This window comes from Marmota marmota, unplaced genomic scaffold (genome assembly GCF_001458135.2).
Source record: "Marmota marmota marmota unplaced genomic scaffold, marMar, whole genome shotgun sequence".
NCBI classification, from domain to species: Eukaryota; Metazoa; Chordata; class Mammalia; order Rodentia; family Sciuridae; genus Marmota; species Marmota marmota.
Window position 1 is genome coordinate 24,824,999 of NW_026000142.1, and position 60,948 is coordinate 24,885,946.

At 39.4% G+C, this 60,948-nt stretch overlaps 3 protein-coding genes across 32 annotated transcripts in view; 2 read left to right on the forward strand and 1 right to left on the reverse strand.

Moving 5' to 3' along the window:
- The window catches only part of Atxn7l1 (ataxin 7 like 1), a 234,968-nt gene extending 225,271 nt beyond the window's left edge, over positions 1-9,697 (forward strand). For 12 of the 20 annotated variants that reach the window (XM_048786121.1, XM_048786127.1, XM_048786124.1 and 9 more), the window contains one exon: positions 323-2,140. In XM_048786121.1, the coding sequence (XP_048642078.1) occupies positions 323-1,442 (1,120 nt within the window). In that variant the 3' untranslated portion in view covers positions 1,443-2,140. Of the gene's footprint in view, positions 1-322; positions 2,141-4,698; positions 4,778-6,357; positions 6,452-6,563 lie in introns of those variants that run through there. The other 8 variants (XM_048786122.1, XM_048786132.1, XM_048786123.1 and 5 more) reach the window with 6 other exon arrangements.
- Positions 9,698-26,471: 16,774 nt separating this feature from the next.
- Positions 26,472-33,456, forward strand: Efcab10 (EF-hand calcium binding domain 10). 2 transcript variants are annotated; one of them, XM_015488366.2, is made up of 4 exons: positions 26,557-26,756; positions 31,517-31,681; positions 31,796-31,883; positions 33,379-33,456. In XM_015488366.2, the coding sequence occupies exons 1-4, from the start codon at positions 26,648-26,650 to the stop codon at positions 33,416-33,418; spliced, it is 402 nt and encodes a 133-aa protein (XP_015343852.1). In that variant the 5' UTR covers positions 26,557-26,647; the 3' UTR covers positions 33,419-33,456. The 2 variants fall into 2 exon arrangements, with proteins under 2 accessions (XP_048642104.1, XP_015343852.1); XM_048786147.1 differs by lacking the exon at positions 31,517-31,681 and having other exon boundaries at positions 26,472-26,756.
- Rint1 (RAD50 interactor 1) lies at positions 33,200-60,209 on the reverse strand. Of its 10 annotated transcripts, none has more exons than XM_015488363.2 (16): positions 60,010-60,209; positions 59,342-59,387; positions 54,642-54,823; positions 52,936-53,177; positions 50,514-50,663; positions 50,257-50,430; positions 50,006-50,155; positions 49,274-49,430; positions 47,049-47,159; positions 46,703-46,928; positions 45,536-45,673; positions 43,948-44,147; positions 36,691-36,905; positions 34,913-35,093; positions 34,242-34,360; positions 33,200-33,762 (listed from the first exon to the last, which is right to left on the reverse strand). In XM_015488363.2, exons 1-16 carry the CDS (start codon positions 60,049-60,051, stop codon positions 33,570-33,572), a joined length of 2,526 nt encoding a protein of 841 aa, XP_015343849.1. In that variant the 5' UTR covers positions 60,052-60,209; the 3' UTR covers positions 33,200-33,569. The 10 variants fall into 10 exon arrangements, with proteins under 10 accessions (XP_015343849.1, XP_048642097.1, XP_015343850.1 ...); XM_048786140.1 differs by having other exon boundaries at positions 60,025-60,207; XM_015488364.2 differs by having other exon boundaries at positions 54,642-54,829; positions 60,025-60,207.
- Positions 60,210-60,948: the final 739 nt, after the last annotated feature.

Here is a 60,948-nt window from a genome sequence, read left to right on the forward strand (position 1 = left end):
GAGGGAAGACTGCTGGAAATATGTATGTTCTAAATAACATTGCCTTTGATTGATAAACCCAAATCAGCCATTCTCCAGTACAGGCGTGGAGAATAGGATCTGGAAACCCAAAAAGGGATTGAAATAGTTGCTGGATGTTGCAATGGGGCAGCATAAGGAAGGGCCATCCTTCAGCTCTTACCATCCACCAAGGCTTCATTCTCCATAGTCTGGTCCTGCCGGGGTGTTCTCTGTGGCCCTGATGCTCAGACTTCATTGAGCCTCCCAAGTGATGCCAACCCAATGTCTCACTGTTTCTCTTTGGCTCTTCTCTCGTGTTTAGGAAGATCCCTCCTGCGGCAGATAGCCCCATGCCCTCGCCAGCAGCCCACATCACCACCCCTGTTCCAGCATCCGTTTTGCAGCCTTTCAGCAACCCCGGTGCTGTGTATCTTCCTTCAGCTCCCATCAGCTCGAGACTCACCTCTTCTTACATAATGACATCAGCCATGCTCTCAGACGCAGCTTTTGTGGCATCGCCGGACCCGCGTGTCCTCATGTCCCACACCACAGCTTTCCCCCATGTGGCCGCAACCCTCAGCATCATGGACTCAACCTTCAAGGCCCCATCTGCCGTGTCCCCGATACCAGCCGTCATCCCTTCCCCATCCCACAAGCCATCCAAAACCAAAACCAGCAAATCCTCAAAAGTCAAAGACCTGTCCACCCGTAGCGACGAGTCTCCAAGTAACAAAAAGAGGAAGCCCCAGTCTTCGACTTCCTCCTCCTCCTCCTCTTCCTCCTCCTCCTCTTCCTCCTTGTCCCTGCCGCCTTCCCTCTCGTCTCCATTGTCAGGGCCCCACAAAAAGAACTGTGTCCTGAATGCCAGTTCCGCTCTGAACTCCTATCAGGCGGCCCCTCCCTATACCAGTCTGTCTGTGCACAACTCAAACAATGGGGTGAGCCCACTCAGTGCCAAGCTGGAGCTCTCAGGACGGACCTCGCTGCCCGGCGGCCCCGCGGACATAGTGAGACAGGTGGGCACGGTGGGCGGCAGCAGTGACTCCTGTCCCCTCTCTGTGCCCTCCCTTGCGCTCCACACAGGGGACCTCTCTCTGGCCTCACACAATGCCGTGTCTTCTCTGCCCCTCTCTTTTGACAAATCAGAAGGAAAAAAGCGTAAGAACTCGAGCACTAGTAGCAAAGCCTGTAAAATCACTAAAATGCCTGGTATGAATAGCGTTCACAAAAAGAACCCACCCGGCCTTCTTGCACCGGTGCCCGAGCCCGTTAACAGCACCTCCTCTCGGCAGGTAAGGGACCTCCTGGCACAGCCTTCATCGGCTCTGGGGGGTAGGGGGAGCTGGGCAGTGCCCCTGCTTGGCCAGGTGGCTCAGACAGGTAACGCAAGCGTGGCTCCTTTTCTCATTTTCCCTGTAGGCGACCTTCACCCTCTGCTTTGAGAGCAGTTTATTTAACAAATGCTTCAGAGACTCTCACTGTGAGCTAGGCAGTGTGCTGAGCACATTACAACCATCACCCCATTTAGTCCTCACAGCCGTCCAGTGCGATTGGTAGAATTGTTGCCACTTTACAGATGGGTAAACTGAGGCACGGAGCGTTTGAGTTCCCCACTCCACTTTTGTTGATTTTTTTCTATCTTGGGTTTATCAGGATGATTTCATTAAAGAGTTCTGGTGTTAAGAAGTTTGATTTGATCTGTTGGAAACCCCTCAGGAAGAGCCCAAGATCCAAGCAGGTTTAATGGCTAGGGAGTGGTAACCTGGTTTCCCAGGTTCCAGGAGATTGTCCGCAGTTCACCAGGCTGCCTGGATCCATGCCCCCTCCTAATGTAACTCTTTCCTTCCTAAAGGAAAACGGCAGCTCACGCCAAATGCATGTATCATGAGGACGCTGGGAAAACGTGGGTGGCCCAGCTGGGTGCAGTGGCACACACCTGTGATCCCAGCAACTTGGGAGGCTGAGGCAGGATGATCTCAAGTTCAGAGCCAGCCTTAGCAACTTAGTGAGGCCCTAAGCAGCTTAGTGAGACCCTGTCTCAAAATACAAAAAAAGGGAGGGGGGGGGCTGGAATGTGGCTCAGTGGTTAAGTGCCCCTGGGTTCAATCCCCATTACCAAAAATAAACCAAAAATGTGGGTGATCCAAGAAGAATGTGTGTTTCATTCCCTTGGGCTCCATTCCCAGTCCCAAATCCAGTCTGTCTTCCTGGGCTGGAGGAGCTACTTGGGAAAGGCCGCCACCACCCACTCCTCAGCCCAGCTGGTGGGAGGACCAACGCCTGCCCAGAGACTGGAGTTCAGCCTGAGGCCAGTGACCTAGAATTCATGGGCTAAACCATAAGGCTGGTCCAGGATAGGGATGAGGACTTTGGAAAGATGGGGGGCAGAGGTTAAAAGATGTCTTCATGTTTTATGTCACCATGTATGGGACTTGTTAAAACTCCATGAAGAACACCTCCTGAGGGAGGGGGAGTCACAAGTACACACTTGAACAACAGCAAGTTTGGAGCCCAAGGGGGCCAGACAGCTGCAACGAGGCCAAGTTGAGAGGAGTGCAAGATGCAGGTCCTCTGTAGCACCTGGGTCCATTCTGACCCCCCTCCCAGTTCCAGAAATAGGGATGGGGCCCTACCTGCAGACTAAACTGCTGGCCAGTGCTAGCACCAGTTTCAGGATGGAGGACACAGCCAGGGCTTCTCAAGCTAGAACGTGCACATGAATGTGAAAATGCATATTCTGCCAGGTGCAATGCTGCATGCCTTTAATCCCAGCGTCTGGAGAGGCTGAGGCAGCTGGATGGCAAGTTCAAGGCCAGCCTCAGCTACTTAGCAAAGCCCTAAACAACTTAGCAAGACCCTGTCTCAAAATAAAAAGGACCAGGGATATAGCTCAGTGGTAGAGCATCCCTGGGTTCAGTCCCCTGTACCAAAAACATTCACATTTGGAGTGAGCAGGCTTGAGGTTGGGCCTTTGCAGCCAGGCCCAACACAGCCCACCATGTACCAAGGACAGTCACAGAGGAAGGGACATACCCACATGTCCCCAGTACTGCCGTCCCAGGGACCCAGCTGGGCACAGAACCCTGACTTCCAGGCAGGGCCACTACACTACACTGGTTTGCTGACCATGCCTTGGACAGCAAAACCATGATATCTCACTCATTTTAGATAGAGTTCTAGCAGCTGACACGTGTGATGGTCTCTGTTCCAAGCACTTCAGATATATTAACTCAATAATTACCTGTCATTGCCCCCATCGTAGAGATGAGTCAACCAAGGCACAGAAAGGTTACCCAGCTCACACAGCAAATAGAGTAGGTCTGGGATTTAAAGACAGGCATTTTGCTCTGGAGTCGGGCTTTTGGCCTCCATGCTGTTAAGGGGCTGTCTCCACATTGAGAGACAGCTGCTCTCTTGGTTCTGGGGTCTGTAGGACTGTATGAAATGCTTGGGTGCCACAATGAATCAATCAAAAGCAGTGGCAAAAAAAAAATCAGATGAGTCTCCACCAGAGTGATTGTCAGGAGGAGAATCAACACTGGTGTTCACCTCTAGGGATTTCCAAGTGTTGGGAAAAGGCCATGGCCTTTGGGGTGTGCACTGATGGTCTTAGAAGGTTGGGAGAGTAAAAGCATAAAGTTGAAAAATCCAAGATAAGCCTGTGCTTTGGGGACAACTTGAGGATCCATTGAATTATGTTTGGTAGATATAAGGCCAGAATTTGCTACCAAGGTATTAAACAGACATGAACTGAGACTGTGTTGCAGGCAAATATCTTTAGGCAAAGGTGAGTTGATGTTGAGGAGGATCTGTGTACAGGCTGAAAGCACTAGTTGCCTTTGCAGCCAGGCCTGGTGGCGCCCACCTGTAACCCCATTGGCTCAGGAGGATGAGGCAGAAGGATCGCAAGTTCAAAACCAGTCTCAACAAAATTAGCAAAGCCCTAAGCAATTTAGTGAGACCCTGTCTCAAAATTAAAAATAAAAAAGGGCTGGAAATATGGCTCAGTGGTTAAGCACTCCTAGGTTCAACCCCTGGTACAAAAAAAAGAAAAAGACTTGCCTTTGCAAACAAGTCAGGAACAAGGCACTGGCCCCTGATATTAGCTCCCACGATGTCCCAGCCCACCACGTGACAAGGACAGTCACAGAGGAAGGGATCCATCCACATGTCCCCAGTACTGCCACCCCAGGGTCCTAGCTGAGCACAGTGTCCTGCCCTTCCTACACTTGCAGGGGCAGCCAGCACCATTGTGCTGATTTTCTGAATGCTGTCTCCTGGCCAGGAAACCCGATGCAGAAACAGGCCTAGGTGTCTTTAGCCACTGATGGTCCAAGGGAATCTGGGCTGGAGACAAGGTGGGTCTGCAATGTGGGTCAGAGGTAGGTGAACTTGTGTAGCCCACACGTGGACGTGCTGGGGCTCCCAGGAGAGGCCAGCTTCTCACCAGATACTTCACCCTGACACTTGCAGTCTGTCCATCTGGGGAGCAAAATTAGAAGTTCACTACCATCCTACTTTTCCTCTGGGAACCATTGTCACTTTCTCTGCCACTGAAGATGGAAAGGCTCATTCCGAAGCAGTGTGAGAGAATGAGGCCCGTTGCACAGCCCTGCTCCTCACCCCCAGCAGTGTGGTGTCGGAGGGACTTTCCAAGGTGCCTCTGGTGTCTGAGTGGGTTTCACTGGTGTCTTTCAGGTTGGGAAAAATAGCAGCCTAGCTTTGTCACAATCCAGTCCTTCAAGCATATCCAGCCCAGGACACAGCCGACAGGTAAGTTAATGGGGGTCACGATGATCCACAGAGTCCATATCAGGGCAAAAAGAGTGGGCTGGGCATTGGGGTCAGAGGTCAGACCCTAATTCAAACCTCACCTCTAGTTAAGAGTGTGATTACCTGGCTCCCAAACCTAGCTAGGCCTTCTCGTTATTAACTTTACTCCTTGAACAAGTTACTTAACTTCTCTGTGCTTCCATTTCCTCATGTATAAAGGGGAGCCCCTCATGGCCACTAACGCCGTAAGGCTCTTGGGAGAATTAAATTAGTTTATTCACATAAAATCTCTGGAAAATGCCTGGCACGCAGCAAACACACAAGTGTTAGCTGTTATTATTATTATCAGATGTGTGATCGTAGGCAGATTGTTTCTCTGGGTCTCGGTTTTTTCATCAGTTAAGTGCCAAAATTGGGCTGGCAGGGTAGTCTCGTGGTAGAACACTTGCCTGGTACACATGAGGTCCTGAGTTCAATCCTGAGTGCTGCAAAAAAAAGAAAAGAAAAGAAAAGGGCAAAATTGATGCTTACGTCCTAATAGCATTGTGAAATTTAAATAAGATGATGTTGATTAAAGGGCTTACTCGTGACATTTATCAGTCTGTGCTTTCTCAAAGGCCTGGTGAACTGTACTTGTCTTTCAAGATGTGGTTTCATGCTAGGCATATTCAGGATAGATTTAGCAGTTTTTATGAACTTGAGGTGTGAGAGTAGTCAACGTACAAGCTCAGGGATATGATTTTTCTCAGTGGAGTGTGTGTGTGTGTGTGTGTGTGTGTGTGAAGAAAGCAAGGAGGGTCAGGGGTGGGGTTGTGCCTCAATTACATGTCATGTTGTTTTGGACATGCAGTCATGTTTTATAGACACTAAAGAGCAACATGTTTGTGTTTTGCCCTTTGAGATTTTCCCACAAATCTTGGGTAGAGTGTAGGGGGAAAAGATTACAGGGAAACTTTTTGTATCCCTAGATGCAAAGGGTCTCCCCACTATTTTGAGTGGCTATGGGCCTCTTTGCACTTGAGCCTCTGCAGCCTATCATCTGTGCTAGTCTGGGAGGGTGGCGCCTCTATGCTTAGTCAGCTTCTGTGGTGGGGGGGCCCCTGGCAGAGGTTGCTGAGTGTGTCTAGAGAATACATTTTCACCCTCACCAAGCATGTGTCCATAGCTCCAGGTCCCTTGCTGGGAAAACGAATGCTGGCAGTGAGACTTAATAAATATGGAATAATACCAACAGCTACTACTTGGTGAGCACTGTCTCTGCAGCTGTGCTAAGCCCTTTACATACTGTATGTACATACTTGTAACAACCCCATGAGGGACAAGAGTATACTCCTGTGATAGATGGAGATGGCTGTCCTAAGAAGCTAAGTAACTTGAACCTAAAATCTTGCTTCTCTAAAGCCTCTGTATTTAACCCAACGGTATACTCCTTCCTTAGATAATTCATTGGGCCATCTGTAGGTTATGTAGGAAAAGGTGAACCAATAGAGGGGAAAAAAATGAAGACATCACTTATTCCAGTCCTCTCTCCAGGAGAGGAGTTCCAGGAATGTCCACTGCATTTGTCCCTGTGTTTTCCTCCAGTCCTAGGATCATGGTGACTACATAACATATCTGGAGTCCTTTATAGCCATCACCTCATTTGCTTATTACAGCTGTCCTTTGCCATGTACTGGAGGTAGGATGTTATCCTTTCTGTTATGGTTGAGAAAACTGAGGCTCCATCCTTGAATTTTCATGGGCTATCCCAAATGTATGGTTTTGAAACAAGTTTTTCTTTTCTTTCCTAGAAGAACACAAACAGAATGGGCAGGATAAGGACTCTTCCATAACAAGACTATGAAGCCACTTCCAAAACAATTCCTGGTTGTGATCCCACCCCAGGAGGCCATGGCAGGAGGAGGAGGGAGGGGAGTGGGCCCTTGGGGAGTGTCTCTTCCCTATGCCCTGCCTGTGGCTCTGGCCTTTCTTCTTCTTTTTTTTTTTTTTAATGATCAGTTTTTTTGTTGTTGTTGTTGTTTTTGAAGAAACAGAAAAAGGCAAAAGAACGTGGATTTGAAACTTTCAGAAAACAATACCAGTGTTTTCTTTCCATTTTTCATTTGCCACATTTATACATTCTTCCAAATTTGGGGTCACTTCCCTCACTCCTGATGCTGCTACCCCACCATAATTTTGCTCCTGCCCTGAGAGCAGACGTCGCAGAATGTCAGTTCTGGGTTGGCGCCGTCTGAAGCTCTTGAACTTTAGCACATGCAGAGCTCTTCTTCCTTGTTCTCTCCCACCGCATCCCTCCCATCCCCAACCTGCCACTCACAGGGCAGGAGGGGCCCACTGGCCATCAGAAGTGGCTGGATCCCACCAGTACCCCCTGGACAGCATGCTGGTGAAGGGGTTTTGTTAGGGAGGATCCTGAGAGGAAAGAGCCAGAGGGTATGTGAGTGCCCTCAACAGATTTCTGCAGCCCAGCAGGCAAAATTGAGAACATTGGCTGCTTAATGACCTGGTTTACCAATACCAGTGTCTAGCTGTACAGCTCAGAAAAGACATACAGGAGAAGCAGAGGGGACCTGGAAGAGTGGCAGAAAGCAGAACCTGGCCAGTAGGAGACAATGTCCCTTAAAAAATGGTGGGGACCAAGTAACTGACGGTCTGAGCTTGTTAGGAATCAATTCTGCAGAATCCCTTCCAGGGCACGGTGTGCAGGTTCCCAAAGTTGAGTGAGTCAGAGATGGAGGAATCCCAGGGGAAAGGCCACTGAACCAAAAAAGTCACTCCATCAGGAAGCATGGTGATCTTCAGCTAAAGGTTCTCAAGTTGCCCTCTGGGGACAGGAAAGATCCTCAAGGGGAAAGCCTCCATGGAGGATCATGTATCAAATCCCTTGTGAAAATAAATACTAGCATTGCCCACTCATGCCCAGAGGGGAGCTTGCATTGCCCACCTACACCCAGAAGTGAGCATGCATTCTGTTCTCAGATGCCCCAACTCAGACAGCCACCCCTGAGAAGGAATGGTAAGGACGTGCCATCGCTTAGTGAAGAGCCATTTGGAAGAGCTGAAGAGAGACATTGGAGCATCGCAGCTATGAAGTTTTTCACACTGGAGTTTTGAAAGAAACAGCAATACCATAAACTCTAATAAGGAATCATCATCAGGAACGGAATTCCTAATGTGAAATAGGTGTTCTGTGCTATTAATTAATCTTATAAGTTTGCATACAACAGAGATGCTAGGAGGTTCTCTTTCATCCTGAAATCAGAAATGCTAGTCTCGCGGCTGGGTGCAACCCCCAATCCCAAGGTTTTCCTTTATTTTCCCATCCCCCAACCCAAAGATCAGACTACTGTTAAGTTTCACCACACGATTGGAATCTGCAAAGGTGGGAGGCCAACGGAGTGATCTGCATTGATGGAATTGCACTGACAGTATTTCTTATAGGATTACTAAATTTTTTAATATAAAAAAAGATTTTTTTAAAAATCAGGAGTTGATATTAAGTACCTGGACATTAGTTCAGATGATTTCATTTTTATTTCAACAGTGTTAAAAGTGCACTTATATGCTGGTTTATTTGAGTCTTGGAAAAAAGAGACTGCAAATTGAAGGGACGATTGTTAACTTTTTCTTTTAAAAAAAAAAAGGTTAAGGCAGATTTTAAGACTTATAAATGTTTAAGAAATTATAAACAAGGTTAGACCCTTTGAAAAAAAAGTTTAGAAGATATTCTTAAAGTAAATTTTTATAGTGTTAATTTTGTAATAATTTATGTTTTACTATATTACAGAGCTAACTGACCAGAATAGTTTCAGAAACAATATGAAACTTAGGAAAGTTTAAGCAATGTTTATATTTTTAAAATGTTCTTTGAATTATGTTTTTATTGTATGTTTCTTCAGACCGAAAAGTATGTACATATCTTTGTTATTTTTGCACAATTTTTGTCTTGTTCGGTTTTAGAAGTCTGATGTTTTTTATAATTTATTTTGAGTTTTAAAACTTGCAGGAGTAGAAACAAAACCAATCTCAGCAACAAAATAACCCTCTGATTTATAAACTTTTACACTCGAAGAGGGAAAACAAAGGTTGAGAGATGAAGTGGCTGCTTCTGAGAAATAGTGTCTCAACAGGGACTGATGGAGCGGGTTCAACATTTTAGCTCCCTGCGTCTTGAAATGGAAGCTGGAATAAAGAGGTTCCTCACCAAATGCTGCTTACTTTCTTGAAAAACTGGCTCTGACCAAGGTGAGGACATTTATGGATAACTGAGCAAAAAGGGAAAACCCACGGTATTTCTTCTTTCGCAATCAACCACAGGTTTACTTTGTAATGATGTATTAAAACTTGCAGCTTGAAAAGTGGAATGCAAATAAAGGTTTTCTTTGGGTTTATTTTCATGGAGTTCAACTGGACCAGCCTATAAAGCATCTTTAGGGTGGTATCCTTTGGGTCCTTCTGTTCTGCACACCCCCAAACAGCCTTCTCTCCCAGCCCCTTGACTGCACACACCCCTATTTGCCTGAAGATCTCCTGACTTGTCGCCAGCCATAGAGGCTCGAAAGCTCTGGTTAAACATAACGCAATGCATAGACCTGTCAGCCATGAAAAAAAAAAAAAAGGAAGAAAGACAGAAAAGAAAGAAAAGGAAAAAAAAGCGACTTGGATAACTTGTATGCCTTCTTTTGTATCAATGTACCAATTGTAAATAATGCTGATCAACCTTTGTAGAGAATAGTTTATACAGCATATTCTATTATTGCTGATTCTCAGTGAACTCTTGTTTTAAAAAAGGAAAAAAAGAAATTTTCTATTTACACCTTATATTTTGTTATGCTGTTGGCCCATGGCACTTTAACAAAACTCTGTGGGTTTAGGTAGCTGGTCAGTCATGGGGTACATTAAATAACTGTTGTTGCACAGACAAGAATTTGCACCTGCTCATTTGTCCTTTCCTACTACCGATTTTAGAACCTTTTCCAGAAGAATTTTGAAGAAAGCATGTCCAATCATTCTAAACAAATGCCACACTTGTGGAGTGGGTTTCTTTTCTACGATCCATATTTTGTAACACTAAGTATTTTCCTTCTTTGTCCCGCACCTTTATGTATTAGCACTATCAGATAGAATTCATTCCATGCCTGTGATATTGTAAGCAGAATAAATGTAAGGAGGTGTAAATAGTAAATTATATGGCTTACAGTTTTAAAAAGAAAGAACAAATATGTATCTATTGATACTGCCATGGTTCAGCATCAGGCCTGGAAATATTCTCCAGTAAGCGATTGTAATTATTATTTTTTTTTTGCTTTTTTTTTTTTCTTTTGTAACATGGCTTTGTAAATAAAATAATTTATATGTTTGTAAAAAAGAAAGAAAGAAAGAAAGAAAGTCTTGGGGTTTTCATAAATTCTAAACTTTTGGTCTGCCTTTCTTTTCTTGTGGGTGACAACACTGTCACCAGAAGAGCCTTCTCCCTAGAACATACGTTTGCAGCAGGAGATGACGGGGATAGTGAATTCATTGGCCAAATATTTATGGAGCCTCCTCTCTGTGCCTGCCCCTGAGCTAGGCGCTGTGTGTTCAGTGAAGAGAAACAGACACAATCCCAGCTGCTCTCTGGAAGCTACCCAGTCGGGGAGAGAGCAAATAAACACATGATCAAATGTGTAATTACAGCTTGTGGCCAATGCTATGTGGAAAGAACTGAGTTTTATGGGAGAGAAAAAAACAAGAGAAACTGGTGTGAATTGGAGAGGGCAGGTCTAGAGGTCTCTAAAGAAGGGAGCAGAAGGCAGAGATCATCCAAGGTAGGAAAGCTTGGTAAGCCCTCAGGGCATAAGGAAGGGTTCACTCTGGACACAGCAGAGACAGAGAGATGGACAGAAGTTAGGGACAAAGTCACATAAAGCCTTGTAGAGTTTGGATTTTGTACTAAATTCAGAGGGAATTCTTTGAAGGGCTTTAAATAAAGGCATGACATGATCTATTAAAAAAGTTTTCTAGGGGCTGGGGTTGTGGCTCAGTTGTAAGGTGCTTGCCTAGCATGTGTGAGGCGCTAGGTTCGATCCTCAGCACCACATAAAAATAAATAAAGGTATTATGTCCATCTACCACTAAAAAAGATTAAAAAAAAAAAAAAGTCCATGTGGTCCCAGGATAAAGACAGGAGCTATGAAGAGAAGGGAACTGGCGGAGCATGGTGGTATACCCCACAATCCTAGCAACTTCTAAGGCTGAGACAGGTGGATTGAAAGTTCCAGGCTAGCCTCAGCAACTTAGTGAGACTCTGTCTCAAAATAAAAATGGCTAGGGGGGCTGAGGTTGTGGTTCAGCGGTAGAGCGCTCGCCTAGCACGTGCGAGGCCCTGGGTTCGATCCTCAGCACCACATAAAAATAAATAAAGATATTGAGTCCAACTACAACTAAAAAAAAAAAAAAGTTGTCATGACCTTTTAAAAAAAATGGCTAGGGATTTGGCTCAGTGATTAAGCACCCCTGGCTTCAATCCCCAGTACCAAAAAAAAAAAAAAAAGAATAGGTTCAAGATACATTCTAGATATAAAATTAACGTGACTCATCTGAGGAAAGAATGACTCCCAGGTTTCTAGTAGAGCAATGGTGTTGGGTAGAGGTGTGAAAAACCAAGGCAGGAAGAGATTTTTTTAGGGGGCCTCAGGAATCGTGTTTAGTGAAGTTTGGGAATCCCAGTGTGTGCTCTCCACATGAGCGGCCCAAGGTGATCTCTGAAAACCGTTCAGTGTTCACTTGACCCAGAAAACCCTACAAAAATCATGCAAGTTAAGAGGTTCCTCAGGAGCTCAGGGAAACTGCCCAGCCCATCAAAGGTAGGCCTACCCAAAAAGCCACCAAGTATCTGAAAGGCGTCACCTTACAGAAGCCATGTGTGCCATTCCATTATTACAGTGGTGGATTGGGAGGTGTGCCCAGGCCAAACCTTGAGGCTGTACAAAGGGCCAGTGGTCCCCCAAAAAAGGGCTGAATTTTTGCTACACAGGCTTCATAAGGCAGAGGGTGCTGCTGAACTTAAAGGTTTCGGTAGATTCTGTGGCTACTGAGCACCTCCAGATGAACGAGGCACCCAAGATGCACATCATACATTCAGAGTCCAGGCTCAGGTTAACTCAGACACAAGCTCCCCCTCCCACATCAAGATGATCCCCACTAAAGAACAAGTTATTCTTAAACCAGCAGAGGAGGTTGCACATAAGAAAAAGATGTTCCAGAAGAAACTAAAGGAAAAAAATCACCTGGGAGTTTGTCAGTATGAGCAAGACCCTGGGTTTAATCCCTGGGGGTGGGGGAAGGTGGGTAAATTCAATATCAAATAAAGGTAAATAGGAGTTAAATATTAAGTTTTGTTTTATACTTAGATATTTGATCATGTAAGAGATGACAGTAAAATGTGTAACTGTCCCTGATGCTGCTTTATCAGGAAGGCATGGTGCAGACACTATCGGCTGATCTAGGTTGGCACTGATTTGGGAAGCAGGTCCATGGAGGTTATTTAGAGCCATAAGTATGGTTGAGTGAGGTTGCTTAAGAGAATGTAAAGGGAGACAAGCAGACATTGGGGAAGTTGAGTAGAAGCCAAAAGCTGGCAAGGATGAAGCACTCACTGAGAAAAGAGAACACAACAGAAAGTGGTTCCCTGGAAGCCAGGACTTTAAGATGTTCAAGGAGCAGTCAACTAAATCAAATACCACTGCAGTGTAAGAGAGAGACGGAATGTGTCTGGGGTTTTGCAACACGGAGGTCATTGAAACTACCACACAAATTACCACAACTTTGGTGGCTTAAAATCACAAAAATGTATTCTCTCACAGTTCCGAAGACCAAAAGTCTCTAGACTTCCAAAGGCTGTGGAGAATCTTCCCTCACCTCTTCCAGCTTCTGGTGACTGCTGACATTCTTTGGCAAATCTCGGTTTAGAAACATATCACTTCAACCTCTGTCTCCATCTTTTCGCCTTTCTCTCCTGGGTGTCCCTGTGTCTTACATCTCCACTATCTTTCTCTTACAGGGATACCTGTCACTGGACCTAAGCCCCAGTTTAAATCCTGGTTAATCTCTAGATGCTTAACTCAATTACATCTACAAGTTCCATTTTCCAAATAAGTCCATACTTATAGTTTCTGGAGTTGGGACTTGAAAATATAGAGAGATTTTATATATTTGTATATATTTTGTGTGTGTGTGTGCATGTGTGCACGTGTGTGATTACTATTTAATTCACTCCGGTGACCTGACAGCAGGTATGGTGGAGTTTGGGAGGTGAGGATGGCAAAGCTGAACTGGAATGTTTTGAAGGATGAATGAAAACTAAGCAAGGAAATTCAGTAAGTATAGACAAACCATAAAACGTTGGAAGGCACAGGGTAGTTTGGGATTGGGGTTTTTTGTTTGTTGGGTTGGTTTGTTGATTGGTTGGTTGGTTGGTTGGTTGGTTGAATGGTTGTTATTTTTTTTTTCAAGGAAGGAGAGGCCAGACTATGATGCAGACACTGGTGAGGCAGGGGTAACAGGAGAGCCAGAGGTTGATAAAGCAAAAGAGAAGAGTCCCTGGGAAGGCAAGAGGGAGGGATGGAGGGACACTTCTTTGAGGGAAATAAGGAAGAAGTCAGCTCGTGTAGATTCAATGTTGGGAAGATGAGGAAATTTCCATCTGATGGATTCCATTTTCTCAGTGACCAGAGGCAAGTTGAAGGTGCATGAGAAAGCTGGAGAAGTTTGAGAGGAGTAAGGAAAGAATAAAATGGTTACTAAAGAAACTGGATTGCCAGAGAACATTGAGGGCACATTTGCAATCTGTGATTGAAGAAGGATCCGGACACGGAACAGACGGTCTTGGACAGTGGTTTAAGTACACAAAGAGCAGAACAAGGACAGTTGGAGCCAAAGCTCTTAAGCAAATTAAGGCAAATATCTTGTCATTTTGACTCAGGCCCAAGAGAATATTTTCACTTACTGTGCAGAACAGAAACCAGAGGAACCAGATTTGATGCTTGGTACACATGCAGTAGGCACATTGAATACATGTTAAATTTGATTGCCAACGGTCACAACAACATCAGCATAGCACTGCTAGTATCAACAACTTCCTTGTCCATCAGTTCTCTCAGAGACTTGTTTGTGTGACTGGCTGCCCATTACTGCATTGGCCTGGGTGACTTGTAATGCCATTTTGAAAAAGGCCTGGGCATTCTGTTTTTTTTTTTCCAAACTCAGGACTCTGAAAAGGCTCCTTCAAAATGAGTGAGACTTGGAAGCACCCTCTTTGGGTAATATGAAAACTGGATGGACACATTGATTTGTTTATAGTACTAGGGAAGGAACCCAGTGGGGCTCTACTACTCGGTTCCATCCCCAACCCTTTCTTTTATATTTTGAGAAAGGATCTCACTAAGTCACCTAGTCTGGCCTCGAACTTGCCATCCTCCTGCCTCAGCCTCCCAAGTAGTTGAAATTACAGATGAGCATCACTGTGACTGGCGTGAATGATTGATCTTAAGGGCCCTCCTCTACAGGTGACAAAACAGACACACAGAGGTGAAATGAGGTACTAAGAACATGCAGCCTATTTATTCTCCCTTCTATCTGGTACCCTCTCCATGGTCCTCTCTGCTTCCTGTAGAAATAAACTCTGTCTAAAGGCTTTTCTTCCTAAACCACTGTGAGTATGTTCATGGAGCTCTTTTAAAATTCTATGGGTCCCCTAGTTGGTTTTCTCAGGTTTCTGTAATTCATTCTACTGTACTTGAATACTTTTCTCCTTTTTGGTTTTTCCCATTTGGCAATAACTACTTGACTAATGGATTATTTCTTGCTTTCTGATCTGGTTGGGACAACCTCCAGAGCAGCAGATTTTATGTATCCATGCTTCTGAGAAAAGTACCCAGGACCCAGGAATGTATTTTAATGTTTATTTTCTATCATTACATCTTCATAAGCTATTCAACTAGAAAAGTGAGAAAGATGCAAAAGAGCTGAATGCTTCAAACACCAAATCAATCCCATGCAAGTCTGAATCATTGCAAAATCACTGTGGGAAGCTTGCCAACAACTTGGAGGTGCTGCATTTATTGAGAATTCAAATCACAAATCAGATCTGAGGTCATTAACATTGGGAAGGCTCTCTTAATTTAAAAAATTGTAGAACTCTTTCTGGCTTTCCCCTTTAGCCTACAAATATTTAGTGAGTGTTTAATCAAACAGCATCATCATGAAAGTATTTGGCTTCCTCTGCAACCTGAACAAGAACTGTGGAGGCTGATGTTGAAACAGGAGCTTCCACCGTCTGTGTTAGGATTTTCATTTTCTCCCAGCTTCTTCACTTCCCTGGCTGATATCCAACCAGGTCTTATCACGGACTGCCTCCCTCCCCAGAAATGCTCTTTCATGCCCCTGAATAATCCAGACCCAGTGCTGGGAGATGGGAGAGAGGGTGACAATTTTGGCACATTCTTGAAATAGGACAAAGGGTGACACAGAAATGAAGAGAATGGACAGGAACAATAATAGGGATTCTGAGGCTTTTCTACTAGGAAGAATCAGATGTCATGTTTTTGTTTTTTTCAGTTCTTATCAGCCTTTTGGTTCCATCCAACTCAACAAACTGAGAACGTTTTTCTGTGCACATGCTCCCACTTCGAGCAGAGGACTAATCAGGTGGGATTACCCACAGAGGGCGCCTCCAGGCCCCGGCTCACCTTCAAGCTCGGTGAGGTTGTTCCTGCCAGGTCCATGCTGATCCCAGCATTGTTTAACATTTTAATTAATGAATTGGCATTCAAAGTAACCTTGGTGAATTAAAACCATGAATACAAACACACTGACTTATAGAATAGCTGTTACCTTTGGGGGCACAAGGAGATTTCTGGAGTGCTGAAAACGCTCTGCATCTTGAGCTGAGAGTTTGTTAAATGATCTAATCATTTGTAAAATATTTATCATATTGTATACTTAAGATATGTTCATTTTGGGGCCGGGCGCAGTGGCATACCCTGTAATCCCAGAGACTCAGGAGGCAGAGGCAGGAGAATCATGAGTTCAAAGCCTCAGCAATTGAGAGAGATGCTAAGCAACTCAGTGAGACCATGTCTCTAATAAAATACAAAATAGGGCTGGGGATGTGGCTCAGTGGTTAATCCCCGGTACCAAAAAAAAAAAATGTTCATTTCAATTTGTGTTCTGAAATTTAAATGTTCACACACACACAAAATATATGGAAGACTTGAAGTGATATGTGTCAGCAAAAAGAAGAAAGTTACAACATGGTTGGAGGAGAATACTGATGAGAAGCTCAATTTGTCCTTCATCCTCCCGGGGGCAGTATGTACCACAGAGGAGAGGCTGCAAACAATGGGTTGAAAATGGGAAAGGAGGGTGAGGTTAGGGTGGAAATCTCACATGAGTTGGGCATGGGTGTGCACACCTATAATCCTAGCAACTTGAGAGGCTGAGGCAGGAGGATCGAAAGTTCCATGCCAGGCTGTGCACCTTAGTGAGACTCTGCCACTAAATAAATAAATAAATAGGGGCCGGAGATGTAGATCACTGGTAGAGCACCCCTGGGTTCAGTCTTTAGTACCACCAAAAAAAGAAGGAGGAGGCGGAGGCGGCGGAGGAGGAGGAAACGAGAGAGTGAAAGAAAGAAATTAATCTTATCTGAGTTGGCTGGGCCTCCCTTCATCTCCCATATACAGGCAACTCTCCCTTCTGTGGCCACTAGAGGGTTTTCAGGAGAAATTAAATGAGATGTTGAGAGGTTCTGGACTGAAGGATACCAGGCCCAGCAGAGAAGGTTACCTCAGAGTGGATGTGAAAAGTGGAAGGAAGTATGAAATTGCTTCTTTTCATCATAAATTCCTCTACAGAACTTAAAATTTTCAAATAGTGCTTGGAGTTTGTCTGTTTTAACTTACATAAGCATACCATCAGGATGCCTAAAATAATAATGAAGTACATGGGGAAACAGGGCAGGAAGTGTAGCTCAGTAGTAGAGAACTTTCCTACTATACAAAGACCCTGGGTTCGATTTCCAGCACTGAGGAGAGGGGGAAAAAAAGGAAGGAAGGAAGAAGAAAGGGAGGGGAAAGAAAAAGAAATATATGAGAACCATTAGGTATCTCATCTACCTTTTTATCATGGTATAGCATTTGACTCTCAGATGGCTTTGAAAGTAATCTATAGGGCTGGGGTGTAGCACAGTGATAGAGCACATGCCAGCATTCACAAGGCCCAGGATTTGATCCCCAGCAGCCCCCCCCCAAAAAAAAAGTTCTTCCTAGGAGAACTTTTCCAATGTTGTAAAACTTGGTATAGATTTCCACATGGATTTCATTGACATTGTGGAACTTTCTCATTCCAAAAGCATGTATATTTTATGTCTACTTGAACTCTAAATTCTTCTTGGGGATCCTCTTAAATTTCTAAGGAAGCAAGACCTGAGCTGGCTTGTTAAGTATTGTTCGGTTCCTAAACAGCATCAGACATATAGTTGAGGTACAGCAAATGTATGATAAAGGAGCCAGTGGTGTGCTAGTAAACGTAGACCGATGGGCTTGGGGAGTGACAGGGAAAGCATTTGCTAATTTCTGTGATGTAAATACATCCCCATGGCCAACCCCAAGCTGGCAGCATGACCTCACAGAACCCACAGCTGGGAAGAGACGAACTGACTGGTCCTAGCGAGGCTGTGCAAGCAGCTGCCACACACGGCTGATTTGCCAATGCCACACACATGTGTTAATTCATGTTAAACAATATGAAATCATTCATCCCCAAAGGCCAACAATGAGAACTTTGCTATCACTTGAAAACAACCAACTTTCTATCCAACATTTTTCCCCATTTTTCTGTTTGAAAAGGGTACTTGGGCAAACGATTTTTTTGTTTGTTTTAATAATACATAAGTAATTTCTTTTTTCTTCTCAATACCCATTCTGTGAACTGGGCTCCAAATGTTTCATTGGAACCTAACATGGTCTTCCACTAAAAAGCAATACCAAGGGTGACTAGGTTGCAGGGCAGCCCACAATGCACCTAAAGTCTTAATATTGATTCAGTAGCATTATTTTGGGAAATGCATTCTCAGTTTCAGCCAGGGAAGACAAGACTGCTACCTGGCCACCATCCCAGCCATGAGAAAGCACACCCTTCTACCTCACCATCTGCCATCTGCCAGAGGTGAAGACTCCCAGCTGCCCCCAGAGCAGACTCCAGCTCTAATCTACACCTGTACTTCTCTGACATCAAGAAATGGGCTGGAAGTACAAGGATTACCCTGGTGGTGCTAGTATTGGTGCTGGTGGACCAGTAGGAATAATAGTAACTAATATCTGTATATATCTCACAGCCTTTCTTTCTTTCTTTCTTTCTTTCTTTCTTTCTTTCTTTCTTTCTTTCAAGTACTGGGATTGAACTCAGGGATGCTTTACCATTGAGCTAAATCCCACTGTGTGTGTGTGTGTGTGTGTGTGTTTTGTTTTTGAGACACAAAATTGTCTAAGCTGGCCTCTAACTCATGATTCTCCTACCTCAGCCCCCTAAGTAGCTGAGACTACAGGAATGCACCATCACGCCCGGGCTCCTCATCTTTTCAAATTTAATCCTCTCAATGACTCTATATGTAAGATTATTATCCCCATTTTATAGGTAAGAAAACAAAGTTTACAGAAGTCAAGTAATTTGCTCAAGATCACACAGCTAGCAAGGATGAAGCCTGTTGGGAAAAGGTTCTTGGGTAAATAGGAGAACATTTGAGTTAATCCTTCGTACAAATAATTTAGAAGCTCAAAGAGTATTGGTTTGTTTGGTTTGGGGGTTTTGTTGTTGTTTGGTTTTCATGGTACTGGGGATTGAACCCAGGGGTGCTTTACCACTGAGCTACATCTCTAGCTCTTTATTTATTTAGACAAAGTCTTGCTAAATTGCTGAGGCTGGCCTCAAATTTGTGATCTTTCTGTCTCAACTTCTGAAATCACTGGGATTACAGGCACATACCACTGCACTCAGCAGAGTATTAGTATTCAAAAATTTTGTCCTGGGCTTTAATTTGGTGAACCTAACTAAAGCTTAAACAGACATAGTTGGTGTTATGGGGGATAAATTAAGGCTACGTTTATAGTTTGATGTTCTGAAATATAAAAATTGTCTAAAAAAATGAGATGGGGTTAGATTAAAACTGGTAAAATCCAAATAAATCCTAGGGCTCAGTTAATAGTATTGTATTAGAGCCATTTTCCTGATTCTGTGGTTATATGTCAGCATTGGGAAAAGCTGGAGGGAGGGCACATGGAGCTCTCTGAACTATTTTACAACCTCTTATGAGTCTTAAACTATTCCAGAATCAAAAAGGAAAGAGTGGGTTATAAAGCAGGTACCATGTTCAGTCATCCTCTGGTTTTAGGGATAGCCTTGGGTGCAGAGCCACTTTGCCCAAGGCCCTACTCTTCCAGAGACTGCTGCAACCAGTACCTGGTAACATGCTGCCATTTTGGTCCAGTGTAGGGCAACTGGTACCATCATCCCAACCTTGGCCTGCGATCCTTTGTAGTACAGCTACTCACTTGATATTCTCTACACTGTTGTCTTTTGTAGTGAGGATTTAAATTAGGACTTTAAAATGTTTTCAGGCCTGGGGAGGTAGCTCAGTGGTAGACTGCTTGCCTAACATGTGTCAGGCCCTGGGTTCATCCTCAGCACCAAAAACGAAAACAAAACAAAACCAGTTTTCAGCACTTTGGCTTTTTAGGTCCATGAAGAATGAGGGCAAACTTGACATTCCTTCTGAGTAAAGCTGGCACTTCCTCAGAAATTGAATGTTGCTGTTTTACAAAGACTGAGATGGAGCTTTTGAGACTTGAGTTTCACAGAGATCTGTATACCTGTCAAATTCTGGTTGCAAAGCTTAAAACAGGCTGCTGAGGCCTACCTAACACACACACAAAAAACACAGTGTCACTATTAAGCTGTGTTCTGTCTAAAAACAAACAAACAAACAAAAAAACCCCACCAACAAAACAACTTGGTAAAAATAAAACTATTAGATTCCAAACTTCTGTCTCCAGGTGAATTGCCCAAGAATGTTAAGCATATAATAAATACCTTTCCTTCTTTCCACATTGCCACATAAAACCAAGAGTCTATAGTTTTTAAAAGATGTAACACAAAATATGAAATACTACATCCTTCCCTCTTCCCGTGTCCCCCCAAAACAACAAAAAAGTAACTTTCATGGGAAATCAAGCAGGACAGCCCATGGACATAGGTTATAGAAACTCTATTTAGTCACCAATTTTTTCCTTAACAGCAAACACTTAGTACATTCCTGGAACCGTTTTAAGAGCTGTATGTATATTTGTTTGTTCTGGCCTTAACACGTCTCCTATGAGGCAGATATTCTATCCATGAGGAAAGCAAGGCAGAGAATGCAGGCATCTTGCCCACGGTCACGTAGTTCATAATGATCAATGGTAAGACTGGGATTTGAATTGAGGCAGTCTGGTTCCAGAGATCTCTAAACAATACTGCATCATTATACATTTTCTCAGAAAATTTGTCCTTTATATTTTTTCCTCTCTTTTTCCCTTTTTCACTGCTGGGGATTGAATCTAAGGCCTTGCGTGTGCTAGGCAAGTTTTCTACCACTGAGCTACATCCCCAGGCCCTTCCCTCTCCTTTAACAGCAACTAAAACCCTTAATTGAGGCTTCTCTGTCTTGTTTCTGCTCAAAACAGAAAGCAGAGAGAAGAAATAAACCCATAGTCTATTCTGGACACTCTTGTCTCCTCATTTTTCCTTTTATACAATCTCATCTCCCCATGCTCAACACACACACCCACACACACACACGCACACACATGCACACACACACACACACACACACCCTGATCTATCACTCCAAGGTTGACAGGAAAATTGACAAGTCTACCTGATACCAAAGCCCAAGGTCTTTATGTTAGTGATCCACAAACAGGATGACCAACTGTTGTAGTTAACTTTAAAATTGTCCAGTTTTATCACTGCAAGTTTCCTGAACAAATCAAGAGGTTCATCGCTCTGGGGAGCTGTTAATAAACTGTGATGCCTGAGATACTCCTGCACCATGGATCCCAGAGCAATTTTATCAGACTCTGTGAGTGGGGGAGAAGGGCAGACGTATTTACAGATGGCTCCCCAGCAGATTGCATTGTGTGGCCTGGGTCGGAGAATCACAGTAGGATTATATCAAGCATGAGCTAGATCCTCCCAGATGCTATAAGAGTCCTAATTCACATTTCTCAGCTCTCCACCTCAACCTGCACACCTTACTGTTATACAAGTCTCTGTGCTGGCTTGTACACCAGAATCACCTGGAAGCGTCTAATACCTTCAGCTTGAGAATATAAAAAGGTATTGCCACATTGAAAAACAGTTTGGCAGTTTCTTCAAAGTTAAACCTACACCACCATTCCACCCACCCTCCATTCTATTCCTAGGTATTTAACCAAGAGAAATTAAATCATCTATCCACCCAAACATCTGAACATGAATGTTCACAGCAGCTTTATCTGAAGTAGTTCCAAACTGAAACAACCAAATGTCTATCAATAGATGAACGGATATACAAACTGTGGTATATCCATACGATAGAATCCTACTCAGCAACAAAATGAGTGAAATAGCTACCGTGGAGCTCACCTGTAATCCCAGAGGCTCAGGAGGCTGAGGCAGGAGGATGGCAGGTTCAAAGCCTGTCTCAGCAACTTAGTGAGGCACTTAGAAATTCAACCTGTCGGGGCTGGGGATGTGGCTCAAGCGGTAGCGTGCTCGCCTGGCATGCGTGCGGCCCGGGTTCGATCCTCAGCACCACATACAAACAAAGATGTTGTGTCCGCCAAATACTAAAAAATAAAAATATTAAAAAAAAAAAAAGAAATTCAACCTGTCTCTAAATAAAATATTTTAAAAGGGCTGGGCATGTAGCTCAGTGGTTAGGCACCCCTGGGTTCAATCCCCACTACCAAAAAAAAAAAAAAAAGGAGTGAAATATTGATATATGTAACCACATGAATGAATCTCAAAAAATAAATATGTTGAGTAAAAAAAAGAGCCAGAAAAAACATACTATATGGTGCCATTTATATAGAATCCTACAGAATCCAAGCTAATCTACAGTTACATATAGTAGGTCAGTGGTTGTCTGGAGGCAGGGTTAGTGATAAATATGTTCTTTATCTTTCTGTGGTAATTTCCATGGCTACATCAAAACATAACACATTGGGCTGGGGTTGTAGCTCAGTCGTAGAGCACTTGCTTAGCATGTGTGAGGCACTGGGTTCAATTCTCAGCACCACATATAAATAAATGACTAAAAATAAAGGTCCATCAACTAAAAATAAATATAAAAATGTTAAAACATTAAAAATATGCAGTTTACTAAATGTTAATTATATGTAAAAATCTATTATAACAGGGCTGGAGTTGTAGCTCGGTGGTAGAGCGCTTGCCTAGCATATATGAGGTACTGGGTTCAAATCTCAGCACCACAATAAAAAATAAACAAATAAAGTAAGGATATTTTTTAAAAAAAGAATAGAGTGTTTAAAAATATGTAATTTTAAAAATCTGTTATATCAGCAACAACAACAAAACCGCCAGTGTCCACTTGCCCCATTCCAAGAGATTCAATTCCATGGGTTCAGAATAGGGTACTCTGTAAAGGTCCCCAGGTGGCTACAATATGCAACCCTGGCTGAGAAGTACTGCGTGCATACTTTTTATCCAGAGTTACTCCCTCAAAGCAGTAGCAGGATTAAGAACAATATTAAGGAGATGGAGGACAAGAAGACAAAGAAGAAAACGTGCTCTGGTAACATTGATGATAATAATTAATGAAGTCCAGTTTGGTTTAAGAGAGAGTGGCCATGACAGAAAATAGCTGACTCCACTAGGTGGCATCTGGACACTTCTCGGTAGTGTCATTTCCAGGGGAACTGGAGATTCATGTCTGAGATAGGTTGTGTGAGAGAGAGAGAGCACTGAGCAGACTTCATTGTTCCTTTGGTAGAGAAAAGCAAGCAGATTTCTTGATGAAGAAAACATCCAGCAACTGAGGAGGATGTGAGCAGGGCCCACATACTCCCCGCAGCTTGACTTCAGAGGCGGAGGAAATTAGATAATTGCATTGTCAGTGTTATTGCACATTCTGGAGTACAAAGAGCAGAGAATAAATCAATGAAGTTCCCCAGAAGAAACATTGAGCAGAAACCACTGCATTCTGCAGATCAGCACCCAATCTTCTCTTCCTCCATTAAGGATGTTCCTCATCTTTTTTACTTCGCTTTCCCCAGGCCACACCAGCCTTGGATCAATCAATCAAAGGAGACCATGACCAAAGACTGCAAACAGGCCCCCTGTTATTGTGACTCAAGTCTTCCCCAACCAGGCCTGTTGTCTTCTGCTTCTCATAGTCATCACTGTCCCCTCAGCAGGACTCCCTCTCATTTCTAATCCCAGTTGACATTGTCTGGCTTCTGCTGTACAGACTTCTAAGCAGACCCAGAGCCACTTTCCCAAGAGATCACATTCTTAGGTCAACCCTGAAGGGTCACATACTCAAGTGGCCATGATTTAGAGGAGAATAGTCATCTTGTTTGTGATATACTGTCCCTTCTACCATGGAACATAAAGTGAGTCCCCTAAGAATCGGATCAAAAACCACTGAAAAATAACACCAACACCAGAATTTTTCAAATTCTCCCCAGAATCCACCAAAAACCAGGGCTCTTGGGTACACTGGCGCTTGAATAATGCATCTGCTTTGTCAGTTTAGGTAATGTAGGTCTGCCCCTGAGTAAGGGCTTCCCGGGTTCCAGTTACCTGTATCACAAGGATCACTCAGGCTGCCAGTCATACTTCAGAGAAAAGCACAAATGAAGAATAGATAATGTAATCCTGTCATTCTAAGTAAATTTCAATACAGTGCCCTCTTGTATCTGTTTATATGTGTTGGTAAGGCATTCCACACAGGACTTCTTTAAAAGATTCTGCTGAGTCACCGGGCACGGTGGACCATGCCTGTAATCCCAGTGACTCCGGAGGCTGAGGCAGGAGGATGGCGAGTTCAGAGCCAGCCTCAGCAAAAGTGAGGGGCTAAGCATCTCAGGGACACCCTGTCTCTAAATAAAAAAATACATAATAGGGCTGGGGATGTGGCTCAGTGGTTGATAGCCCCTGAGTTCAATCCCTGGCACCAAAAAAAAAAAAAAAGATTCTGCTGATAAAAAGTTTGCAGAGTACTCTCCTACATTCTCCAGGACACCCTCCTTTTCACACATCCAAGCCAGTTTTACAGATTTGGGTACCCAATATTCAAGTCTTTCCAAAGAGTTAGCTAGCTTCCTCCTTGGAGTACTTTCTCCAGATAGGACAAAAAGCTTATCCCTCTTTGCTCAAGGTTGAGCCAAGGATCCAATAATTAGTTAATTATCTAGTTCTCCCTGATGCTCAGGGCAGTCATCTAAATAGGTTTTTTCCTGGCTTGCCACATTTCACAAACTTGTAAAGTCAGGCCAGCCTCCTGGAAGTCTCATCCCCACCGCATCCCTGGCACCTCACTTTTTCTTTTTTTTTTTTTTAGGTGTAGATGGACACAACACAATGCCTTTATTTTTATGTGGTGCTGAGAATCGAACCAGGGTCCAGCCCGAGCTAGGCGAACGCTCTACCACTGAGCCACAATCCCAGCACCACCTTAGTTACTTTCCATTTCAGATTTGGGTCAGTCTCCTAGCATTGATATCACAGCTTCTTTTTCCACTATTTTTTAATTGCTGAGAAATTATTTTTATAAAATGCTGAGATTTAGGGGGGTTGTGGCTGTGGTTGTGGCTCAGTGGTAGAGCGCTTGCCTCGCATGCGTGCGGCCCTTGGCTTGATCCTCAGCACCACATAAAAAAATAGATAAATAAAAAGCAACTTAAATTTTTTTTAAAATGCTGAGGTTTTAAAAATCAATAAAAAGTATAAAGAATCCTCACTTGAGCCAGTCATGGTCTTGTACCCCTGCAATCCTAGTGACTTAGGAGGCTGAGGCAAGAGGACTGCAGAAAAGCCAGCCTCAGAAACTTAGCAAGACCCTGTCTCAAAATAAAATGTGCTGGGCATGTGGCTCAGTGGTAAAATGCTCCTGGGTTAAATCCACAGTACCCCCCACCACTAAAAAAAGAAAAGGATCCTAATTTGATAAACACCTGTGTATCCACCACTTAGGTAAAGAAATCTCACACGACCATGCACACTACAATCCCCAGGATATTCCTTTTACCTAAACTTACTCCTTTTCCTCTCATCTCCTAGGCAAACCTTATACTGAAATTTGGGTTTATCATTCCCTTGAATTTCTGGATATATTTCCTACATATGTTTGAATCTGTAAATCATATTGTTTAGTTTGGTATGTTTTTAAACTTCCTATCAATTGATTCATACTGTATATATTTTCTTGAGACAATGTTTTTTGAGATTCACCTATATGGTCACAGTAGCTATAATTTATTGTTGCAGTGTTTTATGGTATTCGATTGTATAATATATCAGGTCTTAAAAAAATCCACTCTACTCTTGATGACATTTGGACTGTTGTCAGTGATTTCTATTATGAACAGTGCCGCTGTGAACATTCTTTTACATGTCTCTTGGTGCACATTTACAAGAGTTGCTTTAGGAGTGGCATTTCTGAGTCATAGTGAACCACGTTTAAATTAGCAAGATGATTCCAAACCATTTTCCAAAGCAGATGTTCCAATGTCACTTCCATGATCACACCACATCTTTGCCAGAACTTGATATTGCCCAACTTCCTAGTTTTTAATCAGTCTGTTATGTATATAAAATGGCATTATCTTGTAATTTTATTTTATTCGCAGGATTCCTAAAGAGGTTGAGAATATTTTCATATGTTCATTGGCCATTTATCTTTTCTTAAAGTTCCTGGTTTTTTTAAAGTTGTTGATAGACCTTTATTTTATTTATTTATATGCGGTGCTGAGAATCGAACCTAGTGATTCACACATGCCAGGCAGGCGCTACCGCTGAGCCACAGCCCCCCCTGTTTTTTTTTTTTAATATCTATTTTTTAGCTGTAGTTGGACACAATACCTTTATTTTCTAAATTTATTTCTATGTGATGCTGAGGATCGAACCCAGAGCCTTTCATATGCTATGCGAATGCTCTGCCTCTGAGCCAACAACCTCAGCCCTAAAGTTCCCGTTTTGAGTTCTTTGGTCAAAGGGCACAGGCTTCAGAGGTTCAGGACTCAAAGACAGAAGTGTCAGCCGAATTTAGTTTCTCAGGTACTCCACTGAATAAGCAGAGACTGTCTCAGACCAACCTGCAACCAATATTATTCAGTGTCCCTCTAGCAAAATGACTGTCAGATGGTCTCTACAACCTTAGGCAGTCGTCTGGTCAGGATCCAGGCATGCTCCGTGTTCCCCAATCCAGTCAAGCCAGCGGGAGGTCAGCAGGCGGCTCACACCTAAAATGCTATGTAGGACTCTGCACCAGACACCCCCAGAATTACGCAAATTTTGTTTGGTTCATCCTGTGTTACCAGCACCTCAAGCAATTCGCTATGGGCTAGAGACAGAACCGGGAAAAGGCCTGTAGAGCCAGCCCTCAGCGGGAAGGAGGGCACCACGCCTCCACCTCCGCCCGCCGCACACCGCACGCCCAGACCCCGCCCGGAACTGAGCACCACGCCCAGCTCGCAGCGTGGGGAGCGCGTCACGTGACCGCGCCGGGCGGAGGCAGGCGGAGTCGGAGGCCTGGACGCCGCCTGGTCGCTTAGCAACAGCCCCCGGCGTAGCGATGGAGGCTCCAGTTAGCAGGGAGCAGGAAGCCGGGTATTATTTGAAAAGCCACCGGATCCTGGATCTGCTGAACCACCTCACCAGCGTCCTCCTCTTTGTCAGGCCAGGTAAGGGTGCTGCCACCTAATAGCGTTCTGTGCTGCCCGCCTCCCCGCGGAGACGCGAGGGGGTCCCGTGCCGGCGCTTCGCTGCCTCCTCCTTCCCTCTCCTTTCCTCCCTCCACGCTCTCTAGGCCACCGAGTCCTGCTGTTGCCCATTAACTCTGTGGTCTTCAGTAAACACGTGCAGCTGGGGCGACCCCTAGGTGCCAGCCGCTAACCTAGTGCGGCGAGTTAGGCTAGGGGAGCGGTCGTTGGGAAGAGAGGCTTCTCGCTCCACCTCTGCGTACTCCGTGGCATAAGACAAGACTCTGAACTGGTTTCTTGCTCTGAAAAGTGGGCACGATAGTAGAACCGATCTCGTGGGGGAGATTCATATATAAAACAGCCTGTGCTTGGCAAAAACGGATGTTTCCATTGCTACCCCTGCTTGTGAAGAGTTTTTCATACAGTAAGTGCACTAAACAAATGATAGGGTGAGCTAGAAGGGTGTTCTTGGGGAGCAGCTTTTCCTGACATTTTTATACATCTATGCCCCTTAAAAAGTTTGAAACATTTCATAATTTTTGTGTAGTGTGTAATTAAGAAGTTTTGTTAAATCGGGTGTAGTGGCACATGCCTGTGATCCCAGCTACTTGAGAGTCTGAGGCAGGAGGATTCCAACTTTGAGGCCAGCCTGAGCAACTTAGACCCCCATCTCAAAATAAAAAATAAAAAGGGGATGTAGCTCAGTGGTAGATCGTCCGTGGGTTCAAACTATAGTACCCGGGGTGGGGGGAGGAGGGGGAAGTAAAAATGATCATATGTCTTCCCCAGGTTGCAAAACTTCCATGTGGAGTGTCCAAAATGCTAAAACTGTCCATTTCCTTAAATTCTACACATCCTAACACTGCCAAAACCACCCATCCAGTATGATCGTGTTAAGTATGATCAAATTCTTTCTAGTTGTTTTACAGCAGTAAAGCATTAAAAACAAACAAAAAAATATCACTGTAACAGATAAGGAAGTGAAAAGAAATAAAGACAAAGGAATGCCCTTAACTCTTTTTTTTTTTTTTTTTAAATGCTCTGAGGTTAAATTGATTTCAAACTGATTTTTAAAACGTGTTTTGGAAAAGTGACTATGTCTCTTGCTGGTGCTTGATGCTGTAACATTGAAAAGTATTCTGCTGTTCAATGCAGCAGTATGTCTGACTCCACAACTAGTACTCTTGATAGCAGTTCAGTGTTCCCAACACAAAGAAATGATAAATATCTCAGGTGGTAGATATGCCACTTACCCTGTTGTATACATGTATTGACATATCACACTGTACTCCATAAATGTGTATAATTACTGTGTCAAATAAGAATAAAAATATATCTTAAAAAAAGACAAGAGGAAACCAACAGATTTAAAAACATTATGTGAGCGAAGAGACAACTATGGTGTGGGAGAATTTATTTGCAAACTATACATCTGGTAAGAGATAATATAAAAATATACATAAGGAATTCAACACAATGGTAAAAAAACGGTGCAATTTTTAAAATGGGGAAAGGACTCAGGTTGATCCCCGGCACCACACAAAAAGGAAAGAAAGAAAAAAGCCAAAGGATGTAAAGACATTTCTCAAAAGAAAACATACAAATAAACAACAGGGTATATGAAAAAAAAATGCTCTCCATTACTAATCATCAGAGAAATGCAAATTAAAACCAATATCACCTCACAGTTGTTAGAATGGCTATTATTGAATAACAAGTGTTGTCAAGGATGTAGAGAAAAGGGAAATGTGTACACTGTTGGTGGAAATGCAGTTTGGTACGATCATAATGGAAAACAGTAAGGAGGAAGGATCTCAAAAAGTTAAAAAATAGATATATTATGTGATCCAGCAATCCCACTACTGAGTGTATATCCAAGAGAAATGAAACCAGTCTGTCAAAGAGATACCTACACTCCCTTGTTCACCACAGCATTATTAACAATAGCCAAGAAAAGGAAACAACTTTGTGTCCATTAACAGATAAGTAAAGAAAATGTGGTATATATTTACAATGGAATACTATTTGTCTTTTTTTTTTTAGTTGTTGATGAACTTTTATTTTATTCATGTATTTATATATGGTGCTGAATCGAACCAGTGCCTCACACGTGCTAGGCAAGTACACTACCACTGAGCCACAACCCCAAACCCTGCTATTCATCTTTAAAAAGCAGAAAATCCTGTCATTTGGATGAATATGAAAGCCAGTGTGTTAAGTAAAATAACCCAGGCATAGAAAGATAATAGCACAATATTCTATAATATGCTGAATTTAAGGGAAAAAAAATAACACAGAACACAGAAATAGAGCAAAATGGTGGATCCCAGAGACTAGGAGTTTAGGTATTGAGGAAATGTTGGTCCCAAAATTTCAGTTATAGGAGGAATAAGTTCAAAAGATATATTGTACATAATGGCAACTACAGTTAATAACAATATATTGTATCTGGGCTGGGGTTGTGGCTCAGTGATAGAGCACTTGCCTAGCATGTGTGAGGCACTTGGTTCGATTCTCAGCATCACATATAAACAAATAAATAAAGGTCCATCAATAACTAATAAAAATAATTTTTTAAAAATTGTGAAGAGAGTAATTTTAAGTGTATTTATCACCAAAAAAAACAAAGTGAAGTAGCACATGTTAAATATTTTCATTAAGCCATTCCATAATATGTGTATGTATCTATATACACACATCATGTTGTTTATTATAAATGTATCTAATTTTTACCTGTCAAAAATAAATTTAAGGGCTGAGATTATAGCTCAGTGGTAGAGCGCTTGCCTAGCACCTGTGAAGCACTGCGTTTGATCCTCAGAACCACATAAAAATAATAAAATAATGGGCTGGGGATATAGCTCAGTTGGTAGAGTGCTTGCCTCACGTGTACAAGCCCTGGATTCAATCCCCAGCACCACAAATGAATAAATAAAATAAAATAAAGGTATTGTGTCTATCTACAATTTAAAAGAAAAATTTTAAATAAATTTAAGGGGCTGCAGTTGTGGCTAAGTGGTAGAGCATTTGCCTAGCAGGTGTGAGGCAATGGGTTTGGTCCTTAGTGTCACATAAAAACAAATAAAGGTATTGTGTCCATCTACAACTAAAAAAAAAAATTACTTAAATAAATTTAAACATGAAAAGATTTAAGGGCTGGGGTTATGGCTCAGTGGTAGAGCCATAATTCAAAATAAATAAATAAATACATTTAAATAATCTATCACAATGTAGGGACCCTATTTGAATATTTCTTTTCTTTTTTTTTTTTTTTTTTTGGGTAGTGCTGGCAAATTTGGGGTTTTGTACTTTTGAGGCAAGCATTCTACTACTGAGCTATAATCCCAGCCCCTGGATACTGATTTTTAAAAAATTTTTAAAATTTATAGCATTTGTGAGACAACTGAAACTTGAATACCATCTGAGGATACTAAAAAGATTTTTTAAATGTGTGAATGGTATTGTGATAATATTGTGGTGATATGAAAAAGGAGTCCTTATCTTTTAGAGATGCATAATTCAAATAGCAATGAAACATGATTGCTATGATTTTCTTTGAAATAATAGGTAAAGAGGGGGAAGTAGGTGGGTAACAAGTAAAATAAGATTGGCTGCAAATTTTAACAGTTGAAGTTGGTGGTGAGTTCACTGTATTTTTCTACTTTTACAAACTCCTTTATTTTTAAATACACACACACACACACACACACACACATTTAGTTGTAGATGGACACAATACCTTTTAATTTATTTTTATGTGGTGCTGAGGATGGAACCCAGTGCCTCACACATGCTAGGCAAGCACTCTGCTACTGAGCTACAACCCTAGCCCAAACTCCTTTAATTCTTAACAATAAATAGCTCTTTTAAAAGAATTTTTAAGTAAACATAAGGGTAAAAGCTGGGATTGAAATTAAATGATGGTTAAAAAAAAAAAAAAGAAATTAAATGATGGTGCAGTAATAGGGTTTTACCAGCTGTTGCATCTTTACTTCTTTTTTTCTTAACTTCTGACCAGGGATAGAACCCAGGGTTGATCTATCACTAAGCTACATCCCCAGTCCTTTTTCTTTTTCTTTCTTTCTTTCTTTTTTTTTTTTTTTTGGGGGGGGGGACACAATCTTGCTAAGTTAATTGCCCACGTGGCCTGGAACTTGAGATCCTCCTGCCTCAGCCTCCTGAGTAGCTGGGATTATAGACTTGCATCACCACACCTGGCTACTTATGATTTTTTTGTCATGATTGTCATGATTGCCCTGGAAAGTAGATATCCTTTATTTTTCATTTCTAAAATTGCTTTAATGAAAGATAACTTATTTATTCAAAATGTTAGAAATAAATATTTTATGCTTCCTATCTGGGGAACTATATCTGAGTTTCTGCTTTTGTTACCTATATATCATCCCCTCTAGCCAACTTTTCTTACATCTTGCTGTTCCCACTCTTTTCGGTTTGCAATTCTTTAGGTAAGTTAGATTGACTGGGAGATTTTTTTTTTTAAATGCCCAGGTTCAGTTTCTAGACTTTTCTATTCAGTCATCTGAAGTAAAGCACTTATGTATGTGATTGTTTAATGTTTTATGTTTCCTGCTGGACTGTAAGTTTCATGAAAGCAAGGTCTGTATCCCCTGGTGTCTAGTACAATACCTTGAACAGGTGTTTAATAGTTTTTAAATGGCTGTTTCCTTTTGTGACATATTGAAATTTCATATCAGAAAAGAGTTGGGACTATTCTTTTGCAGAAAACCCAAGAGAATATTTAATCTCTGTGTTGGAATGTATGAGAATTGCTAAAGAAACAAATGTAGCTTTTCCTTACTTTATGGATAACTCTAACATCACGGCCATGTTTGAGATGCTGGACAATTCAGGCAAAGGCACCATATCATTTGTACAGTACAAAGAAGGTTAGTATTTTCTATAAATTGAAGGAATAATTTATGATCATTTCATAACTTTCTCTAGTTGAAAAGAATCCTCATTTTGCAAATTTTCATTTCTTCTCATTCTGATGTTTACAGCACTAAAAACCCTGGGTCTATGTGATGCAGATGAAGATTTAAAGGATGATGGACATATAATAAATCTGAATAGGTTCAAGGAGGAAGTGTAAGTCTATCTTTTAAATAATGATTTTAATAATGTAGCATGATTTTCAAGTATTTATTATTATAAATTCTGTTGCAAATGGGTTCCTCCCTTTTGAGAAAAACCTTTCATTTCCCTGAAACTTGCAGCAACTAGAAAGTGAGGACAGGTGCATGCCTATACTCCCAGCAACTTGGGAGTCTGAGGCAGGAGGATACCAAGTTCAAAGCCAGCCTCAGCAATTTATCGAGGCCTTGTCTAAAAAAATTTAAAAAGGGCTTGGATATGGCTCAGTGGTTAAGTGCCCCTGGGTTCAATCCCTGGTACAAAAAAAAAAAAAAGAAAAAGAAAAGAAAGAAGGAAGGAAGGACAGGCAAGGAATGTTCCCTTCTGGGAAATGCTGGAGTTAGGATGTTCCAGAGGCAATTTCATTCTTTCCTCAAGGAAACCTCAGCAATTCTCAAAGGATGACAGAAACCTAGTCTGCTAAAACTAACAGAAGAGCTTTGAGCTCAACACACTAGTTGAAAAGTTTCTGTACACAGTAATAGAATTTATCTCAAAACTTACTTATTGCAAAGTAAATGTTTATCAATAGTGTAATACACATTAGCCTGACAGTTTTAGATTTGAGATATTATAACCAGTGTTGAAAGTACTAAATGCTCTGTCAGGAAAACTATTGTAATAAAATTTGATATTTGTAGAAAGGTTCTAGTTAATTAAGCTCAATTTGTTTGCAAGTTTTACTCTGAGGATTTACTGATCAAGAAACCATTATTCAGGGCTGGAGTTGTGGCTTAGTGGTAGAGCACTTGCCTGGCATGTGTGAGGCCCAGGGTTCAATCCTCAGTACCACATATAAATAAATAAATAAAATAAAAGATCCAATGGCAACTAAAAAAATATTTTAAAAAAAGAGAAAGAAACCACTATTTAGTATAGCCCAAAGCCAAGGAAAAGTCAGAAGAAAAAAGAAAGTGCAATATTTTTGTCACACCAGTGACAAAAATATTAAACAAAAATGTTTAATTACATCTTCTACCATAGGGGAAAGACTGAGGCAGCATGCTCTAGCCTAAAATGTTTCATCCAGAGAGAAAAAGTTTCCACTGTCACAAAGAATGGAACTAAATATTTTATTTATTTATTTTGTGGCTAGGGAATGAACCTACAGTCTTTCACTTGCTCCAAGAGTATTTTAAATGGAAAGATAGTTACAGAACATGAAGAATAATCCTAGCTAATTCACCATCTCATAATTTGTTTTCTCATGGAAATATACTGAATTCACAAACTGGGTACAGGAACCTCAATGATAAACATGCATTCTTAAGTGACTTTAAAAAAATTTATTGGCCATGTTTGATTATCCACAAAAGTTTCCTTTAGCACAGGAAGTTGAAAGTTATAATTTCTTTGCTTTTGTATTTTATTCAACATATATATTCAGCATTTATATTTGTAAATGGAATTATTCTGAGTTTCCACAGTTTTCTGTTTTTGGTTTTCTTAGGAACAAGAGGACTCGGGAAATATGGTCATCATTTTGGTAATACCATGAATTCAAGATAATAAATGATTCAGTAAAGTTGTCATTTGTCCAGTTTCACTAATTCAGAACATCTTCATAACTTTAAATCCAACTGCCTTCCTTTTTGTTTAAAAAAAAAAAAAAAAAACCCACAACTTTTTCTGAAAGATGGATTATTTTCCAGTGTTAGGCCAGTTTGTCCTCAAATTAAGTAGAATTTCAACATCTTGTTGAGCCAGTTTGTAAATTCCAACTTCATTTAAAGCTGCTGTGGCAGTAAGCTGCCCTGAAGCTGATTGCAGTACATCTTTCAGAAGTAATGCAGAACCAATGTTCAAATTCAAAACAATACAGGCTTCTTTTACACTGTTTGCGGGGGNAACACATCTGTAATTGCTTACATTTACTGAATATAGCAGAAACCACAGTTGCTTTCATTTTCTATTTATTCTCCCAGGAATAAGCAACTGAGAACATTAAACCAAATGTTTAGGAAACAAAGTCCAACTGGATAATTTAAATCTACTTCTGGTCAATTTTATGAGGTCATGGGTCATATCTCATAAATGATTTTGCTTTTCCTATTGTGCTCTGAACATACAGTAGCTATACAATCAATGTTTTAAGATTTTAATTGATCTCCTAAGTAGAACAAAATATATTCCATGCATGTATAATTTTATCAAAATACTCTTGTCATGTATAACTAAAAAGTACCAATTAAAAAAAAGATTTTAATTTCTTATTCCACCAAACATCAACAGAGTTCTTAAAATTGCTAAAAGCAAATCAACCTTCTCTAATAATTTGATACATCAATATTAATTGTTAAATATTAAGCTTACTGTTTAAAATAATTTTCTGGTCTTTTGCAATAATGAGAAAACAAAGGGAAAAGGTTCCGAGTCATATCAAACTGCAACTGGGCTGCTCCTCCTTCATTGAAGTGATTAGCAAGAATTATCTGAAACAAAGAATAATTCATGTTAACAGCTGCCTTTAATTATCATAGCCCCCCCAAAATTTCTACTCTTACTTCTTTTTAAAAAATTTTTATTTATATAAGCATTACAGTTCATATTACACATATTGAGCACAAATTTTTCTTTCTTTTTTTTAAAATATAACAGCGGAATGCATTACAATTCTTATTACATATATAGAGCACAACTTTTCATATCTCTGATTATGGTATATTCACACCAATACGTGTCTTCATACATATACTTTGGATAATAATGTCCATCACATTCCACCATCATTTCTAACCCCATGCTCCCTCCTTTCCCCTCCCACCCCTCTACCCTATCTAGGGTTCATCTATTCCTCCCATGCTCCCCCTCCCTACTCCACTATGAATCGGCTTCCTTATATCAGAGAAAACATTCGCCATTTTGTTTTTTGGGATTGGCTAACTTCACTTAGCATTATCTTCTCTAACTCCATCCGTTTACCTGAAAATGCCATGATTTTATTCTCTTTGTGTATATATGCCACATTTTCTTTTTGTACTTACTTCTTGATATATGTATACATCCAGCTTTTCCACAAGCATTTGCCAGAAAATTTTAAATAAGGAGAAACAAAGCTGCTGTTCCAGTTGAAGTAAACGGTCTCGTAATGTAAGCAATAATGGGCAGGCTGAACTGGATAGGGACATTACTGCCTGTTCTGATTGAGATGGCAAGGATAACCATCTGTTAAAAATAAATAAATAAAATAAAACAAAACACAACTTACATTTTTACCCTAAAAATTTTTTATCACTTTTTTTGTGGGGCTAGTACTGGAGATTTAGCCCAGGGGTGCTTTACTACTGAACTATACCCCTGGCCCTTTTTTATTTTGAGACAGTCTTAATAAGTTGTATTGTGAGGCTGACCTTGAACTTAGATCCTCTTATCTCAGCCTCTTGAGTAACTAGGATTACAGGTGGGCACCACCATATCTGGCTTATCATTGTATTTTTAAATCTTTAACAAATTATGTTATATTTGGAGACCTGTACTGCCTGGGGAATTTTGGATGAGAAAACAGGTACAATATTAAAAGTTCTCTCAGAAAGCAAATGTACCTATGTTTATATTTTAGCTGTCAATGAAATACCTTTATTTAATATCATGATGATACATACACTTTAAATCCCAAAATTTTAATATTTGACTTATTGATATAAAAGTTTTAAAAAAATTAAACTGGGTATGGTGACACACATCTGCAAGCCAAGCTACTCCTGAGACTGAGACAAAAGGATTACAAGTTCCAGGCTGTCCTGGGCAACTTAGTGGATCCTGTCTCAAGATAAAAAGGGGTGGAAATGTAGCTCAGTGGTACAGTACTTGCTTAGCATATGCAAGGCCCTGGATTTAATTCAAGTACTGAGAGAAAAAAATTAAAATGTATGTTTTTAAGGTTTGGGGTTGTGGCTCAGCAGTACAGCACTCACCTCGGATGTGTGAGACCCTGGGTTCGATCCTCAGCACCACATAAAAATAAATAAACAAAATAAAGATATTATGCCCATGTATAACTAAAAAAAAAATTTTAAAAATGTATTTTTAAAAAAAATATATTTTGTTTTAGTTGTAGTTGGACATAATACCTTTATTTTATTTTTATGTGGTGCTGAGGATCGAACCCAGCGCCCCGCGCATGCTAGGCGAGCGCTCTACCGCTGAGTAAAAAAACCTCAGCCCCTAAAATGTATATTTAGTATTTGAGGCATCAGCTACTTTTATGCTCTAGTTTTCAGCAAAAAACAACAGTGATGAATAACACTTCCAATCTGATTGAGGTCCTCTGTGTGGCAGGGACTGTGGTATGTCAAATACATATTGCTTGTTCTTAAGCAGCTCATGTTCTGGTGGAGGTCACAGATGCCCTCAGGGAATTATGGTAATGGAATAAATTGTACAATGCAAAGATGCACAGGTTGCTGTAGGAGCACCTTACTTTGAAACAAACAAGTGACAGGCTGGGCTGTTTGACCCTAGCTCTCTGTATTTACAATAGCTGAGGACTAAATTATAGTAGCATAAGTTTATTCTGATTAAAAATGTCCAAGAATATATTTTAGAAAGATTTATATCAAAAACAGTTAAAGTTTGGGCCTAGTATGCACAAGGCCCTGCATTTGATCCCCAACATTACAAAAACAACAACAAAAAACTAAAGTTTTGAGTACAACAGGCCAAACCCTGTTTCTATCTAGACACTTTGGAAATTTGACTGCATGTACCATCTTTCAACTTTTACTAAACTGGCATAAAGAGTTAACTTATACAAAGTACCTACCTTTCTTTCTTATAAAATTTTGCAGCATCTTTAACTTCTCTAAAAACATGGTCTACTTGACGGGTCAACATATCATGCTTTAAACGCTCTAAGAGGTTAATCATGTCGTCAAAGACAGAACTCTCCATAGAGGCTAGTTGTCCCAGCTGCAATTTACTGAGGGTATTATTCTCTGCAAAAACCTCTAGGGCTGCCTGCTGAAGTTGTAGAAAGAACTGAAACAAAAAACACATTAACACATTTATTAATACACTTCAACATCTTGAAATAAAATTTATATATCATACAATTCACCCATCTCAAGTGTATATAGTTCAATTGTTGTAGTAAATTTAGAATTGTGCATCCATTACAATTTTAGGACATTGTCATTAACATCTTAGTACCCCCAAACTCTCATTCTTAGCCTTTATCCCCCAATTCTCTCCCTACTCCCTTCAACCCTAGGCAACCACTAATCTACTTTTTGTATTGATTTGCCTACCCTAAGTATTTTAATGTGTGTTTTTTGTGATTGTCTTCCTTTATTTAGTATAATGCTTTGAAGTTTTGTAATATTATAACATTAGTATGGTATGTATGTTAATGTATGAACATACTGAATTTTATTTATGCACTCATTAGCCAATAAACATTTGGATTATTCCCACTCTTTATTATGAATAACGCTTCTTTGAACAATTGTGCACAAAGTTTTATGCAGACATGTGTTTTCATTTCTCTTGGTATAAAACTATAGGAGTGGAATTGCCAGATCAAATGGTATTTCTACATTTACTGTTGAAAGAATTGCCAGGCTGTTTCCTACAGCAACTGCTAGGTGCTTAACCACTGAGCCACATTCTGGGCCCTTTTTTGTATTTTATTTAGAGACAGAATCTCACTGAGTTGCTAAGTGCCTCACTAAGTTGCTAAGGCTGGCTTTGAACTCAGTCCTCCTACCTCAGCCTCCCAAGCTGCTGGGATTACAGGCATGCTCCAGAATGCCTGGCTAGTCATTTTCTTTCTTTCTTTCTTTATTTGTAGTTGTAGATGGACAGACTGCCTTTATTTTACTTGTTTATTTTTATGCGATACTAAGGATCAAACCTAATGCCTCACACATGCTAAGCGAGCACTCTGCCACTGAACTATAGCCCCAGCCCTAGTCATTTTTACTTGTGGTATTTTGCATTTTCCTGATGGCAAACATGCCCGTTTATTCATTTTTCTTGATATAGACTGAGAGTTGTAGGGAACTTGGAATACATGAAATTTAAGAGAGTTAAAATGTCATTTTTACAGGTGAAATTAACATTATCCTTTTTCCTCTTCAGGGGAAAAAAATGCTGTGGCTAATTAGCAAAAGATTAAAAAGAATTTAAATATCCACTGACTGAGGACTGGTTAGTGTTCTTCATACAATGGAATGATATATAGCTTATAGTTAAAAAGAATTAGACAATTCTTTTATGTTCTGAAATGGAATAATCACCGTGTCTTGTTAAATGGAAAAAGCAAATCAGAAGAGTTTTGTGGTATGTTATCATTCATATACACACACTCTTGTTTTTTTGTTGTACTGAGGATTAAACCCTGGGGCACTCTATCACTGAGCTATGTCCCTAACCCTTTTTATTTTAAGACAGGGTCTCAATAAGTTGCCAAGGCTGTCTTTGAACTTGCAATACTCTTGCCTAAGCCTCCAGAGCCACAGAGATTACCTGTGCCACCACACCCACCCTCCACACTGTGTTTTTATGAATAGCTTTGGTAGGCTACACAGAAATTGATAAAACTGGAGAGGGTCAGTATTACCACCTATTTTCACTATAAGCCATCTTGTGGCTTTTGAATTTTGTATTACATACATGGATTACATAGTCAAATTTTTTTCTCTTTTGCTCCTTTCTACAGTAATCACGTACTTAACTAAACAGAAAAAAATGTCACTAATAATAAGCATTTAATAATAAGATTAGCACTGGGCACAATGGTACACACCTATAATCCCACCATCTCAGGAGACTGAGGCAGGAGGACTGCAAGTTCAAAACCAGCCCCAGCAACTTATCGAGGCCCTAAGCAACTCAATGAAACCCTATCTCAACATAAAATATTAAAAAGGGCTGAGGATGTGGCTCAGTGGCTTAAGCACTCTTAGGTTCAATCCCTGATACCAGGGGGGAAAAAAAAAGAGTAAGATTAACCATGAAGATCTGAAATTTCTTTCCTCAAAAATACAACTACAGAATACTCAGTATTCCATTTTTCCAAGGTTATTTTTTCAAATAAAACTCTAAACGGTATTAAACAATAAATATGTCATAATGAACCATGTTAAAGGCATCAAATATTTGGTTACCCTTGAAATGTTGCCTTAAGAATTTTTGGTTCCTTTGTTTTAAAGTTCTTAAAATGAGCCAGGAGTGGTGGCACACACCTGTAATCCCAGCTTCTTGGGAGACTGAGGAGGGAGGATCACAAGTTCAAGGAGAGTCTGGGCAACTTTGTGAACCCTGTCTCAAAATAAAAAAAATAAAAAAGGCTAGGGATATATAGCTCACTGGTAGAACCCCCTTGGAATCAATACCCAATACCAAAACTAAAAATGGCTAGGGATTTAACTTAGTGGTAAAGTACCCCTAGGATCAGTCCCCAGTACTGCAAAAAAGTTATTGAAATGAAACTCATGAAAAATTAATAGCCGGGCATGAGGCACACACCTGTAATCCCAGTGGCTCAGGAGGCTGAAGCAGGAATATCTCAAATTCAAAGCCAGCCTCAGCAAAAGTGAGATGCTAAGCAATTCAGTGAGACCCTGTCTCTAAATAAAATACAAAATAGGGCTGGGGATATGGCTCAGTGGTCGAGTGCCCCTAAATTCAATCTCTGGTACCCCCCACCAAAAAAAGAAAAATTAATAAAATTCAAGACGGGTGAGGTCGTGCATATCTGAAATCCCAGCTACTCAGGGACCTGAGGCGGAGGATCCCAAGTTTGAGGACAGCCTTGGCAACTTAGCAAAGACCCTATCTCAAAAAATAAAAGGGATAGAGATGTAACTAAATGATAAGGTGCTCCCAAATTCAATCCATAGTAATGCAAATAGAATAATAAACTAAAAGCCATTTAGAGTTCCCCCAAAGACTTCATGAATGATAACCAAACTACATAAATAGGAAAATCAGGCTAGGAGTACAACTCAGTGGTAAAGTGCTTGCCTAGCATGTGCATAGGTTCTGGGTTCAATTCCCAGCACTGGGGGGAAAAATCTGATGATCAATTTTCCTAAACATTTACTACTAAAATTTACTACTACTCAACATGAACATAGAATATTACTCAGTCTCTTTCAGTCTCATATTCATTTATATGGTAATGTGTCATGGCTACTTTTACCTGACCAGCATCTTTTCCTTTTCTTTTGATAACAGTACCAGTACCCCTGATTTCCTTTGGGGAAATCACCTCTTCTACTCTGATGTTCTACTTCGAGACAACTAAACTCAGGTGGCATTATCCCTACTCTTTGTTGCCAAAGATGGTAATATCATGTCCTGGCCACACCAATGTTTCAGGGTTGGACCAGTAAGAGGTTAACTTGGTAAATCTGCTGAAACTATCAGGGGAAACACAGTCTTTTGAGATTAGGGATGGAACATGTGAGCCTGGAGCCACCTAGAGCCACCTAGAGCCACATGTCCAGAGCCTACCTGAGAATGAAACCAGAAATGAACTTTAGAATTCCTAAGTAATGAAAACCAAGCCAGGCAAGGTGTCACACAAATTCCTTATCCCACTCTATCCCATGACTTAGGCCAGTTCAAATCGAGTTTCTGTCACTTGTAAGTAAAAATTTCCTAATTCTGAATGCCTGGATATTTCAGGCTTGGCATAATCTGCCAGCAGTTATCAATAAAGAATATGCAATGAATGGAAATTGAAGTCCGTTCTTTTTTTCTTTTTTCTAGTTATGTAATTATGTAAAAAAGAGCTTTAATGATTTTTTATTTAAAGCATTCACAGACTGAAGGACATTTTGATATTAAGACAGAATTAGCATCGTAAAAACCATGGTGAGACCTAGTTAATTCGACATAAGATTTTAAGTTTTCTAAGGGTAAGGAAAATGGCTAATTTGTCTTTGTTAACAGTCCCTGGCACCAAGTAAATTAGTTAATGATGTTCCACAAATAATTTCATTGAAGCTAAAAATCTATCCCTGAATGAGTCTCTTATTAGATCATCTGGCATAAGAATCAAGAATGACAATTTGTTTCATACTATTGAAAAAGCTTTAGCAGCAAATGGAGCAGTGTAGGGGCTGGAAGAATACTCACTTAAATTAGAAACACGACACACAAAAGTGCAAAACGAATGAATGTATGCTGATTAGTTGACTTTAGAAATGCACTGATCATTATACTCTATAATCACTTTAAAAATATTTTATTTTCCTCGCTCAGCAGAATGACATTATGCACATAGATTTCTGTTAACATTTTTATATAAAACAATTTGAAATGATTACTAAGTCCCAGAGTTCAATTAAGAATAAACTACCGCCAGGCATGGTGACACACACCTGTAAATCTAACAGTTTGGGAGGGTAAAACAGGAGAATCCCAAGTTCAAGGTTAGCCTCGTAAACTTAGTGAGATCTTATCTAAAAAAATAAAAAGGATGTAGCTCTCTGACTGTGATCATATTATCAATGTTTTATCTTGTTTATATCTGTTATTGGTAAATTCATTTTTGGTTTATTTGGCTTATTACTGTTTTATTTTGGCTTATTACCTGTTTTTAAGAAAAAGACTTTGTTTTTTCTTTCATGGTAAATAGGAACAGTGAAGAAAGTTTTCTTCTAACAGTACACTATAATTTTTTGTTTTATGGAAAACAAAATACACTACATAATGCATTAATCACTATAATTTTTTGCCTCAAATTCATAATTTAAAATACATTCTTATTTCTATACTTCCTCCCTAATCCAGACACTAAATATTTTTTAAATGTCCGTGTTTAAATATGCTTCTTTTCTGCTTTTTTCTTACTAAATTAAAATTGGATAATATACAGATTTTAAATTAATTCACCTTGTCCATCTTTGTAACACACTTAAAAATTATGTTTTTTGGGCTGGGGATATAGCTCAGTTGGTAGAGTGCTTGCCTTGCATGCACACCATGCTGGATTCAATCCCCAGCACCACAAAAAAAAAAAAAAAAATTATGTTTTTCCCCAGCTAGTCAATCTTTCTAATTATATACTTCATAATTTTTAAATTCCCACTTTACCTATCACATATTAAGAGTAATATTTTAAGTTTATAGGTAAAATTATAGTTGTTTTATTGTTTACTTTCCTATTTTTGTTTTACGACATACGTTTATAATGAATGTATCTTCATATTCATTAACCTGTTTATGCAGCATAGTTTTTTTACTGTTTAATGTATATTTCACCATCTGTGGTCATCCTAGTTCTCTAAAAATGTTTTGTGTCATGAACTTACTTTATGAAACACATAGGTGTTTCAGATGATCTCAGAACAGTGGTTCCCATGCAAGTGTACCTTGTCCAAGAAGGAAGTCTGGGAAGCCCTCTGAGATTACTATAATACTGTATCTAAAATAATTAAAGGAATTAATTTGTCTATATCAAGACTATAAAGGCTAATTAGGTTTCTTCACTTCTGGTTAGAAGCACATTTGGAAAATCAGGTTACCAAAAGCCCTGTTAGCCAGTATATTCCTTGGGTTATTTTAATATTTATCTCTTAGAGATAAATACTAAAATATTTACCATGAAATATGATATCTGAGGCCTGCTTCAAAATAATTAAATGGTGTTGGGGGTTGTGAAGAAGTTGAAATGAAACAGAAGTAGGGTAAGAAGCTGGGTGGCACATGGGGTTATTTTCCTGTTTGTTTAAAAATAGTTATTTGAGGTGCTAAGGATCAAATCCAGAGTCTTATATATTCTACGTAAGCATTCTACTAGGTAAGCATTCTACAACAAAGCCACATCCCAGCCATTAATAATTTTTTAAATATCTTTTTATTTATTTATTTATTTTTGTTGTGATTATTGATTTTGGTGATGCTGGGGATTGAACCCAGGGCCTGGTGCATGCAAGGCAAGCACTCTACCAACTGAGCTATTATCCCTAGCCTTTATTTATTTATTTTTATGTGGTGCTGAGGATCTAACCCAGGGCTTCATACATACAAGGCAAACGCTCTACCATTGAGCTATAACCCCAGCCCCATAAATAATTTTTTAAGTCTGAAAGAATTAAAATTTTAAAAATGTTTCTATTTTAATGATTCTTCATAATTTGTCATGTTTTGAAGACATTCAAGTATCAAATGTTACTCTTTTATTTTCCTTCAAGTCCTGGATTGATTGATTGATTGATTTGATGGTGTCAGGAATTGAACCCAGAGTTCAGAGATTCATGCAAGCAAGACAAGCACTCTGCCACTAACTAACTATACCTATAGACCAGAGTCCTGGATTTTATTTATTTTTTAAAAAATATTTTTGTCAGGGCTGGGATGTGGCTCAAGTGGTAGCGCACTCACCTAGCATGCGTGAGGCACTGGGTTCGATTCTCAGCACCACATAAAAATAAAATAAAGATATTGTGTCCACCTAAAACTAAAAAAAAATAAATAAATATTTTATATATATATAGTAGTTGTAGATGGACACAATACCTTTATTTTATTTGTTTATTGTATATGGTGCCAGGAATCCAACCCAGTGCCTCACCCATGCTAGGCAAGTGCTCTACCACTGAGCCACAACCCAGCCCTTTTATTGATTTTTGACATCATTATTTAATAACAATTTTTCCATGGTGGCAATTACCATATATGAATATTTTCTGAGGACAAAGAAAAATGAAAAGAGGTTCATTCTATGAGCAACTATTTCATGAAAGATTTTTTTTTTTCAATTTTTTGTTTGTTTTTTGTTTTTGGTGGCACTGGGGATTGAACGCAAGGTCTCATGCATGGTAGGCAAGCATTCTACCACTAAGTCATATCTATTTCAGTCTTCCAACGGTTAAGTTCATTAAAATATCAGGATTATTTATCTATTTGGGATTTGACTGAGAAAAAAGTATATTTTAATCATATCTCTGAAGTTTGGCATCATTGTGATTGTGTCTAACATGTTACTTACAATAGATTCAACATTTCAAAAGGTCAAAATAGTTCAAACCACTAATATATTTCTTAATATAAAAGTGTTTTAACTCACAACATTGTCAGCCCAGTCTGCTAGTACTGTTGAGATGTAGTTCACAGCATTAAGAATTGCACAGTATCGAAAGCCAAGGGAGGCTCTAGTCTCTTCTTTCATCACCTGAGTTAATCGTATCCTAAAATCATCTACTAAATCCTTCTGTAACTCCAGGAACTGCAGCTTTCGGGAAGCTGTGGGGAGATTTTTATACCTGTCTGTGGAGAGAGTTAGTAAGACATGAAAGGTTTTGGTACCATCCATAATATAGGCTTTTGCTACTTTGCCAAAAGTCAATTTATCATTTATGTATGGATCTATCTTTTTCTAAATGCTCTAAGAATACAGGTTTCACAGGTATACATATTTATCAAGAATCACTGAACAGTAAACTGGGCAATGCACTTTACATTTTCATATAGTACACTTCACTGTATATAAATCATGCCTTGATTTTTTAAAAACCCATAAGAAAAATCACATTAAAAAATGCCACTGAGGGGCTGGAGTTGTGGCTCAGCAGTAAAGCACTTGTGTAACATGGGTGAGGCACCATATAAAAATAAGTAATAAAATTAATTAACGACAGTGTATGCAATTATAACTAAAAATTAAATATTTTTAAAAAAAAATGCCGCTGAGCATGGTGGCACACACCTGTAATCCAGCTACTTGGGAGGCTAGTGGAGGAGGAGTTCAGGGCTAATCTGGGCAACTTAGTGAGATCCTATCTCAAAAAAATAAAAAGGGTTGAGGGCTGGGTATGGTGACACACACAGAAGCCTAGCAAACACACAGCTCTGGAGGCTGAAGCAGGAGGATCATAAGTTCAAAGCCAGCCTCAGCAACTTAGCATGGCCTAAGCAACTCAGTGAGACCCTGTCTCTAAATAAAATTTTTTTAAAAAAAGGGCTCAGATGTGGCTCAGTAGTTAAGCACCCTTGAGTTCAATGCCTAATACCAAAAAAGAAGGGGGGAGGGGGGCAGGGAATGTAGCTCAGTAGTAGAGCATCCCTGGGTTCAATCCCCAGTACCATAAAAAAAAAAAAAAAAAAAAAAAAAAAAAAAAAAAAAAAAAAAANGGGTTCGATCCTCAGCACGACATAAAAATAAGCAAATAAAGGCATTCTGTCTATCTACAACTCCAAAAAAAATTAAAAAGAAAAAAAAATTTACAGTGGCACATGCCTATGGTCTCCCATCTACTCAGGAGTGGCACCACTTAAGCTAGGAGTTCAAGGGTAGTCCAGAAAAACAGTGAGACTCTATCTCTTGAAAAAAATTAATTTAATTTAGGTCAATTGCCATTACTGAAGGCATTTGAAAGCTAAATGGCAAGACAGTTCAGGTAATAAAATTAAATTCTTATTTAATTGTTTAAATAAAACAATTCAAGAATTTTTCCCTTAGGTATACCAATGTTTAAGTACTAACTTAAATTATTAAAAATCCAAAAGTCCAAATATTTGTTAGATATCAACTAAAATATAAACTGAATTATAATAACCACTGTATAATATTAATATTTTTGAGCTACTAGAAAAAGTATCATGTGAAAAGTCAATACTTTTAAAACAAAGCCCTATCATGAAACATTTATACTTACCAGTTATAACCAAGAGTAGAGTCATAAAAGTTTCTGCACAGTCTGGAACTTTCATTTCATCTACATCAGTGATATCCTTATATTGGGATACCCAGGCAGCTTCTGATGAAAGCATTGAGTCCATTTTTTGAAGAGCAACTGATATGAAGAAAAAAAGGATTATGTCAATTAAGTAATTATAGTCATTCCTTATTTTTTCAACCTATATTTTTTTTAGGAATTTGGGACTCTTCTATACAATAAACCCTAGTTATAATATATTTAAAATACTCTATTTTCAAATCTTCAAAATAGTTACACTGCTAAGGCATGGTGGTGTACACCTATAATCCCAGCAGCTCAAGAGGATGAGGCAAGAGGATCTCAAGTTCAAAGCCAGCCTCAGCAACTTAGCAACTTCACAAGACTCTCTCTAAATAAAATATAAAAAGGGCTGGGGGGTTAGGGCTTAGAGGTAGAGCCCTCACCTAGCATGCGTGAGGCACTGGGTTCGATCTTCAGCACCACATAAAAATAAAGGTATTGTGTCAACTTAAAACTAAAACATAAAAAAAGGTTTGGGGATCTGGCTCTGTGGTTAAGCACCCCTGGGTTGACTCCCAGGCACCAAAAGAAAAAAAAATACTTACAATGACTACATCCAAAAAGATTCTACCAAGAACAAAAATACTATGTGGTAAATCTATAAAATAGCTATACGCTCTACCAGTTTGCCTGTTCCACTCTAGAAGCATGTAAAGTGTAATTCAAAAATAAAGTTTCATGGGAAGAAAAGAAAATAAGATTATCTCTGAAAGCAACTTGGTAAACTCTGACCAGGAAAATTTTTGATGACTATAGTTCCTACCCAGGATTAGAGGTGGAAAACACCAAAATTTATATAACAAAAGGTATCTAAATGGGAATAGGAAAGACAGTAGAGTGAATCTGACATAACTTTCCTATGCTCATATATGGATACACAACCACTGAAATTCCACATCATGTACAACCACAAGAATGGGATCCCAATCAAACAAGTTATACTCTATGTATGTATGTCAAAATATACTCTATTGTCATGTATATCTAAAAAGAACAAATTTTTTAAAGTGGAAAAACAAAACAAACAAACAACAAAAAAAAAAAAAACAGGCATCTCTGTCCTATGGCCACATGAGCACTTACATTTTCTCTCCACAGTCAACCATCTCTGAAAACAGGTTTCCTCTGATAGAATATGCATACAATTAGCAAAAGTGCTAGGATAGTAGTGAACATTGTGTAGCTCCCTTTCAAACAATAGCACCTCATCCACCAAATGACAGAAGAGATTGTCATCATAGAGCAGACAAGGAATATCTGAAGCTAACTTCTCAAGAACCAGCATCATGAGACCCCGAGAAAATTCAAGCTAAAAGAAATACACATGAAAAAAAAAAAAAAAAGAAACACACATGAGGTAAGTAGATAACGAGGTATTCAAGTACAGGTACAACTTTAAAACTGAAACACTTAGGACTGAGTCTCTTACCCTGGCATTTACTGCAGAGCCCGCATTGTCTAATATTGGCTGAATCTTCTCATCCAGAAATTGAGTATGGTTTCCAATCCACATAAGTACCTGAGCCAAGTACCATTCCGGCTAAGGAAGAAGGTAAAATAATTTAAATTTTTCATTTATTCCGAGTAGACAATCATAAATAAATATATATTTAATTGTAAACACACAACACTTTTAAAAAATTAGTTGAAAATTTCTATGTAGAAGAAAATAATTTCTACTCTGAACTTCAAACTCATGAAAAGCTTAATCACCAAATATTTCTCAATATTCTCCCAACAAATTCCAATAATGTGGTGTAAGCCAATAAACCCATAAATTTAAAATGCCAGAGGGGGTAAGGATATAAAGTATTTGCCTAGGATGTGCCAAGCCCTGGGCTTAATCCCTAGCACCATGGGGGGAAAAAAAACTATATATATTTAAAACTTAGCACTTTAGTAACAGATAAAATGAACTGATGGCCTTTAAATTGCTTTTTTAAAAATTTTTAAACATCATTTTCTTCTTCTTTTTCTTTTCAAATAATAGATTAAGGAAAAAATTGAAAAAAAATTGGCTTAAAACAGGTATAATTATAGAAAGGAATAAGAGCATTTTAAATTTTCCTTAGAGATGATCTCTGCAAGCATTCCAAGTTTTGTTGAACAAAGATCCAAAAATATTTACTGAATGGTAAACCTCTCTTGTGTGCTAGATGTTGGGAATACAAAAATGAATAAGGGCAGTATCTAATCTCAAAGGTTGCACAGGTTAGGCTTGGTGGCAGAGTGCTAAGTCCACTGGAATCACACTTTCAAAAGCAGCCGACCAACTCACAAGTTTCTTACATCAACTTATTACTGCCTCTCTACAACTTTAGGTTCATTGCTTTGTCTTATTATTTAGTACTAAGTGATTCTGCCCTTCCTTCTACCCCATTCAACAAAGGAGACCCATAAAGTGAAGCCACTATGCTCCTTCCTGTGCAAACACATAAACATAATTACCTATTCCTGGATTCCTTTTTAAATGTAGTAGGGATTGAACTAGGTGATATTCTACCACTAAGCTACATTCCCAGCACTCTTATTCTTATTTTGAGACAGGATCTTGCTAAATTGCCAGGCTCAAACTTGGGATTCTCCTGCTTTAGCCTCCTAAGTAGCTGGGATAACAGGCATGTACCACACCATGCCTAGTGATTCCTTTAAAATTCTATGAATTTGATAAGTTCATTTATATGATATGTACATTATATGATATGTGATTTGGCATTAGTAAAATTTAAAATACTTACTGAACCCCTAACTTTATGTGCTACATTAATTGGTAGCAAAACTCAATAGATAAGGTAGTAAATAACTCCTTTTTCCTTTTTGGTACTGGGGATTAAACCCAGCAATGCTTTAACCATATCCCCAGCCCCTTTTCCTTTTTATTTTGAGACAGGGTCTTGTTAAATTACGGAAGTTGCCCTCAAACTTGCAATGCTAGGCTGGGGATATAGCTCAGTTGGTAGAGTGCTTTGTCTCGCATGCACAAGGTCCTGGATTCAATCCCCAGCACCACCAAAAACAAAAACAAAAAAAAGGTTGCAGTCTCCTGCCTGTACCCTACAAGTCACTGGGATTACAGGCATAAACCACCATGCCCAGCCCTCCTAGTAATTTCTAAGATTATAATTTGACTTATTTCTCAAGCCAAATTAAAGAAACATCTCAACAATATGCCTAGTATACACCAGTAAGGTCCCTCAATTAAAATATTGGAGATAATGTCCTCAAAACTGTTTACGTTTATTCCCATAATCTCTTTGCACAGCTATAAAGCATTTTAGCATAAGTACCTATATTCAAAACTAATGCTCTACTATTTTGGGGAATTCACTTTTTCTTTCAATATATTTATAAATCCAAAGGAGCAATTTGTACAATGAAACACAGTGGATCCAACTGTAAAAACCGTCACAGCAAATGCTACAGCACCCATAGCAACCCTAGAAACTGGTCACATGACATGCCAATGAGTTAACTGACACCTGCAACATATCTACTTCCAAGTCCCCTATTATAAATGGCAGTGACAAAACATGAATTTACCTCTTTAGAAGAAAAACAGAAAAGTGAATAGAGGTAAATTTTAAGTTGGTAAAAGCAGAAATATTTAACATTTGCTATTACTAAAAACCAAAGGTAAGAGTTGGCAAAGCACACCTTGCTTATAACATTAGTCTGTCGGTTGCCTCTGAAGTGATACCTGAACCTCTTCTGAAGGGGAGTCAGCATAATCTGGATGGGAAGGATGACAGAAGGGGAAGGTGGAAGAGAATATTTTTCTGGGAGTTCTTTTGGCTCAGTAAGTAATTCATCTCTGACATAGTGAAGTCAAGGAAAAAGAATAAAATATACATACAGACACACACACACATATATATGCACATATACACTCACACACAATATATGTATACACACAATTTCCCAACAAATGTACCAATACTAAGTAAAAATTATGATACAAATAGTAAGTCTAACTTTACATTATATACAAGTTTAGAAAAAAAAAACTGCACAACATTTTTATTAGAATTAATCTGTAAATCTTTTCTAAAATAAAAATATTAGGAAATTCAACTTATCATTTGATTAGATTAATATTTTGTTACTAAGGTTTCCTCCCAATTATTCATTCATTCTATTATATGTGATGCAAATATGATGCAAACTTGGGTCAGTCCCTGTCTCAGAACTCTTCCTTGCAATACTCTGGCCCACACAAAGTTCACTTTGCAAAAGAAAAATCCACCACTCAATGGCCATTGATACATCAAGTCCAACCCAGGACTCCCATTTGGTTCTTGACCACTTTCAAAAAGTTTTACTCTGTAGCCACAAATCCACTCTATAAAGAAGAAATTTTAGTTAAGTTTTCCACTTTGACAAAGATACGAGGTTTGCAGTTTCAATAACTGACAAAACAATGTCTCCAGGTTACTGTATATCTCAGGGGCACTGGTGGGTCGGTTTAAGCCAACAGTTTGAGATTGAGGGGGCACAATGAATGGCCAACGAATCTGTGCTAAAACTTCCTCAAAATCGCTGAAACAGAAAACAAACACACATTTCAGTACAAGGTTATCAAATAATTGCCAAATATCCAACTGAAAGTAATGACCATGAAATATGGGTAAATTCTCTACCTTGTAAGCTTGTCCTTGAGAATTTTATGCCAGAATTTAACTGTGGCTCTCATGAAACTGAGAAGATGAGTACAGGATGATTCCTGAAGTTTAATGTCAAGTTCTGTCATAGCCACCAGGATAGAGGCTGCCTCTGGCACATTATTGGTCATCAGATATTGTTGAATGTTATCACTGCAAAACAAAGGAAAGAAAATAAACTTAAGGAAAATTTATTCAGAATAATTATAAATCTGGAAAAAACGATTCTCCCTCACATTTTATATAAAGTTACATCCAAGGACAAATGAAGCACCACCCTGATGTGGCTATTTAACCTAACGCCATGTCTCTCTTGGATCCTGGAGTCCTCTAAATTTCTTAGCAACCTTCTAAGAGCAGCAAGCAGCCCATGTTCAGGATAGCATCTGTTAGGGTCAAGTACAATATCTTCAATTGTTACTTCTTTTGCCTAACAAATTTTGATTTCCCACTTCAAAGAAATATATTGCAAACTAAGTGTTCCATTATATTAGAATAAAGATTACTGTGCTTAAGAAATATACAAATGTTACAAAAGAACTTAAAATGTACAAGTAACCACAGAATATAGAAGGATTGCTTTCTAGGATGATATATATCTCTGCAGAACACGGAAGCATAAAGGACATTTTAGAGCCTAAGAAAAGTCTTCATTTGGAGTGATACTGCTGTACTGTAGAATTCACGAAACAGAACAAAGTTGCTAGTCCTAACAAGAAGAAACTATTTAAATTAAAAGAGAGAATTACAAAAGCTCAAAAGAAAGCTAGAAATAGAGATGTTACCACAAAATACTTAAGGGAAAGAACACATTATTAAAGAGAGAAACAATTGTTTCTGTACTTTGTTATAAATTTCTTATTTCTAATATGATTCTTTGGACACATTTCTCTTAAACAATTCAGATATCAGAAATGGTTATAAATAATCACAGTCCTATTCTAGTTAACCTAATACTTTTAGTTAATCTAATAATTTTAATGAAGTACAATGAGAGGGAGACCTTTATACAACTTATTTTACTTAATAAGGTTATTAATATTATCTCTTACTGGTATTTTCTTTCAGAGGGGCAAGGAGAAATAAAGAAATAAAATAAAGCAAAGTTTAAAATTCCCTCACTGCAAATAATTTAAACAAGAATGAGATGATCTAAAAAGCTTAAGTCAATTTCTGGAATCACTAATCACACTACAGTCTTCAAAAATAAAACCTCATATATGCAAAATAAGGATTTTCATACCAAACTAATAAGTAAAATGCTTTATAATCTTAGGAAACATATGCAGGACAAAAGAATACATAACATTCATAACATATATAACATTAAATATATTAACTATGGTACATCTTAAAGAAAATATTAAAAATTTTGGAACCAGACATGGTGGTGTCACACCTATAATCCCAGCTACTCAGGAGGCTGAGGCAAGTTCAAGAATGGCCTGAGTAACTTCCATGTCTCAAAAAAAAAACAAAAAAACAAACAAACAAAAAAAAAGGCAGGGAGCAGCAGGGGGTGGGAAGGGCACAAGCCTAGCATGCACCAGACCATAGTTCACTCATGAGGAAGGGGGTACTCTTGGATGATTTTTCTCCCTTTGGTTTTCCAGACGTTAATGGCTACTGACAGTTATGCAACAAGAATAGCTAAAACTAAGCAAGGCTCCAACAATATAATTTCAGGGGACCATATCATGAAACCAAATAAGTTGCCCCTTTAGGTAGAAATGTTACTCTGGCTTGTTTAAAAAGCAATACCAGATATAATCACCAGTGGTATATATTCAATTTAAAAGAACTTCTTTCTCTTCCCCCCCTACTCAGTAGAATTTTGTTATTCATCTAAGAAAAGTTATTTAATGATTCACACTGAAAAAAATTCAAATTCTAAACTGGGCGCAGTGGCACACGCCTGTAATCCCAGTGGCTCAGGAGGGTGAGGCAGGAGGATCCTGAGTTCAAACACAGCCTCAGCAATGGTGGGGGGCTAAGCAACTCAGTGAGGCCCTGTCACTAAATAAAATATAAGGGGCTGGGGATGTGGCTCAAGTGGTAGCGTGCTCGCCTGGCATGCGTGTGTGTGGCCGGGGTTCGATCCTCAGCACTATATACAAACAATGATGTTGTATCTGCCGAAAACTAAAAAATAAATATTAAAAAATTCTCTCTCTCTCTCTCAAAAAAAAATTGAAAAAAAAAATATAAAATAGGGGTGGGGATGTGACTCAGTGGTTAAGTGCCCCTGAGTTCAATCTCCAATACAAAAAAAAATTCCAATTCTAGAGGAAGCAATCCATCTCATTGTGACAATCTCTAAAAATTAAACAGGGATACCTATTACCCACACTGAGTGTTTGTTTTACTAATTTCATATTACAAACAATACTTTTTACCACATGTTCATAACACAACTATAAGACTTAAAATTTTAACATACTTACTTTCTTTCAAATGCAAATTAAACTCCCTGAAAAGTTTATGTTCATTCACAACAAAGGAAAAGAATCATTATCATAATGCTATTTTCCTAACAACTGGTAAAATTACATCATTATAATCTTTAATTAACTCAATTATTTAATGGCAAGCATGCATGCTCTAAGACAGAGCCTCAAAGGAAAACAATAATTATGAGAACAAAGCAGCCCATTTTACCTTAGTTCTTCAATTTGCGAAATCCATTTAAGGTAAGCGAGATGCCGTTCAATCTCTTCAATTTGGTTAATCATGGCCCCGAGATCATCCATCCAAGGCTGTGCAGTCAGCAAATGGCTGTTAATGGAACTGAAGAGATGAGTTTCTTGCTCCAGAAACAGATTAAGGAATTGCTTTGATTCTTCTGCATTTTTTAAGGCACTCTGAATTCTTTTAGGAATTTCTGATGAAATGGTAAGTACCTAACCATACCAAAAATAAATAAATAAATAAGACAAAGAGAATAGCATCGATCAGATAAAATTTTCATAATCTTTTTTTAGTTCATTCATTTCCAAATGCATGTTTGTTCTGACAGAACTGAAATTATCTATTAAAAACTTCGAAAGAGGGCTGGGATTGTGGCTCAGCGGTAGAGTGCTCACCTCGCACATGCGAAATCCCGGGTTTGATCCTCAGCACCACATAAAAATAAATAAGTGAAATAAAGGTATTGTGTCCAACTACAACTAAAAAACAAATATTAAAAAAAAAAAAAAAAAACTTCAAAAGAAAGATTTGATTTCTTCAACCCTACCAATCAATCCAAATATAAAATGCTGGATGTGAATGCGACAAACCATTATGTTCAGTATGTTTATTTACGTATAATTTGTGAAAGTGCAGCCTAGTGTCGCAGCAGAACTGACCTTCCTGTAGAAGGACTGGCAGATGAGGTGAGGCATGGTAGAAGACCACACAATGGATAGGCACAACCCACTCAGCTACGACATAACCTCTAACAGAGCCCTTCAAGAGTGAAACAAACTGATGGGGCCAGGCTAAACGTAGGTGTAGTAGAAAGATAAAAAGAGGAGAGTTGAGGAGGCCCAAGGTGATGGGTAGGGATAGGAGAACATAAGACAACTGACAACCCAGGGATGACATCCACATACCCACAGACTGTACTTAACCTAATTTAGTAGTTAAACAATATTTTTTTTTTCTTTGACTATTCCAGGTATACAGATCCAGTTATTTTAGATTCAAGAATACTTTCATTGTTTTTTTTTTCAATTATTTTAGGTAATGTTTATTGTAAAAAGAAAAAAAGAACCTGAAAAGACATAAAATATGAAGATAATAAGTCACTTTCAGCCAACTACCCTAAAATAACCACTATTACAATATTATACTTTTTGTGTTTTTCTTGCTGTGCATTTATTAAAAAAAAAAAAAAAACTGGAATGACAGTGTCTAAACATTTTTGTAAACCACAAAATTATTTACTCATAAAGCACTTTAGAAGTCATTCTATAAAAGCTATATAAAATGTTAGCTATCATTATGTTTTCAAGACATAAATCAGCAGGAACTTTTGCCTTTTAAATAATCTATAAAATATGTAGTACCTTTGTAGGTCTTTAAAAACCTATTAAATAGTTTAAAATGATTAGACTTTTGTCACAATCCAAACTCTAAAATTCTATAAATAATAGTGATTATGTTTATATTATATTCCTATAATGAGTATGTTATTGATATTATTTTTTTATATTTATTTTTTAGTTGTAGTTGGACACAATACCTTTTTATTTTTATTTATTTTTATGTGGTGCTGAGGATTGAACCCAGGACCTCGAATGTGCCAGGCGAGTGCTCCACCACTGAGCTCCAGCCCCAGCCCCATTATTATTGATATTATTTCAACGAGTTTTAATACTTACCTGTTCTTCTAACTGCATTTTACTTTCTGTCATTTGTTCTATGAGTTTATCAAGTTTTTTTAAAGATTTAAGGTCATTTCCAACTTCCTTTTCTATGAATGCAGACACATAAGAAAGGTCACCATTATCTGTATCTCCGCAGACCTCTTCACCTCCCACAAGAGATGCAATGTTCATGTCACCTAAAACTTAAAAAGGAACTACTCAATACCACTAAGCACTATAGAGTTAAAGGAAATATAAAAGATACACAAGACAGTGTGTTTACCTTTAAACACTAATAATTTTAAAACACATACAGTATATATAGACACATAATATTTAAATGAATAGCTATAAAGCAGTCTATCAAGCAAGTACTACAAAATACTTGAGTGGAAGAAATTCAGAGTGAAGAAAAAAATCTCATAAAGTCTGACCTAGTAACCAGAGGTTTCACAATAGACATTGTCATGACAATGCTAATACCTTTTCAATTTTTTTTAGTTGTTGATAGAACTTTATTTTTATTTATTTATAGGTGGTGCTGAGAATCGAACCTGGTACCTCACACATGCTAGGCAAGTGTTCCACCACTGAGCTACAACCCCAGTCCCCCTTTTCTAATTTTATAAGGAATCAATGGTAGATTTAGACTAACAACAAATGAGTTCTCTAGTTTTAAAATGTTAAATTATTGAAATATTTCAAGTATATGGAAGAAATTTGAAAAGGTGACCAATAAGTAAAAACTCTTACTAAACAGTTTTAAAAGCTTAAAATGTCATTGTTACAAAGATGTCCATATCAGAAACAGGAAGAAGGAAAAAAGAATACATGAGAGAAAACACAAAAATTACTTGAAAAAAATCAAAATGGCTATTTTGTACAAAATGAGATTCTTTCCATGGCAAACAAACCAGATTTAGCCCAATTTATATTGGACTTAGTAAAAAACGTGGCAAAGCAGATGACTTGGAACCCTGAAGCCATTTCTTGTTGAAGAGCAATGTGAAATTTCCCAAATACTCACCAGGATGTTTATTAAGACCTAATTAAAGTTACCTGTAATTCTTTTTAAGCAAAAGTCAAATATATAAATTTAAATTTTTCAAGTTTTTTTTTTTTGGGGGGGGGTGGTACCAGGGACTAAACTCAGGGGTACTATTTTGTATTTTATTTAGAGACAGGGTCTCGCTGAGTTGCTTAGCACCTCGCTTTTTATTGAGGCTGGCTTTGAACTTTCGATCCTCCTGTCCTAGCCTCATGAGCCGCTGGGATTACAGGGAGCCACTGGGATTACAGGCATGCACCACCTCACCCAGCTTAAGTTTCATCTTAACAAAATACTTAAGAAAACAAATTTTTAGTAAATAGTCTATTTCAAAGGCAACTAAATTATTTTCAATTGTCCTAAATTTGTGGATCAATAGCATTGCTCTTCTTATCAGGTATCTCTTGCTATACTTTGCTGACCAGTGTGGCATTCTTTTTTTTTTTTTTTCTTTTTTTTCAGTACTAGAAATTGAACCCAGGGCCTTCTGTATGCTAGGCAAGTGCTCTACCACTAAGCTACATCTCTAGCTCTTTTTATTTTGATAAAAGGTCTCACTAAGAATTGAACAACAGCAGATGAGGTAGAGAGGGAAGATGGGAGAGGAGGGGGGATAGTAGGGGATAGGAAAGGTAGCAGAATACAACAGTCACTAATATGGCATTATGTAAAAATGTGAATGTGTAACCGATGTGATTCTGCAATTTGTATTTCGGGTAAAAATGGGAGTTCATAACCCACTTGAGTCAAATGTATGAAAGATGATATGTCATGAGCTTTGTAATGTTTTGAACAACCAATTAAAAAAAAAAAAAAAAAAAAAAAGTCTCACTAAGGTGCCCAGGCTGGACTACTTTGATCCTCCTGTCACACACTCTCAAGTAGCTGGGATTACAGGTGTGGCACTGTGCCTGGCTCAGGGTGGCTTTCTGAACTGTGCCCTGCACCTCAGGGACCTGGAGGTTCATAGCAGTTTCTTGGCAAAGAATTAAGGGGTGACATGACCAAAGAAAAAGGGAGAGCACAAGGGAAACCAGGAACAGTCCTCGCAGCCCACCCCAGTGTGCTGAGTTCAGGTTTCTCTCTGAGGAATCTGTTTCCATGCATAAGCTATCCTCTTTTCATTATTCATAGCTTCTTCTTCCAGGCAAGTTTAGAAAACCTGAAGTATAATCATAGCTTCATTTCACTGATAAACACACTCAGTTCTACTCCCTCCACAATTTGAATTTTTCCACATTGATGAATTAACCTTTCTAGATTCAAGTAATTCCTAGTTTAAAAATAATTTTAAAAAAGTGTGTGTGTGAGGGATAAAGCTGGGGGGAACGAAACAGACCCTCCTGGGGAACAACATGTAATCACCTTCATTACAAGTCATCCTAACTATTAACATCTAAATATATTCCTAAATGTAAAATGTAAATATCAGCTATTATTCAGTTATTTATGTAAAGACTAACAAAATACAAATCAGTATGTTTGGTATCAGGTATGTTATCCCCTCACCCTTCCTTCTACCACCAAAAACTAAAATTTCCCTTTGTTCTATTTAACTTCTAAAATTCATTTCCTGTTCTTTTTTTTAAATTATTTTTTAGCTTTAGGTGGACACCATCTTTATTTTATTTTTATGTGGTGCTGAGGATCGAACCCAGTGCCTCACGCATGCCAGGCAAGCACGCTACTACTTGAGCCATATCCCCAGCCCCTCATTTCCTGTTCTTAATCCAATACTATTTATTTTCTTCTCCTTCACATATGAACGGGATTGACCTGTCTGCATCCACACTTTATTAATATATAATAATACAGTATATTAATCACAGTACATAATATCATACATAGTGCAATTGTAAGTTAATCATTATATATGAATATTATATTAATATCATTGTATATTCACAATTTCTTCTTTTTTTTACCTATTTATTATAAATAAGTGAGTTGTGTATATCCACAAATAAACAGAGACAGGGAATCCTCCGGGAAAAGTTAGGTTGCTACATCTTAGGGAGTTGATTCTACCTCAACATAAAAGAAAAAAAAAAAATCACATTCTTTACGTATATAACAATTCAAATGTGTCATATAGTACATTCTTAATCAAATTACATACTTCAAAATGACACACTGGTGATTTAGGAGATTTTTATGTCTCTCCTTTTCCGTTTTTTGTAAAGAGCACTACTAATTGCAAAGTAGTTGACTGAACACTGGGAACAAGGACAAAGTCCATGATATGACAATCAGTGTCTATCCTGTTACTAAAATGATATATTGGTAGGCATCAGACTTCTGAGGCATCTGAATGTGGAAAAGGAAAGGTATGTTATTCAGCTTTTCATCTCAGTGATCAAAATATCTGACAAAAAAATTTAGAGGTGGAAAAGTTTATTTTGGGTTCACAGTTTCATAGGTTCTGTCCATGGTTGGCCAACTCCATTGCTTTGACCCTGAGGTAATGAAGAATACCATGGCAGAAGGGTATGGCAGAGGAAGACTATCAATTCATGATAGCTAGGAAGCAGAGTGCAAGAGGAGCCAGGAACAGATATAGTCCAAGGGCATATCTCCAGTGACCTACTTCCTCCAGCCATGTCCTACCTGCCTTCAGTTACCACCCAAAAGTCCACCAAAGTATTAACCCAAGTGGATCAATCCACTGATAAGGTTACAATTCTCATAATCTAACCATTTCACCTCTGAACATTCCTGCATTGCCTAACATGAGCTTTCAAGGGACCCCTCATATCTAAACCGTAACAGAAGGGTTTAACTAAAAGTTATGGTGCACCCTCATATCCTTCAAGGAAAAGGAATTAAGCTGTAGCAGCCATGACTATCAAGAGTTATAACCTGGGGCTGGGATTGTGGCTCAGTGGTATCAATCCCTGATTCCCATAAAAGAGCTATTATATGCTCTACTCCACGCCTCAAAAGAAAAATTCACTTCAAAAGCCCCTGAAGAGTCCTTGATTTCCAATAACCTGCCATACTTAGGTTGCTGTATCTTACAGAGTTAATTCTACGTTAACTTAAAAAAAAAAATCACATTAAAGTAAAATGACAAATGTCAACATTCCTGGCATATGTTCTTATCCTAGGTATGAAATGTAGGCACCAACTTTTCCCCCTTCCCTGACCAGTCCAAGATCCAGAACTCAAATTATCCATTGTGCTCTTCCCAAAGCAAATTTTAATTGCAAATTCACTGAGGGTAAAAGTGCAACTAAATGATTATCATTTACCTCCTTTGAACCTGATTAAGGTTCAAAGTTAAGATTAAGGTTAAATGTTTCCGAGATCATTAGCTTCTCCAAACTCCTGATGCTTAAGTTGATGCATCATTAACATGACAAGCAGGTCCCAATTATTCTGAGTTGTATCTGATGGACAGACCTTGAAAGAAGCCATACCAGTTCCTGTTCTAGGTAGAGGGTCAGGAAGTGTTCTTCTCCAAAGCCTCCCACATTTAAAACCTTACACAGCAATATGTGTATAATGATAATCAGTATTTATTATTATATAAGCATATTCCACAGAAAGAAAATAGTTCATCTGAAAGATAACAGGCTAAGAACCCTTTTCTGTTGCAGACCCTGGAAGGGTGAATTTGGAAGGAATGCTGGGCAAAAAAGAGCTAAGGTATTTGGAGCCTACTTACTTTTCTCCTCGATGTTCTTCCCTTCCTCGCCACTTTCAGAGGAACACTAGAAGGAAAATAGGTGTGACAAAACAAATTAAGAATGAAGTAAGATGGAACTCATACAGGGCTCCTAAACGACACCCACTGGAAGACAGGAGTCCCAGTCTCCCTCCCTTCGAGGCCTTCTTAGGGGCCAGAGCAATCAGATATCAGTTTGAAAGATAGCTATCTCCTTGGTGCCACCACTGCCACCTTCCCAGGTCTGTGACACTTAAGACCCGAGTTACCTGCCCAGTCGCCGAGGTTACCACCCAATGACATCTGTCATCTCACCCAGACCATCAGACCCACTTCGTTGGACCTACGTCCCTTGGGGCGTCTCAACACTGAGCTCCATCTCGAGTCCTTTTTATTTTATTTTGAGACAGGGTCTCACTAAATTGCTTAGGGCCTGGCTAAGTTGCCCAGGCTGGTCTTAAACTTGCGCTCCTCTTGCCTCAGCCTCCTGGGTCAATGGGGATTACAGGCTTGCGTCACCACGGCCCGCACAACTCGGTCTTGGAAGACCCTCCGGCTCCAGCCACGGGTACCACTAATTTCTAGGGTCACCTCACCCAAACAATCTCCCCTGGGAGATCTGTACCATCTGACTGGGCCACCAGCGTCCCCTCCCAAGGTCGCCTCACCGGGGCTGCAAGCACCTCGCAGATCTCGCCGGTCGGATGCATTCTGCCTCCGCGCGAGTCCTCGGCTCCATGTGCTGCCAGCTTGGTGTGTGGAGTGCGACTCCGGCCAGTGACAGACACCAGCTCCGACTCGGTGTCCCTAGGACTACGCGCCACCTCGACTTCCTCTTGCTGTCTCTCTGGTTCCTTCCTCTAGGCCCAGAGAGGCCATGGCAGCGTAGCCCCGGGCCGCGCTGTGGCACCACCTGCTGGCCGAGGGTCGGAATGGCCGCTCAGGAAGCGGGCGCCTGCCGGTAAGGTTCTGGGCTGGGGGAAGGGGCAATCCCTCTCAGCCACTGTAAAGCCCCTTGCTTGCTGGGAGCTGCTGATAATGTAGCTTGAAGGTATGCTTCCTCCACGCCATAGATTCTGTAAATCATTTAAATTTATATCTTAGACAATATTATGTTAGAGAGTGTGAGTAAGCTTATTAACTAAGAACTTAAAAGTAAATGTAGCTTATTTGGTTCGGTTTAATAGGAGATTTTCAAAGAATTTTAGTGAAAGGAAAGCGAGGAAACGGGGCTGGCGACCGGGACCAGGCAGGGATACGCACGAGAGTTTATTTAGAGCTGACAAATAAAGGCCATCTCTCCATAGGAGAGAGAGGCAACACAGGTTTGGGATTCGGGACTTTTATGGGGCAGGCTCAGGGATTAGACCCCGGTGAGTCCTATTGAGCAGTGAAGGTTGAAGTCAGTGGTGAGCCTTTCTCAGAACCCCCTTAGGCGGAAAAGCGAAAATTTTCCCAAAATGCAGCTGTCACTTAAGATGGCCATCCAGATGCTAAACAAGGACCTTACAGTTAGGATCTTTAATCTTTCTTTTAAGGATGATCAGATTCCTAGGGATAACTCTCTGGTTTCCTACCTGGAGAATGAGGCTCTGGTTGTAAACGTC

Excerpts from the sequence above, each read along its gene's own strand:
- Efcab10 (XM_015488366.2), top strand. The coding sequence starts at position 26,648 with ATGGAGGCTCCAGTTAGCAGGGAGCAGGAAGCCGGGTATTATTTGAAA. Across the intron at positions 26,757-31,516 it reads CCTCCTCTTTGTCAGGCCAG|AAAACCCAAGAGAATATTTA; the intron begins GTAAGGGTGCTG and ends ATTCTTTTGCAG. Across the intron at positions 31,884-33,378 it reads AATAGGTTCAAGGAGGAAGT|GAACAAGAGGACTCGGGAAA; the intron begins GTAAGTCTATCT and ends TGGTTTTCTTAG.
- Rint1 (XM_048786139.1), bottom strand. The coding sequence starts at position 60,051 with ATGCATCCGACCGGCGAGATCTGCGAGGTGCTTGCAGCCCCG. Across the intron at positions 54,830-59,341 it reads GAAGAACATCGAGGAGAAAA|TTTTAGGTGACATGAACATT; the intron begins GTAAGTAGGCTC and ends TTCCTTTTTAAG. Across the intron at positions 33,763-34,241 it reads CCAGAAAATTATTTTAAACA|TGTAAAAGAAGCCTGTATTG; the intron begins GTAAGCTTAATA and ends CCCCGCAAACAG.